At 43.8% G+C, this 72,089-nt stretch overlaps 1 non-coding gene across 1 annotated transcript; it reads left to right on the top strand.

Annotated features, from left to right (window-relative positions):
• The first annotated feature begins 30,515 nt into the window (after positions 1-30,515).
• LOC123778793 (U6 spliceosomal RNA) lies at positions 30,516-30,625 on the top strand. Its single transcript, XR_006776012.2, has one exon. It is a non-coding gene; the product is annotated as a U6 spliceosomal RNA (small nuclear RNA).
• Positions 30,626-72,089: the final 41,464 nt, after the last annotated feature.

Genomic DNA, 72,089 nt, shown 5'->3' with positions numbered 1-72,089 from the left:
ATGATTTGGGGTAACTTCTGAAATGGACAGATATAGAAGTTCTCAGGAAGTGCATGAAGAGACATGGAAAGATAGAATCATGCTTTCAGATTTCCTTGCCCTCATCAAAACCTTGAAGGGATTGTCCTCCATGAAGTGTTTTCCTAATTCTCAAAGAGCAGTTGGGAATTGTTTTCTGTGTTACACAGGCAAGATAATGAGCCAAATGTCAGAAAGAAGGTGTCCATTCAGTTGGGAAGGGGACTGTGGGAAAAGCAGAAAAACGCTGGAAATTCTGCCAGGTCATTGGGTATGCTAACTCCGATTATGGTAAAGAAGACAAAAGATAAGACACTTAACATTGATTGAGCGCCTACTGTGTACTAGGCGCACTATGTCAACAGTCTTCCCCAAATTGTCATCTTAACCTGTATCATAAGCCTACAATGTAAGTGTTATCGACCTCATTTTAGACCCCGAGAGACAAAGTGATTACCTGAGTTACAAATCTAGAAGTGGCAGAGCTAGGAATCTTACTTTATTTTATTCTAAAGTCCATGTGCTTCTGGTATACAACATGTCTTTTTCCGGAGGCCATAAGAAAGGACACGATTTGAGAAATAAAGCTACTCATATTCTTTTTTTTTTTTTTTTAAAGATTTTATTTATTTATTTTTTTTTGACAGAGATAGAGACAGCCAGCAAGAGAGGGAACACAAGCAGGGGGAGTGGGAGAGGAAGAAGCAGGCTCATAGCAGAGGAGCCCGATGTGGGACTCGATCCCGGAACGCCGGGATCACGCCCTGAGCCGAAGGCAGACGCTTAACCGCTGTGCCACCCAGGCGCCCCTAAAGCTACTCATATTCTTAAAGGAAGGAATATGTCAAAAGCCATTCACTTCACCTCAACCTGGGTGTCCACCAGCCACAGAATCCAGGGCCTCAATATTCAGTGGAGTTATTCAGTGGGCATGTCATGTACCGAGGCATTGTGGATTTGGCAATGAAATTGAACACCCTCAAGAGCTCCTGGTATGATGGGAAGACATAGGCAGGTCTCCTTTTCCCAGAAAATACCAGTAGAATCTAATTTGCAGTAATTTAGAGCCAGATGGATTTGATTATTTTTCCCTTTTAAACTGACATATTTGATTGACGGAGTAAGAGGCACAAATGGAAAGTATAAAGACTGATGGACTTTTACATATGTTTACACCTGTGTCACCACCACTTCAACTGAGGTACAGGTCATTTCCAATTCTCCGGAAGGTTCCTTCATGCCCCTCCCAATCGTTCCCAAAAGTAACCAGCGGTCTTATTTCTGTCATCATAGATTAGTTTTCCTTATTCTTGAATCTCATATAATGGAATCACACGATAAATGTTCTTTCGAATCGGGCTTACTCAACATTATACTGGTGAGAGTTGCCTGTATTACTGCACATAGCAGCAATATGTTCTTTCTCCTTGCCATGCAGTGTGTAAATGTACCACAATTTATTTATCTATTATACTGTCGAGGGTCATTTGAGTTGTTTCTGTTTGGGGCTAGTATGAAGAAAGATGATACTTTCATACCTGTCTTTTAGTGGAATTTCTAGGCCATCGGACGGGCATATGTTTAGCTTTGCTATACCTCTAAACAGTATTCCAAGAATATTTGGACAAAGTCATTTTACCAACACGCATCTCATGAACATTTGGTGTGGCTACTCCTTTACATTTTAGCCATTCTATTGGGTAGGTAGCGGTATCTTCTTGTAGTTAAAATTTGCATTTCCCTGTGGACTAATGATATCAAGCACCTTTCCGTAAGCTTACTGGCTACTGGGATTTCCTTTTCTGTGAAGTGCCTGCAGAAGTCCTTTGGAGTAATTTTGATGCAGCTTGTGATGAGCCAGCTTTATTTCCAACTTCACATGGCACTAGATTTACTATAAGACACTTTTCTCTTTCAGTAAATTCCCTCCCCACCCGCAACGTCTCCCCCTCTCCTCAGCCCCCTCTACATAGGCATTCCTCCCCCCTCCCACCATGAAGAGCTTGTATCAGCTAGAGATGGGAAACTATATTTTAGGCTCCCCAGGAAAACCCAATTTCATTTAGCCAACCGAACTAGATTATGACACTTCAGGAGGGTTCATCTCTGCCTGCTTGTTTTTTGCTTAATGCCCATTTCACATCTCTATTACAGCTCCGTGATTTACCATCCTGGCATAAAAGAACCGAGTAGATTCTCTATCTCCCAATGCACTAGAAATATGGCATTACATATATTTAAAAAGCCTAAATCACCGTGAGCCCTGCAAAAAATATCCCAAGTATTGATTTAAGCATGTATTTTTGCAACATGCCTCCCTGCATGCTCTGGGGAACATAAAGTGACACATAAATATTCTGGAAGGGCCACTCGTTTTCTATTCTTCTGTCACCCTGAGCCACAGAGCCATCCTTCCCCGTGTGCTCCCAAGATTTCAAATCAACAGTCAGGACGGCTGAGAGAAGAAAGCTCCAGTTTAAGTAGAGAGCTGCAGGCCTCCTGTTGACCGTGCTGTCCCATCCCCTTTGGACTCGTTCTAAAAATACTAATAAGCAATGCTTTCTCTACATATCACCCTTCTCCAACAGAGTTCAAAGGGGTACCAGTATTAATTCATTAATTCCACAACAGCCTTCTGAGGGAAGGAAGGTCATCTACTCCAGTCTCCAAGAAGGACATTAGGACCTGGTGTGTATGTTCCAGGTCATGGAGAAAAGCAGACCGAGAGTGGCTTCATGAAATCCATTACATCACTGGACTACGGAGCCATTCAATTTTAGAGCCAGAAGAGTAGAAACTACTTATTTTTAGATGAAGAAGCTCATAGCCAAAGACTCTGGGGCTACCCAAGGCTGCACGGAGAAGGGGTGGAGGGTCCAAGACCATGTGGAGACTTAATGACTGAATAAGACAAGACCCAGGTTTTCTGACTCTCCACCCAATGATACAAGAGATTAAACAAAAACATCATCAAGAAAAAGGGACATGAGAAAAGAAAAAGTAAACTTTGTATCATCCTTAAGATTGCAGGGTAGTTAAATCAAAATTTGATTCAAGATTTTGGAGGAATTTTGCCTCTGGTAGGTCAAACAGGAAATAAGTAGCGGATTAGAACACAGATCTGACTGATGCCAAAACCCACACTCCAAACCACCCCCTTTCCATGGGTAAGCAAATATTTAAAGTGTTTTATGATGATCTAAGAAAGTACTTAGGAATCTTCTTTAAAACATCCTAGAAAACTAGACAAGTGGTTTTAGCATAAGGCGGGGAAGAAAGCTTTATTCTTTTCATTCCATGCCCTTTCTACTGTTTGAATATTTGTTAACCATTACGCATATATTACTTTAATTGTTAAAAAAAAAGACATGATTGACATATTATAAGGATTTTCCTAAACCATAAAATGTCGTCTAATTAAGAGAAAAAGAAGAAAACACAAATCTTCTCCTGGTTCACAATTTGTGCTCTGATCAGAGCATGACTTCATCTCTTTGTCACCTCCCCGCTGTCCCCTCACCCCATATTCTCTGACTATGTTTTTCATGTATCCTGTGGGTTTGCTACATGACAATTGCAGCTAAAAATATGCTTGCTTCTGCCCACTCCCAGTTTATTATTTCTGTAAGCTCTCACTCCATACAATAACTTTATTGTTAAGAATTTACATAGGTCTTTATAGTCCTTGTTCTCTCAAAAGACATTTATTGATCACCTACTATGACCTCATGACCCTGTCAACCTGAAAGACGGATATTCGAGCAAAGTGTTATCACACAGTCAGGAGAGCACAGAAAATGAAGTTGTCTAAGATATGCTTTGAGGACACAGAAGAAAGTGAAATGAGTCTGTGGAAGGAGTTCGAAAAGGGCTCGTGGAAAAAGTGACGTTTGACCAAGGCCCTGAAGGCTGAAATGGCGTTTTCCAGGAGCCAAAGAGGAAGCAGGTTACTCTAAACCGGCACAAAAGCATGAGGCCTGGAGAAGGAGACACAGAACTGTATTCACCAGGATTTTCAAAGGCTGCGCCTAAAAGGAAAAAAGGCAGTCTAAATGGGAAACCAGAAAACACAAGTCAGTGGCTGTGGGAGGTGGGGAGGCAGAAGGGCAGCCTAGAGTTTGCAAGCAGAAGCAGAAAGGAAGAAACCAGTATGCAGAAGAGACAGAGCAGAGAGAAGGAAGAAGAGGACCGTAGAGCATTTTACTGTCCAAATAAACACCCGAGCCACCCTCAAAGAGAGAAGTCTGCTGTAGGGTCTAGGGAGGCCCACTTCAGCAATGACTCTAGACAAGGTTACTGAAGGATGTGATTCCTGTACAAGCGAGGAGGGAGTTGTGGTTGCTCTGGGAGGACGAGGGGCCGTGGTGCGGTGGGGCAAGTGAGGGCCTCTGGGGCAGTCGGCAGGGTTCTGTTTCTTGACCGAGACAATAGTAACAAGGATGTTTGCCAGATAAATAATGCACTAAGCTGTTCATTTTGGTAATTTGTACTCTTGATGTTTATTTTACAGTGTAAAAGGCTACCAATATCTAAATTAAAGCCGTGCCCATGTTTTCAAGGTGTCTGGATGGACTGCGGGAGCATGGAGGTCGGAGGCAAGCCTCCAGGTGGTTCATCCTATCCCAGTCACGGGGGAAGGGACACAGTGTACTCAGGGCACATTGCAGAGGTCACTGTGGCAGAAAGGGCATAGAGATCCAGACCTGGGACGGAGGAGGAAGGTAGGCAAGTGGGGAAACTCAGGGGAAGGGGGGGGCCCCTCCCATACATGGTCCTCATTTCCACAGCTTCTAACCCGTGGTCAGCATCCGGGCCTCCTGAAGCTGGGGGTGGTGACAGGACCCCTTGCTCAGAGGCAAGGTAAGGAGAGCCACACCATCTGTGCAAAGGGAGAACCCCGAGCCTCCCCTTCCCCTACGTGTGGAGCAACTCAAGGGCACCTCTTCAAAGAAAGGACTGATCCTCTGGCACGAAGAAGCCGGAGAACACAGCAACCGTATCTGAGCATCAGCAGTGGCCAGGACAGGATATTCTTTCCAGTTCTCTGGCTCAGCACCCTGAAGGTGCTTGTCCCCAAGAACAAAGGACAGGTCTCTAATGGCTTGTGAAGGAAGCACACACAGTGCCCTGTGGTGAGACCAAGAACTCGTCACACAGGAAGCCTCAAGGGCAGCTGCAGGACTCAGCGCAGCCTTACGGCTCTACTGAGGTCGCCATTGCTCCTCCTCCACCTTCACCCCTGTGCTGTCAACACAGTGCTGTGGGATCAAACCGAACTGGACCAAACAAGACCAGAGCCTTGCCACATATGATCTCTGTGGCGTTGAGTACGTGCTTCAATCTCTCTGGTCCTCACTTGTAAAAGGAAGACAAGAACACCTCACTCAGAGGGTTCCTGCATGGACTATCCACGCTTAGTAAGCTCTCAGAGAATGAGGTGTTCGCTGTTAAAATTAGATAGAATTCATGAGCATTTAAAAAAAATTTTTTTAAAGATTTTATTTATTTGACAGAGAGAGAGAGAGAGCACAAAGAGATGGAGCAGCAGGCAGAGGCAGAGGGAGAAGCAGACTCCACGCTGAGCAGGGAGCCAGATGTGGGGCTCGATCCCAGGACCCAGAGATCATGACCTGAATAGAAGGCAGACGCTTAACCAACTGAGACATCCAGGTGCCCTGAACGATTTTTTTTTTTAACCCAGAATGAGATAACCTCCAGAATGACTAAATCAAAAATCAAAAAGACCAACAATACCTAACAGGGGTGAGAGTAAGGAGCCACCAGAATTCTCCTAAATCCTGGTGGAAGAAGGAATTTGTCCGACAACCAGGGAAAACTGTTCAGCAGACTCTCGTAAAGCTGAAAAATGCACCCCCTATAACTCAGTGACTGCCCTCCCAGGTAGAAAATATACCCGACAGAAGACATATTTGCATATCCTGAAATACATGAATGGTTAGAGCAGCATTGTTCATAATAACCAGGAACTGGAAATTACCCAAATATCTATCCACAGTAGAATAAATAAATTGTGGTGTACTCACACAATGGAATGTTACATGGCAATGAGAATACATAGGTCCCTCCTTGATTCAACAACATGAATGAACCACATTAACCAACTGTCAAGTGAAAGAAACCAAACACAGAGGAACATATCTAGTATGTGTCCGTGTATGTATGTTTCAAAAACAGGCAAAACTCACCCACGAAACTGGTAGTCAGGAAAGTTCGGTTACTCCTGGGGCAGAGGCAATGGGTTGGTGATTGGAAAGGGATGTGAGGAGGACTTCTGGAGTTCTGCAATGTTCCCTTTCTTGATCTGAACAGGGTGTTTCTGGATGTGCTCAATTTGTGGTAATTGAGTAAGCTATGCAGTTGTTATATGTACATTTTTCTAGGGTTGTTATACTTCATTTTTTACTAAAGATTAAAAAGAAGGGAGTGTTTAAAAAATCAAGCAATTAAATCCTGATGCACCCTGAGATATACGCTCCATCCCACATAATCAACAGTACCTCATTTCCTAAAGTCTCCAGGAAGATTCTATTCCTTCTTAATGGTAATAACTAACCTTTACTGAGCACCAATGTGTGTCAGGTATTGACTCTAAGTGAGTTACATGTATTAATTTCTTTAATCCTTTTAACTCTGTATGAGTAGAATGACCATAATTCTTCCTGTGCTGGGTGTAGTCCCAATTTACTCCTGTTATCCCAGTGAAGATTATTAATAGCTCGCCTACTCTTTACTCTCCAAAGTGTCTGGAGTGAAAAAACAAATTATATATTCACCCTGCCTATGATGTGGGTACCATTAATATCCTCTCCCCCCCCCCTTTCTTTTAATGACACACAAAGAAATTGGGTCATTTGCCCAAGGTCACAGATCTAGAAAGTAGTGAAGTCAGAATTTGAACCCAATGTCTGGCTCCTCCCCAACAGGGGTATACTGCCTTTCTTGTCCAAATTTCATTATTCTTGAAATTCAGAAAATTCTTCACATCTAACTTTTCTTCTTTTTCTGCAATTTTATCCCATTTCCCATTGTGGCACTTGTGGAGAAGTCATCTCCCACAGTAACCCCCATAACAGGGCCACCTCCCATACAATGGCCTCCCCACACATTCAGGCAGTGAACAGAATGCATCTTCTCCCTTCTCTTTTTAAAATGGCATAAATATGCTCCATTTCCCAGTGATATTTTCCTCATTCAGTATATTTTCCTACACTTCAGGAGTGCCTGTGGATCTTCTTCCCATTTTTCCATCTACTCTTTCACCAAATTATTCAGTGAAGTCAGAAATTATTCAGTGCTGGGCACTGCGGGCCTAGCTGGCAATAAAGGGTAGTTAACAAGATGAGCACAGCTCATGTCCTCAGGAGCTTATAGTCCAGTAGGAAAAATGTCCCCAAAGAAAAGATGACAGAAACAACTACTCGTTTGCATCATGGTAGGGGCTGTGAATGGTGTAACAGGGGCTTGACCTGAGGCATCAGCAGACGCTTCTCGGAAAGAACGATATCTGAGTCAAGGCTTGTAGGATGATGATGGGTGTTGGACTGGTAGAGCTGGCAGGGAAGGGTGTTCCAGGCAGAGGGAAGGGTATATGATGACACCCTTGAGGACGGAAAGAGTCTGGACAGTTGGAGGGACCAAGAAACAGTCCGTGTGGCCGAAGCCTAGTGAACAGGGGAGAGAGTGGTGCCAGGGAAAGCTGTTGAAAAAGGCAGGGACCGCTGGGTCTTACAACTCACCGTGGACCAAGTGAGGCATCCACGTGCACTAAGAAACATCTGGATTCATTTAGCAAGAGAACGGCCTGATCCTGTCTCCCTGCAATGCTTCAATTCCTGGCTTTCAAATCATTGAATACTCTAAGCTAAGTGAAGAGGGAGGCCACCTCCATTCATCCATGTATCCCAAGAGTGTAGAACATTTTTAGAATGTTTTAAGAACAGCTTTACAAATGAACAGCCTACCCCAAATGCCCTTGGTTACTAGAAACTTCTTCATCATTTTCAGTAACGCATTGCCAACTAGTCTACAGAGACTAAATTTGTCCAAAGTCCTGGACCACAGCCACCGCTGCATAATTTCACTATTCACCTTGTGGTCTATTGTGCTCAACGAGCACATTTACATAAACAGCAAGAATAGTATCCCCTGCAGCTGTGAGATGCAATGGCCCTGCGTAGGTTCAGCCCATGCCTACTAAGACAGATACTTATTCGTATTTGTGTCTTTATTTATGAATCTGTGCTCCTACCTTATTCTAAAAATGATTATAAAAGGCTTATAAGGATAGAGAAAACAGAACAAGATAACATAACAGGAAGAGAACATAAATTCGAAGAAAGCAGAAAATTAAAGGAAAAACAAGAGCAGGGCCATAGAAATGACCCAGGAACAAGTGAGGTTATTACGAGAATGCCTTCTTAGATTTTTGTACACTTGGCTCTGAGTTTTCTAGTGGTCAGTATTGTTGGGGCTTGAGGGGACTAACTAATTGCATCCTTCTTCAGAAATTTTGGAACCAATTAAGAAAGAGAGCTGGGGGAAAAAATTAAAACGCTATCTCTGTTCTGATGCTGGTAAAGCTGGACTGGGGAACTGGACTTGGGTCAAAGATCCAAAATGCTCTTCCCTATAAAGCATATTGACTTGCCCCCAGCCACAGGTAAAACAGTAGACAACTACCAACTACCCCCTTCCAAGGAGCAGAGCCTGCCTGTCAGTCCACCCGTCACCTAAAGGAGGCAAATACAGAGAATAAGAACACTCTTATCCAACCATAGGTGATCCCAAGGGGGCACTGAGAAGCTATATACAACCAGCAGTAGCCATTGTCTGATGCCACCAGTCAGTTAAATTATCCCCCACCTGGAAAGAAGGTTATAAAAGGCAGAAATAAGGGTGGAAATGAATCTACAATCATATACTTTCAATACTGACCGGGTAGTCAGTTCTTTGCAGGTCTGACCAAAGCAAGCATATATTTTCTGTTGCTTCTCAAATTTTTATGTGCACACAGACTACCCAAAGATCTTGTTGAAGAACAGATTCTGATGCATGGATCTGGGGTGGGGGTTGAGATTCTCTATTTCAACAAGCTTCCAGGTGATGCTGATTCTGCTGGCCCATATCTAGAGTATCTAGAACAGCAGTCCTCAATCTGGGACCCACACAGATTCTTGAATTTACAGGGGACCTATGAACTTGGATGATAAAAAATAAACATCTTCATTTTTGCTAATTTCCCTTTTTTTATAGGGCATGGAGGCCAATGCGGGGCTTGAACTCATGACCCTGAGATCAAGACCTGAGATGAGATCATGAGTTGGATGCTTAACCGACTAAGCCACCCAGACGCCCCCATTTTTACTAATTTCTAACTGAAATTTACCACTTCCTTCTAGTATCAGCACAGACAACAAACTATGAGAGCATGAGCAGTGCCTGTGACTTTGCCACCAATAGAAATCTTAGGCACCTTCAATATCACTTTATTGTTATTGCAAATGTCTCCAAATTTCACTTTATGATCTCTCCAAATACTACTTATGACTGTTTGGGAATTACAGTAGTTATTAGAGCTACTACCAGCTCTTGTTATTTCACATGTTAATAAAGAGGTGTGTATATTACCATCTCGCAAATTAACACATTAGGATATTTTTAATATTTCAATAGCTGTATTTCATTATAAATCATTTCCTTTGTAATCCTACACATCTTATTTTTTAATGCAGTTAAAAGTAGCACTCCGGGAAAGAGCTCATAGACATCACCAGAATGCAGGAGGTACATAAAAGTTTAAGAATCCTTGGTGAGGGGCACCTTGGTGTCTCCCTGAGTTAAGCATCTGACTCTTGACTTTGCCTCAGGTCATGATCTCAGGGTCCTGAGGTCAAGCCCCACCTCAGAGTCTGTGCTGGGCGTGGAGCCTGCTTGAGATTCTCTCTCCCTCCCTTCCTCCCTCTCTCTCTCTCTCAAAAAAAAAAAAAAAAGAATCCTTGACAAGGAAGAAAAGTTCTGCCAGAAGTGATCACTGACCCCATGGTGGTGACACGTTGTTTTGTGGCTGAATTCTGGGTCTAAACTCTCCTCCCTACGAGATGTGAGACCCTGGGTACGTGTTGACCCTCCCCATGCCTTGACAGCATGTATTTCAAAGGGGTGGTTAAAGAATTAAATGAGTTACTATTTTTAAGGTGCACAGAACAATGCCTGGCTCAGAGTGAATACCTTATAGTAAGTGTTAGCTAATAGAGAACATGAGAACTGTATTCAGAAACTCAACTGAACAAGCACGTATTCAGCACCCACCAAGGAGACAGAGATGGATACTGCAAAACCCCTGCTCTCATAGCATCCACGGGTCTAGTAGGAGAGATGGCGAGCAAACCAAGGGAAACATGGGCTCTGTTTCAAGACACAGGCAGGCGCTGTGGGGGAAGGGAACTCCTGGCTGGGTGGGAAGAAGGAAAGAAAGCTTCGTAAGATGCTCATCAAACATCTCCCCAAGCGTTCCGAGGTAGGCAGTGCATCCCATTTCCTCCTGGCTACTGCTTCTGCTGCTTTCTACCTTAAATCCCCCCACCCCGAGCTCAGAATGCGTTTCAGAGGCTCAGTAGCCAGGGTCCTTATCAGCATTTTCCTATTTTGTCAGAGTTATTCCCACCCTGACGCCACTCCCCAGATGCTGGCCTTCTCCAGTGCCATAACCACTGTGACAGTTTTGCACACAGTGCCGGCACTCTGCCAGGACAGAGAGGGTCTCTCTGCATGCCAACAGCACATACTGCCCACTCTGCCTGTGTACACGGACCCTCCAGCCTGCCAGGCACAGTGGGTAAACGATTCCTGCAGGAAAGCAGCCCTGAGCCAGACGGGAAGACCACTATTTCCTCTCGGCCACTGTGATGAGTCTCTGGGGCTTCCTGGATATTTTGGTTAAACAATTAGTACTGATAACAATGATAGCTCCCATTTGCTGGGCTCAACTGTGTGCCAGGCACCACACGCAGTGTTTCCAATCTGTATTAGTTTGCCAGGGCTGCCATAGCAAAGCCCACTGACTGAGGGGCTTAACCCACAGAAATTGATTTTCCAATGATTCTGGAAGCTAGAAGTCCAAATTAAAGATGGCGGCAAGACATCAGTCTTAGTTCTGAGACCTCTTTCCTTGACTTGGGGATGGCCACCTTCTCTCTGTGTCCTCCCATGGTCTTTCCTCTGTGCATGCATCTGTCTGTCCTATCTCCTCTTCTTATAAGGACATCAGTCATACTGGATTAGGGCCCACCCCAATGACCTCATTTTAACTTAATTACCTCTAAACATCTGATCTTCAAATACAGTTGCATTCTGAGGTACTGGGAGTTAGAACTTCAAAATATGAATTGGGGGGCTCACAGTTTAGCCCATAACACTCTCTAACAAACAGGGAGCTATGGTACATGATGACTGGTGAGTTGCCTAAGGTCACACAGCCAGGGGAGCTATACGTGGAGCCAGGGCACTTTGAGTCCACAGTCAGCCCTCTGCCCACACTACCAGCCTTCTCCTGGAATTGCCCCCGGATGTACCCTGGGGGCTTGGAGATGCCCAGACTCAGAGTCCCAGGGAAGGGATCTTGGGGTTCTGCATTTTTACAAACTCCCTGGTGCAGCACATATAAGAACCTTTTCATGACACCATGTAGACTCCCATTCATGTCCCAGTCCCAGTAACAGCCTCAGAGTGTGGGCGCTCCTGTGCAGTCTCCATTCCCAGGAGCACATGCATTCCTCTAGAGGATCTTCTCTGGAGTAGGCCAAGTTGTTGATGTTTGGTTCCCCCCACGTCCTTCCCTTGCCCACCCCTTCCTTCCTCCTGGGTGCAAGCTCCCCAGTGCCTGGCTGTGGCCTCTGAAGCCTGCTCCTCCGGGAGACCCTGATGGCTTTACCAGTGGTCTAAATGCTTAAGGAGATCCAGCAGAGATCTGGGTCAGCGAACAGCTCCTCTGGGGGAAGCAGATTTGGAGGCCGAGCTCAGCCAACCTGCTCCCCCACGACCACTGCCCTTAGCCTCCAGTCCCAGAAGCCCTGGGCTCCCCTCCAAACTCAGTTTAAAGACCAACGTTGGAAGCCCTGTGCAAGCTGGATTTATTCTGGACTAGCCTGTCTTGTTGTCTCACAGTTCACTCAAAGTATGAATGAAATACCACAGATTACGAAAAGTGGACAGTTTGCTAAGTTCTGACATATGTAGACACTTGGGGAACTATCACCACAATCAAGGGAATGAACATGTCTGTCTCATCCGAAGTTGCATCTTCTGCCCATTTGCAACCCCTCTCTTGTCCCCCTCGGCCCCTACCTGTCCTCCTACTCCTCCACTCTCCACCGGCGTGCCACCATTGTTGGCTACCTAAACTCACACGAATTACAACTAAATAAATTAAAAATCATGTCTGCAGTACCAGCAGCCACATTTCAAATGTTCAATAGCTTCATGTGGCTCCCTTACCAGGCAGTGCAGAGAGAGAAGGTTTCCATCGGTCCTGTGTTCGGTTGGACAGCGCTGCTCTAGCTATTAGATCCCTTGTCCTTTTATAGCGCTAGAAAAAAGCAGTCCAGAATTTTTCCCAGCCTCACATCTTTTAAGTTACTAGTGGTTATCGGGAGCTTTCTAGGTGCCAAACTACTAAGCATTTGGCATTGATTTCATGAAATAATCACAATGGCCCTGTGAGATAGGTATTAACGTCCTCATCTAAGAAATGAGAAATAAGAAAGCTAAGGCTTAAGGAGGCTAAGGGATGGGAGAGATGGTCTGGCTTCCATGCCTCGCCCTTAACCCTGCATTATCTCCAAGGCAGTGAGGTCCAGTGGTCAAGAGCATAGACCTGGGAGTCTGTCTACAGGGTTTCGGTCCCGGCTCCACCACCAGCTGTGTGATCCTGGGCAAGTCATCAACTAGTTATGCTTCCAGGCCCTCATCCATAAAACGAGGATAATAAGAAAATCTGCCCCATATGGTGGTTGTGAGGATTGAATGAGTTAAAATACACAAGACACTTAGGATGGTGCCTGGCACACAGTCGGGTCTGATACGTGTTTCCTATTTTATACCCTATTCCTCATTCCCATCTTAAACTCTTTTGTGCAACACACCAGTTTCACAAAAATAGAAGCATAAGTGTCCTGAATAATGAGGCATTTACTCCTTTCCTTAGTCCTTCTCTCAACATCTCCTGAGCCCCCTTAAAGCACAGAACTCTCTGTGTGCTCCGTGCTGTCACCCACAACGATGAATGAGGTCCCCGTGGTTTCAGACTTGGTATTTCTGCTCTGACTTTTCCCTAGTGATCTGTAAGTCCCTTCCTTTTCTTTTTAAAATGAAGACAAGATTATTTGAGGAAACAGAAGCCCAGAATCATTTTCCCACTCCACTGGCTTTTTGCAAGACTTAAATGGTGCTAGATTCATAATTTGTTCCTATTCTTCCCGTCCCTTTCTCCACTGTCTTTGAATGCTTCATGTCCCAGTCAGAGCAAGAAAGCAGGTGCTTTCGCAAGGAAACTCAAATAACATATTATCACTGCAAGGATCATCATGACAGATTATCATTGCAAGAATCATTAAGTCTTAGTGTTAAAATCCATTAAGGGAAACTTAGTTTGGAAAGAATAGACTTACAGAGGGATGCAGACTTTGTCAGACAGAAGACTGCCTTTCCTAATATACAAGACAGTAAGAACCCATTCTCAGGGCTTTTTTATCCCTTAGGGAACAATTTCTCTTCCTTTGAATCTCACTCTCAAACCCTTGCCCACACTCAACATTTATTTCTTTGATAAAAATGGAAGAGGAAGGTCCACATCATTCTAGTCTCTGTTGGCACCAATGTCCCCAGTGCAAGTGTCCACTAGCTATCGAACTGGACAAGGAGTCCTTCTAGGCCCCAATGAGTATTGCAACATATAAGACCATGTTCCACAGCCAGAAAAAAAACTCTAAGAACGCACACACATTATCACATACATACACATATGTACACACGTGCACACACTCATAACACACAGACAGTTCTTCAATTTAGTTTCAAATTAGCTGGTTTCCATTCCAAAGTGACAAAATTCTTATCCCACCTGAAAGCATCATGGATCCCTTCCTAATGATGTAAACCAACATTTTTTTAAATGGGTAAGGTTTAGGTTAGTGAAGCCATAGAATCTATCCCATGAGTATGAAAAAGTTTTCCTTGAGTACATATTGATCCTTAGAAACACAGTTTTATTTTCTCGGACAATTAAAGGGAGATTATGCCACTGGGCCTAAAAAGATGGTATCACTTCTTATCACCTGGCATCCAGCAGATAGCTATCTTAATTTAAAAGACCCTAAAGGTCAATGCTTATTTAGTTCTTTGCAATAATCTGTTTTGCCATAATTCTGCTTTCCTACTTAATTCCCTTATCTTGAAGCAGCATTTTCCAATTTGTGTTTTACAGAACAATAGATTCATGAGGTGTTAATAAGCATCCCTGGGGTGGTGAAAAATAAGTGGTTCTATAAGCAAATAAGTTTGGGGAATGCTGGGCTAGAGAAATTTAAACAAGTTTCTTTACTACAGGACTTCTCAGGACCTTGAATAGGCTACACTATGTGTCATAACTGAGCGGGGCAAACAGGTTTATAATGTTCATGGAATGGAAGCCAATACCCAGTAACAACCAATCAATGTTAGCTTTTATAATTATTAGCTGTCATGATTTGAGGTTTCCTCAAACTGACACGTTAAGGGTTCTCTCCTTCCATAGAAGAGCGCCCTGGATTTAATGTTCCATGGAACGCATGCCGGGAAAAGCTAACCTAGTTCACTCCCTATTAATATTTAATAAGTATTGTACTCATTTCTGTGAGCAAAGAAATAAGGTAAAATACAGTGCTGTGTAGAAGTGAACAATATAAAAAAGGATGTTACTACAGATTTTGGAAGCATTTAGTCCTAATTACTTAAAGTCTACCTAAAAATGGTTACATCCATGCATATGGATTATGTATTAAGGGAAGAACTTTTGGAACATAGAGAAAATCCACAGGTTACATTCATTATTCATTCACCCATTCATTTATTAAAATACACGCACACACATATATACTTATAATCTATAACAGGAGAGCTTATTCTGTATCAAATATCATTCTAGGCCCTAGAGCTAAACCCATGTATCAAATACACTACATCCCTGCCCTCAGGGAGTTCTACATTCTAGTGGGGAAAAGAGATAATACACAGATAAATAAGTAAATATATAGTATGTCAGTATGAGCGCTCTGGAGAAAAATAAATCAGGGTAAGAGGATTAGGGAGTGCCAGCCAGCAGTGGTGGTGGTGGTGGTGGTGGTATGTTATTTTAAATAAAGGAGTCAGGAAGGCTTCACTGGTACCATGATGTTGAAGCAGAGACCTGAAAGTAACAAAGGACAAACCATGCAGGGGGGAACACGACTGGAGCCTCTGAGTAGTTCTGGGAAGAGTTTGACTGCAGTGGAGCCAGGGGCAGGGAAGTTTGGAGAAGACGAAGCTGGAAGAGCAATGAGGCAGGCAGGGGGTGGGGGACAGATCATCTGGGGCCTTATAGGCATTTGTCAGGATTGGGGCTTTTACTCTGATGATCCGCTATAGGATCTTGAACAGAGGAATAACACCCTGATTTGTTTCAAAAGGATCACACTCTCTGCCGGACCGGGATTAAACATGGCGGCCGTGGAAGGCAAAGGTGGGAACAGGGACAGTAACCCAGGCACGAAGCACCACGGTGGCTTGGACCCAAGAGGGGTAGTGGCAGAGGAGCCTCCAGGAATGAAATTCATTACGGGAGAAGTAACACCTGCCAAGCTGCTCATCCCTCAGCATACCTGCAGAGAGGAGGGCTGACACATGAAGGAAGGCTGTCTGTCTTTCTAGGACTGAGATGTTCAGCAGCCATGGTTGATCTTTGTTCAGTGGGTAAGTCAAACTTCAGCTTATTAGCAACCTGCCATTTTCTTCCTACCCAAAGAGATCTGTGCAATCAAGATCTAAATCGAGATGCCAAGTGGATTACCATAGCTACAGGTGCCTGGCGACCGAGATTAGACTGATGGCCATTGATCTGTGGGCTCCAGATTCTCCCCAGGGATGTAATGCACTGTAAAGGGCATCCAAATTCCTGAAATAGTCTGAGGCAGGGAGGAAAACATTCAGTCATCTTGTTCTGTCTGACTGGCCTTTGCCTCCCACCGGCAAGGGGCCAACACACAAGCCCGACACCAGATTAAGGCTCTAGGGGTCACTCCTCAGACAGGGGGCTACCGGAACTAACCATTAGCAGAAAGTTCCAAAAAATAGAGACAAAGAAACTAGTTGTGAGGACAAAGGAAATGAAGGTAATCAAAAGGATATTTGACAGGTCAGTGCTGGAGTAGAAAGAAGGGAGCAAAGAGGGAACAAGAAACAGAGTGACAGGGTGTAATTCAGGGGTCAGTGGACTATGATCCATGGGCCAGATTGGTCTACTAGCCATTTTTTGTAAACAATTTTCACTGGAAAACGGCCATGTTCCATTCATTTCCATATTGTGTCCGGTTGCTTCCGTGGTATGATGCCAGAGTTGAGTAGTTCTGAGAGACCACGTAGCCTGCAAATACTTAAATACTGCAAAACCTCAGCCCCAAATGTGTTGGAGGACTTACAGTAGCTATTCTTTGCTCACCAGAGCAGTTGGCCTGGTTTACAGCATTGAACCATGGTGGGCCATGAGGAATGCTGAAGAAACAACTGACACATTTCAAGGAGACAGCCTACATCACCTTCATAGTGAGGAAAGATGAGAAGTCCTACAGCAAGGGCCTCAGCATTCTATTTTGGCTAGCAAGGTACTAGATAGCATCTACGCCTCAGGACCTCACACCACACACAAAACAAAGAAACAATGAAAAACATGCAAGAGAAAGAAGAAAGAGAAGTGGAAAATTGCATCAGGACTTCACCCCTGTTTTAATCAATGTCACTGCTGTGGACTGAATTGTGTCCAAAATTCGTATTGAGTCCATGTCGAAGCCCTAACCCCCAGTGTGATGGTATTTGGAGAAGGGCCTTTGGGGGTAATCAGGCTTAGATGAGTCATGAGGGCTGGGCCCTCATGATGGAATTCATTCTCATTCCCTTATAAGAAGAGTCACCAGAGAGCTCCGCCCGCCTCCCTCTCCCATGTGAGGACACAGTGAGAAGACAGCCATCTGCAAACCAGGACAAGGGCTCTCACCAGAATCTGACCATTCTGGCCCCTTGATCTTAGACTCCCAACGTCCAAAACAGTAAGACAATTTGTTTCTGTTGTTGAAGTTGCCCAGTCTATGATATTTGTTATGGGAGCTTGGGAAGAGACTAAGACATGCAACTGTCTGCCCCCAAAGAGTGTAACTGGGGCAGCAACTGAGCAAGCCTCACTGCCAAGAGAAGATCACAGAAATATCCTATTTCTTCCCCTGTTGTATGACTAGTACTCTTCTTTCCCGGTCCCCAGGAAAGCCAAATTTCCCTTTTTTCCCTTCCAAGCACCCAACCAGGAGATAACCAGGAAAATGGAACAGGTACAAGATGCTGGTTGCAGTTTTCCAAGAAACTCTTCCTAGTTAATTGTCCCTGGACACCATCCAATGTCCTCCAGGCTTTCCTGCAGTGCTCCCATTTGCTGCTAATTATTTTCTGGAACCAGAGCCCTTAGAAACAGGCTCCAAAGAGCCAAAAATAGCCAAGGTACAAAACTTCAAGGATTCTGGTTTCTTTCATTCTTGCAACCTTAGCTTATTAGAGAACAGTAGTGACCACCTACGTGGTTATCTCTGTTGGGTTGGGAGGGTTTCGAGAGATTTTGGACCTTCAGTAACTTAGAGAGCTGCCCAAGACTTTGGGGCCAGGGAGAAAGGTAAAATAAGAACCAGATTGTAGCCTCTCTTCCTGCCATATTACATTGACTGTACCAAGGGAAGACCGTGAGACACCTGTTATCCCCATGACCTTTCATTGGATAAGCCTCTGTAATACTCTGAAGGTTTTATATATATATATATGTATATATATATATATAGAGAGAGAGAGAGAGAGAGAGAGAGAAGGACAAACATTTTGTTCTACAAGTTTCCCCAAACACTGAGTCTCTTCTGAAAAGCTCTGTAGCCAAACAGTTTTTTTACCCTTCTTTGAGAGATGGAGTTGAGCTTAGTTTAATGGCAAAATAATTTAAGATCTTTCTTGAAAAATGTTGGGCCAGGGACTGAAAATGCTCTTGACAATGCTAGAATTGTTTCTTGATGCCTTGGGTTGATAGGAATAATTCACCCCTAAAAGGCTGGAGCAAATGTCTCTGGGGTCTACAGAATGACCATCTGTCCCCTTTCTGCTCCTGGGCCCACGATGCAATGAGATGAGCCCACGGCACCTAATCTTTCATTTTTGAAGATCTGTGGGTAGTGGTGGTATTTTTGTGTCATAGGTTTTGCTTTTGTTCTTGAGAGTTTTCTATCCTTAGATTGTTTATTTCTCACACTTACTGTTGTTTTGTTAAACCTGAAAAGGGTCTAGTGGGGAAAAAGATGTGCATAGGTTCCGATTTCCCCCTGGGGAAAGTAAATGCAGGGCTCACAAGGTTGTCCTTTCACTGAGCTGTAAATCAGTGCTGTTTGGGACTTTGCCTTTCCTTTTGAAGACTGGTCAGGTTAAAATATATATTTAAATTTAACTGAGATGAAAAAGGCTGATAGAAAAATTGGCAAACCATGAAGAGGTCAAGAGCCAAGGGAAAAATACAAATGGTCAATCAACACGCTAATAAATGCTAAATTTCATAATAATCAAAACGCAAATGCTAATTCAAATAATAAGATACCATTTTTCGGCCAACTCATTAGCAAATCCTTTTTTAAAAGACAATACCTAAGGTTCATACAAATAATATCCAGGGTCATGAAGGTATGGAGAATTGTAAAACCATGTAGTCTCATAGAGTAGAGTAAAATTGAAAATTGTTTTTTAAAAACAACTTCCTGGAAGGTAATTTGGCATTCTATTTAAAAATCTTATAATTCTACACAAACTTTTCACCTTAGAAATGTATCCTATGAGATTTCACTTTCATAAATGTAGCCCAAAGAAATAATACAGATACACAGGACTCAGAGGTATGATGGTTAATTTTGTGTCAACTTGGCTGGGCTATGGTGCCCAGATATTTGCTTAAACAACATTCTGAATGTTTCTGTGAGGGTGTTTTGGGATGCGATTAACATTCAAATCAGCGGAATTTGAGTAAAGCAGATATCCCTCCATAATGCAGGTGGGTCTCATCTAATCGGTTGAAGGGTTTGACGGAACCAGAACAGACCAACCTTTCCAGAGGAAGAGGAAGTTCTGTCAGCAGATGTCCTTTAGACTTGAACTGCAATATCAGCTCTTCCCTGGGTCTCCAGGCTGCCAGGTCACCTTGGATATTTTGGACTTGCCAGCCTCTATAATCATGAGAGCCAATTTGTTTTAAAATCTCAAATTTTATAGATTAGCTTGATAGATAACAGGTGAATAATGGATATATAGAATGGATGGATGGATAGATAGATAAATAGATAGATAGATATCCTATTGGTTCTATTTCTCTACAGAACCCTAATTCAGTGGGCAATAGGAAAATAGCTTTATTCTCTTCAACTCTGCACCTTCAAACCACTTTATGGGGTTGATTCATCCTGTCCCTTGAGGGAAGCTGGAGTGAACTCCATGATATTTGGGGTCATTTTCACGTAATAAAAAATCCTCCCATCACTCCCAGTCACAAAATAGACTAACTTCCATTTTGTGTTCACTCTGATGACTCCAAATGTCATCTAAAATTCAAATTCTTTCCTCCTCCACCCTGGCCTGCTGCAGCCTTGAAGCCTGCAGTGTGTAGAGGCTGTGGTTGGCTTCTTCTCTGTTTCCCCAGTCCTACGTTCTTGCAGCCTCCTCGCCCACTAGGCTGCCTCCTGCTCCTCCAGAGCTGGCGTGGGAGGGAGAGGAAGGAGAGGCCCGGTGAAGGAAAGAGCTCCCCTTGTAGGCACGGACACAAGGGCACATCTGTTTCCACGCTACTGAAGCTGTTGCGATTGTCTCCTCGTTGGGGCACATTCATGGGTTTTTCAGGAACGGGACCACTTCTCCTCCACCTCAGCCCATCATTGGGATCATTTACCTGGTTTTCCTTAGCAGGGACAGTGCTTCCCCACCACACTCCCGGGCAACGCCTACCACTCCCTGCCTTTCCATAGGCCACTCCTCACAGACTTCCTCTTTCCCTTCCCGCGGCCCCTCCGCACCTGGCCTTTGGCTGCTGTGCTCTCCCAGGTGGCACAAGTCATCCCAGGAGGCAGACGTCGTTCATTCCCTCAGAGCAATTAGGCAGCCTTTGCCTCTGACCTTTAGGGTTTTCCAGGTAAGGTTGTGAAGGAGACACACACATTTCTAAGCATTCTCTCTTGGGTAGGTCTGCACCTCCTGGCATGTCCCTCTTAGGTGGCCCTAGCTAGCACTCACTCTGGAATGCATCCCCCTCAGCGGAAACACAGAGACCACCACTGTACCATATTTACATACAGCCCCCAGACACAAGAAGGTAGTCTCTGTTTTATAAATGTCGAAAGTTAAGTCTCAAAGAAATGTGTTGCCTTTTCTAAGATCACACAACCAGTTTCCGGCAGAGCATGGATTCGAACCAATGACTGTCCAGCTCAAGCTCTTGGCACCATACCTCTGGTGTCTTAAAGAAAGGGCTTCCGAGGAGGGTTGGCCTTATGATGACCCCCATTCTCTCCCAAAGCATTCCCTTAGTTCACTGATTCAAAATCTGGGGTTTGGGGTAGAGTCCACCCCCACGTGAGCCCATGGGAGCCCTTGGGAGGAAGACGCTATGCTCTCCATGGGAGCCCTGGGCCCGCAGATCTCCAGTGCAGCCCAGAACCCCACGGCTTAGCAGTTCCCCATCATCTCAGAGCCAGAAATGGCAGAGTCCACACACCTCGCTCTCCTGATGGATGTGGGGAAGGCACAGTGTAAGCACGGAACATTAGTACGTGTCTATAAAAGTCATTATAAGCATCACGGGGAATGAGAGAAAAACAAAGCCTCCCTATTTACAGTGGGGGAAAGAGGAAAAAAACCCTTCCAAGCATATGCTTAATCATACTTCTGTACAGGGACGGGAAAATTACCTGTAAATCTTTCCTTCCTGTTTGATGCGAAGCTGATGGATCTTCCCTTTGGAGATGGATGCTTCGAACTCCCTAATGGATGCAGGAGAGAGCAGGCCGCATTCCTGTGCCGGCCCCGCTGGGAAGCACATCAAAGCAGCTTTGTTTTTAAGTGGGACACACCCGCCCAACTGACCCAACCCCAGGCCCTTTTGGATCCTCTTTCTCTCTTTGTGGAATCTGCAGTCAGCTCTGCCGCTGACCCCAGAGGTCACCAGGGCAAGCGCTTTCCTGTTTGGAACTTGTTCTCCTGGCTGCATTTCCACTGGCTCTGAGTCATTATCCTCCAGCCCTGACATGGACACCCCCATTAGATGAAAGAGCTCTGCTCTGCCCGCCATCCGAAACACAAAGGCCGCAGAGTTTTTGTTGTTGTTTAGATTCGCTTTCAGTTGTTAAAAATAAAAACCTATGTTGTGCTTTTTTCTTATGACAAAACCAATACGTGCTTGTCATGAACATATTCAAACAGTACGGATAAGCAGAATGAAGAAATAAAAAGCACCCATTATTGCATCAAACAAAAAATAAGCACGGTGAGTCTTGTTGGAATACATCTTCGCAGACTTTATTTCTCTGCAGAGATCTATCCATTTCGTGTTGCAAAAGGAGACCACACCGAGCACCCTGGGGATGAACTTTTTTTTTCATTTGGCGCTACGTTGAGAAAATGTTTTCACGTCATTAAGTATTCCCCACCATTTTAAAAATATTTTGCAATATGAAAAATGTTGGGTAGTTTGGGTCTCAGTATGAAAGCGGTTCACTTTTAAAATTTCCTATCCTTTGCTCTGGCCAGTGCCCTCCTGGGGGCACTGCAGAAATATTCCGGGTCAATCAGAATGATGCACCCCTGATTATTTTTCCATCGGAAAAACAGGGACATCACTAACGTTCTTTTAAACAACGCGTAGCAGTTATGACTGTTACTGCTTCGGGGAGCTTCATAGCCCTCAAGGACAAGTATGTTCCCATCTCTCTTCTGCCTTCAAGTCAAATTAGAAGAGGCCCAAGCCCTTGCCACCACCCCCTCCGCTCCCACTACCATAACGGAAATGATGTTGATTATCTCCGCCGCCCCCCCGCCCCCGACCTCAAGAACCTGCCTCCCCGTGAACTATGATACAAAAACCAGACCTTGAGGTCACAAACCTTGGAAGACAAGGGTCAGCCTGACTTCCCAACCAACTCAGAAAGCATCAGGGTGTCCCCAGCCATCTCCCACCCCTGCTGTCTTTGCTTCACACCATAACCTTTGGTGCATCCACTAGATGCTACCGGCCAATTGGTGGGATGCCAACCCCAGGCATGCGCCCGCTCCCAGCATGGCGGCCTGTGAGAGAGGAAGCCTCCATTCTCTCTCCTGCACCCCCCCAGCCCCAGACACCCCTTGCTTGGTGTCCAGGTCCTCGACCCTTTCACTCCTGCAGAAAGCCATTCTTCCCATGGCTCCAGGCAGGGGAACCAGGACAGAAATGGGTTCAGGCGCCCGCCCATGGCTTGCCAACCAGAACCATCGTTTATTCCATTTTCCTCCCCCAAGGAGCCACAGCTGCACATCTGGAATCCATCATCTTCCTTCTCAACACTAGCAGCACAGAAGATTTACTCCACTCCCCTTCTGTTCAGTAGGACATCAGGATAGTGATTGAGGGATTCGGGCCCTCAGAACAAAGAGCCCCACAGGCAGCTTCGCCTCTGACCCTGGAATAGCAACGTTGCTGCCTCTCTGCTTTCAAAACAATAGGGAATGCTGACATGGAAGGAGAGGCCAGACCTCCTTCAAGCATCCAGGGAGGAGGAAAAGGCTGTTTATTCATGATGGGGAAAGAAATAATCATCCTACCTCACTTTTCATTCTCCAGCCCAAACACAAGCAAGGAAACTAACTGTCTAGCGCTCCTTGCTAAAGCAGTGAAAAACAAAACCCGAGCTACTTTTAAGTGGGTCACCGTGCTGCAGAGCAAAATTAATCTTCAATGGATCACTCCCTTTTGCTTTAAATGAACAATTACTGATTGTCTTTAGGAAAAACACCTGGTGCCATGAAAAATTCCCCCGGGGCTGGAATCAGAAAACCCAAGCTGTTCTTTCCCTGTCACTAATTCCCGGGAGGACTTTGAACCAAGTATTAAACCCTCTGAAACCCTATTTCTCTCTCTGCCTGAGACTGGACTTGATGGTGAACCTTATGTCCAAAGTCCGTTAGCCAAGAGTCACTGCTTCCCTGGACGGTGCTTAACAGTTTTACCACCAACATTGGCCAGAGCAATTTATGCTTCTGTGCATTTTTATTTTACCATCTCCAGGAAAACCTGAAAATCCAAATACTTGCTCAATAATGTGGGACTCATTAGAGTCCCCTAGTTAGGTGACACAGTGGATTGACTGTAATTTACTAACTATATAACTCTGAGCAAGCTGTTATCCTCTTGGAAATTCAGCTTCCTCAACTGTAAGAATAGCTAGCACAAATTCCATAGGTCAGGCCCTCGCCAAGGTGTTTAAGAATGGGAACTCATTCAAACTTCACAATTGCAGCTGTAGAAGGTAGGTACCGTTATTAGCCTCCTTACGAGCCTCCTGTCAGCCTTATGAGTGAGGAAACAGGCGTGAAAAAGTAAGTGACTCTCCCAAGGTCACACAGCTAAGAAGTGGCAGAGCCAGGATTCAGCCCAGGCCTCTGGTCCCATAGTTCACCTGCCTAAATGTTTGTCACACCACCTGTGGCTTTGAGACAAGGGGTGGTAAGCAAGGCTGACCTCCCAGGATTGTTGAAAGGGTTAACCGTACGTAAGACAGTGTACCGGGCACACACGAAGCCCTCAATTTATGAGTCAATATTACTATGTTATTATTTTCTAGATGAATCTGATAAAGTAGTTTGCTGCCAGTTGAAAATTATAAAAACTCTGTGGTGACATAAAGAAACCCAACAATGACACAATGTATAGTGAAGCAAAGGTGAATATAAAAGGGTATTATGGGGCGCCTGGGTGCCTCAGTCCGTTAAGCATCTGCCTTCCGCTCAGGTCATGATCCTGGGGTCCTGAGGTCCTGGGATCCAGTCCCCTGTCGGGCTCCCTGCTCAGCGGGCAGTCTGCTTCTCCCTCTCTGACTCCCCCTGCTTGAGCTCTCTCTCTCTCTCTCTGTCAAATAAATAAAATCTTTAAAAAATAAAGTGGTATTACGTGTGTACGGTGCTCATGTATAAATTACGTCCACATTTCTTCAGTCAGTTATTGCTGTACAACAAACAAGAAGCACATACTTCCCCTATGCTCGCTCTGTAGCTATGGATCCCCAAGCTGAAACAGGGCTGACCTGGGCAGTTTGGCGTCCTCCTGCAATACTCTGCGCAGACTGGACTCAGGTCCGCTCCGCGCATGCCCACTCGCCCCCCCCCCCCCGGCTGAAAGGGCAGCAGTCAGCGGGCAGACTGGACTCAGGTCCGCTCCGCGCATGCCCACTCGGGGACCCCGGCTGGAAGGGCCGCAGTCAGCTGATGGGCTGGACTCAGGTCCACTCCGCGCATGCCCACTGAGGGGGGGGCGTGCCCAGCTGGAAGGGTCTCAGTCAGCGGGCAGACTGGACTCAGGTCTGCTCCGCGCATGCCCACTCGGGGGCCCCGGCCAGAAGGGTCTCAGTCAGCGGGCGGACTGGACTCAGGTGCGCTCCGCGCATGCCCACTCGGGGGCCCCAGCTGGAAGGGTAGGCGGCTGCTGGCGGAGTTCTTCTCTGGGTCACGACAGGGGTACAGGAGGGCAGGACCAGCTGCACAAGGGCTCTGACGGCCTCATGACATCCCAGTAGTCAAAGTCATCACATGGCAGAGCCCAAAGTTAAAGGAATGAGAAGGAAGGTTCCACACCCTATGAGGCCAAAGCAAGGCCCGGGGCCTCGCCCAGTATCCACCGAACAGGAAACGTTGCTTTTCCCATGGAGGTGGAGGTGAGGAAGTAAATATTTTAAACAACAATTTGCTACAAAAAGGACCAGATGGAAATAGAAGACTCGGAGAAGGATGATGAGTTTGGTGAGATCGTGGGTAGATACTTTATCTTCTCTTTCCAAAAATCACATTTACTCTTTTGTTTTCTTTAAGACCAAAGGAGGAAAACAAAAGGAACCCTCAAGAATCTGTTCTAAAAGAAGAGGCTAAAAGGAAAGTGCACTAAATAACATTTCTTCACTCATTTAGCAAACATTTGGGCCCCTGCTGTGCTCTGGGGAAATCATGGCCCCTGTCCTCCAACGGCTCACAGTCCAGTCAATGAGCGATAGTGGTCATGATGATGGTAATTATAATAATAGCATTTATTAAGTGTGCCCTATCCCAGGTGCTGTGCTAAGTCATTTATATAGTGTAACCTCTTAAAATCCTAGTGCAAGAAGTCTGTAAAAGAGATCATTATAATCCCTTTTTATAGAAGAGAAATTGAGGCACAGAGAGGTCAATAATTTATGCCAGGTCACCCAGCTAGCAAGTGGCAGAGCTGGAACTCCAAAGGGCAGTCCAGCTGTGGACCCTGCACCTAAGCGCTTCGTTCCTTGTTCCCACACGGTGCCCTCACCCGCCCCGACAAGCTCTCTCCCTGTCCCTGAATTAAAGGATCACCAGCACAAAGTTAGCTGGGAAACCCAAAGCCTCTCCTTTCAAATGTGGACTTAACACCTTAGATCTCTCAGGCAGAGGTGGGCTTCAGTAAAGAAAACTTCGGTGAGCTTGGAGAAGACAACGATGTTCATTTTCTAAATGAAGGGTGGCTGAGTAAAGCCACTAGGAGGGCGGGAATTAGCTTTTCTCCGCCTCCAATGGGAACAGTACAAATAAGGGCCTGCCCCACACCATCGGGGAACTGAGACAAAAGTACACAGTTCCAGGTAACAGGGACTTTTTGCATGGAAAGAGCCTACCAAAGGGGGGGCCAAAGGATCCCCTTCACAGAGGCAGTGTGGTGAAGCAGGTCAAGCAGTGGGGTCAAGGTACGGATGGATGAGATATCCTTTCAAGATAACACAGAATTCCGTAACTATTTTACTCGGGTTCTTTTTTCCACCTCTATTTATGCCAAACAGCAGAAGTTTGAGTAAACCACCAAGCCCGTTCAGACCACCAAATTATACCTTCCTTCTTGACTTCCTAAGCCTGCCCAGACCACCCTGGAGCCCGCTCTTGCACAGCCCTGATCTGTGATGGCAGTTAAGAGAAAATTCACCTCCCACCCCCGCCGCCCCCCAAGAACCAAAACCAAACCCTGGAACACGGGAGCCACCTGAACATTGCCATCGAACTCAGCTATTTCAAATACAATGACAATATTTCATGCCTCCGTAGCTCAGCCTGGGAATGCAAATAAAAACCAACAGCCAACGAGGAGAGCGTTTGATGAATCAAATAGGAAGGAGCTTATTTGTTTGTAAGTGTCCAACTCAACCCATCATAAATGACCTGACAAGTGCCTGATGAAAGAAATGGCCCAGCGTAAGCTGCAGACATCCCTTGCAGAGATATCTGCAACTAGGCCGCCAGCAGTTCCCTTTCCTTAGAAATAATGGTCAATCATACTAAGTACAATAACGGAAAAATCAGAGTCCAACTCCCCCATTAAAACTGGGTCACTCTTCACCTGAGCGGGCCCTCCGAAGCCGCTAACTCCCAGCCAGCACACCTGATTAACAAGCTGGAGGGACTGGCAAAAATCCCATTAGCCTGGACCAATGGGTTTCCGGCTGCATCAGCTCTCGCATTACTGACAGGAAGAAAATGAAGACATTAAAGAAGTAATATTTCTGAGAGAGTTTTGTAATGCTCCGCCCCCCGCACACTGGCTCAGCACCGGGAAAGGCACTGATATTTGTGGAGCCCCGTCCCCCCACTGCCGCACCCCCCCCCCATTCTGGTTCTGTTGTTCTCTAATGTGGGAAGCCCTGGACAATTCCACAAAGATGGGAACGGAAGGCATATGGGAGAATGAGGAGCACTTCCCTGGAAAAGGCTGTGGAGAAGGCATCAGAGGGTAGCCCTACGAATACCTCCCTCTTGTTTCCTGGTCCCTGTTTTACTGCTTCCTCTCTTCTCTTTTGATAATCTTATCATAACTCCTGTCAGGATGTGACCTTACAATCAATTCCTGCAAAGGTACCACTTTTAAAGAATGTGGTCTGGGGGCCCCTGCCCTAGGCTAAGTGTCTGGTGAAAGATGGAGGCCGCATTGCGCAAGGAGTGTAAGGATTTGGATTACTTCAGAGTGAGGGTCGCCGGGAGTACATGGAATAAGCAGTAGGGGGTGGGGGGAGTGGAAAGAGCACAGAGCCTGTGAGGAAGGAACAAAAACCAAAGATGGGGCAGGAGGAGGGGCATACTGTATGGCGCCTGTGACCCTTGAAGACACCATGCTAAGTGAGGGGACCCAGTTACAAAAGGACAAACACTGCATGATTGCCCTCATCCAAGGAACCTACAGTCTAATCCATAGAAGGAGAAAGTAGAATGGTGGTTGCCAGGGGCTGGGGCTGGGGCAATGGAGAGTTAGTGTTTAGTGGGTATGGAGTTTCATTTTGGAAAGATGAGAAAGTTCTGGAGACGGATGGTGGCGATGGTTGTACAACAATGTGAGTGCACTTAAAGCCACTGGACTATACCCCTAAAAATGGTTAAAATGATCAATTTCATGTTATATATATTTTATCATATACACAATTTTTTTTTGAAGGTATGCTGTGGGGGCAGGGAGCAGTTTGCTTATCGGGAAGACCTAGTCTGACAGGAAGCCAATTCAGTGTCGCTCTGAAATTCAGGGTTCAGGGGACAGGAGGCAGGGAGGGGTGGGGTGGCCTGGACCACCGGGACTCGCCAGGAAATGCCCTTCTCAATGGTATCTGAACTTGGGAAACTGGAATCTCCCCAACTGGCTGAAGGAGGATGAGTCCTCTATTCTAAACCATCCTGAGTGTAGAGATGACATCCTCCATTCCTACTCACCCAAGAGTGGAAGTTAGTAACAAATGGGAATCCCCTTCCCTAGAGGAACCACCTCAAGGCCATTCTAGCAATGCTGGGAATAAACACAGAACATGTTAAGGTTGAACTGCGGTTATGCTCCATCTTTCTGATCAGGAGCGAAACAGCCAGCAAATCTGACCATGGAGGTCACTCAAACTCTTTGCAAGAAAGCAGAACAGATTGTGGGACCCAGCACCAGCTGCAGATGAACCCCGATGGATTAGGCTAAGCAGGGTGCACTTGGCGGGTCCGCGGCCACTGCCCCAAGTTGGGCACGGTTCCGGACGGGAACCTTCCCAGACTTAGCCTGGGAACCGCTGTCCAGGGAGGCCCGGCCTCAAAAAGGAGTGTGGGCTGGCGGCTCCCCGTGGCATCCTGTTTGCTACAGGCAAGCATCTTTTCTGGGGGTTATTTTTGTCACTGGCCTTGGTTTGTTTTTCTCAGGGCTGCTTCTTGGCTCGTACGTAGCATTTCTTCCCTGGTTTATTAAAAACCGAGATAAATCACCTAATAAATCTTTGTTCAGTGTTTCCCTTCAACCCTCTTCAACAATTGCCAAAGTCACAAAGTTGCATCTTTCCCACAGCAGGAGGCTAACAAAATAGCTGGTGTGTTCATAGAAACATATAGATCAAGAAAACAAAGAGAAAAGTCTTTAATTATTCAAAAGCCTCCTAAATTTACTTGCCTCGGTTTGACTTAAAGAGACACCGCAACACCTGGGCGAGGAGCAAGCTGCAGCCACAGCCATCAACGCCTGGAGGCAGGTGGCCTCACTGCGTGATGGACGGGAGCACAAATCAACGGAATTTCCTTATTGGTTGAACGGTTATTGGGAGCACTCCTCGCATTTCAGTTTTAAAGCTGCCCTTCCTCCACACATACACACAGATCTCTGCTCCCAAATATCCTTCAGTTTCTTAAAATCATTGAGTCTCAGAATTCTGGCATTTGAAAGGAACTCAGCATCCTCAAAGATAAGCCCTTTTTTCTTCATCACACAGGATTCTGAGGATACTAAAGGACATCTAGTCTGACACCGACTCTCCCCATCAGAGGTCTTAGAATTCACACTTAAATCGTTTTAGCACCCCACTCGTATTATATCCGTACTTGCATGAGGACTTTGTTCATCTAATTATATCTTTTTAAAATTTTAAACTTTTATTCATTTTTTGAAAAGGCAATATGTTCAACTGATTGGTAATTTGAAAGATAAAAAGAATAGATAATCCTATCTAATAGACAGGAGTGCCCCTCCCCAGAGGCAACAATTAATTCCTCAAGTATCCTTCCTGAGATAGAATATTTATGTGTGTGTGTCTAGATATATATACTTAAGTATAGGAAGTATATATATTATATATATACCTAAGTATAGTGAGTCTATATAGTATATAATTATACTTATATACTTATATATTATATAAATATACTTAAGTATATCTATATAATATATACTATATACACTATATATAATATATACTATATATGCTATATATAATATATACTATATATGCTATATATGATATATACTATATATGCTATATATAATATATATACTATATATAGTACTTCAGCATATTAAGTATATCTATATATAACATATAATAGATATATAGATAGAGATATAATAGATAATATATATAATAGATACACTTAAGTATGTTCTTTTCTTCCCCTTTTGTACACAAATGTTTTTATGCACATCTACACCTTCGTATATTTTGCAGATCCTCCTGTACTAAGCTTCATTCTTTTAGACGGTATTCCATTATATGGATGTACTATTTGGGGGAAATTCTGGTTGCTTCCAATCTTTTTTATTACCAATAATACTGCAGTGAATAATCTTGTGCTCATGATACTTTGCACAATTATTACCTTAGGACGGACTCCCTGAAGTGGCATTGCTGGACCCATGGGTATGTGCATTTGCCATTTTGATTGCTATTGCCAAGTGTCCTCCACTAACTTCTTTTGTTACCAAGACTGTATAAGACTGCCTGTTTCTCTTCAGCCTCACCAATGTGTTATCAAACTTTTTGACTTTTGCTATATTTATTTATTTACTGGTTTCTCTCTCGGTTTCATCCCCCACTAGGATGAGAGCCCATTAGAGTTCCTCAGAACCTAACGTGATATCTGGCCCATAATAGATTCTCAATAGATATTTGATCGTGCTTATTTAGCAGCATTTACTATACACTAAATCAGAATGACACAGAGAAGATTGGCGTGGGCCTTGTGCAAGGATGACACCCAAATTTGTGAGTCATTCCATGCTTTTAGAGAATATATCTTTTTTTTTAAGATTTATTTATTTATTTTAGAGAGAGAGAGCACGAGCGGGAGGGGCAGAAGGAGAGGGAGAGAGAGAATCTCAAGCAGACTCCGCACTGAACAGGGAGCCCAACACGGGGTTTGATCTCACAACCCTGAGATCATGACCTGAGCTGAAACCAAGAGTCAGATGCTTAACCGACTGAGCCACCCAGGCATCCCGAGAATATATCTTAAATGTTCTCACCACCCCCCCCCACACACAAAGGTAATTACATCAGGTGATGGAGGTGTTAACTAATCTTATCAGGGTAATCATTTCCCAATATATACGTGTATCAAATCATCCCGTTGTACACCTTAAGCTTACACAGTGTTGTAGATCAAGAATATCTTAGTAAGCTGGAAAAGAGGGAATCCCTCCAATAAATAAGTAAATAAGCCCACAAAATATTTGAGAAATACATGAATGAGTGAGCGAATTATAGTTCTAGGTATATGGATTATAATTATAAAATTATAATCTTTAAATCAGAATTAGAAACCATGACCCTCAATTCCTCCATCCTGTGAGTTTGGGGTATGCTGCATTTCCTTCTATTTAAAAATGGTCCACTTGTACACATGCTCTGAAAGCTTTACAAATTCTTAGAGACAGAAGATTCATTTCATTCCTCCTCCTCCACTGCCCATGTTATCAGAAGGTCAGAACACTGAAATGTTCTCTTTCAGGAGTATTTTGTTTCAAACACCTGGTGATGACTGCCTTGTTAGAACAGAAAATAAAATCAAATGTGAAAAGCCTCATCCACCTCCAAGGAGAGTTCTAGAGTGGGGATGGCCAAGTAGAGATGAAGGGGCCAAGGTTGTAGTCCCCCACATGACCAGTCGCTATATGTGCCCTACCCCTAGCAGAAGGGATTGTCACAGGATAAGGCGGCCCTCTTCGGTAGAAGTCATTCCAGCTGGAGACCATCTGCTGGCAGCATTCCCAAAAGCTGGAGGAATAGTCCTTCATTCCTGAAGGGGGATCCTGGGCATTCCAAGGGGTTTTGTCTGAAATGATGTGTAGGTTTTCTCCCCAGCTTGGCCAGATGCTAACCTGAATCTTTCCTACTTTCCATTCGTGACAGACCGCGGCTGTACTTTAAGATATTAACTCTCAAATGGCAATGGCTGCACACCTTCCTCTCACACATCCTCCAGGTGGATCATTCTCCCTCCTTCCACTGCTCAAATGGCCATCAAAGAGATTCGTCATCCAAAGAAGTGGCTAAGCTGTAGGAAATCAAGTCTGGAGATCAAGCTTGAATCTGTAGCTGCAGCTTTTGGGTGGTACCATGTCAACAGCCAAAAACACTATGGCCATGTGAGGAAATGGCCCGCACAGACATTCTCTCTCCCCGTCACAGGGCTTGGAGAATGGCAGAAGGCGTCCCAGTGTCCTCTGAGAGCTCGCTGTTCTCAAAACAAACACTCTCCTAAAATCAGGACACCTAGCTTTGATTCTGGGCCAGACATGGTGCCCAAGCATGGAAGGACTCTACACTAGGAGAAGTATGGGGAAAAAATGTCTGGGAGAGTGCAGCCCCTATCAACTTGGACTTGAAAGAAATATGCCTTTCCACGAGATGGCTTTCAAAATCATTTTTGTTTATTTTATTTGGGGTTTGTTACTGTTACTGTTGTTCTATCCATGTTATGATCTGGAACTTTAAGATCATAGAAGTTGTGCTTAAATGCACAGTGGGAAGAAACCAGAGCCCTGCTTTGGGCTTCTGCGAAGAGGGTTTTTAGTAAGTGCTCAAAGTCACTTCTATCTTCTTGTGTTCATGGTTTATCTCACATTTCTTGATCCTCTTGACCCACACATGAAACATGGCCTCCCCCTTGATGTCCATAAATTAAAACTCTCAAATAGGCCTTGCGGCTTCTTATAGACAAGACTGAAGCTCTGGGAGGAAGATGAGGGAAGAGGTGATATTTCTGGAGCTCAAACAATTTGATTGAACCCTTGTTAGTGCGCTAGAGCTGTCATAACAGAACACCATAGACTGGGTGGTTCCAACAAGAGAAATTTCTTTCCTCCTAATTCCTGAGGCCAGAAGTCCAAGACCAAGGTGTCAGCAGGGTTCGCTTCTCCTGAAGCCTCTCTTCTTGACTGGCAGATGACTGACTTTTTTTTGTGTCCTCACATGGTCTTCCTCCATCCGTATGTGTGTTCTTGTCCCCTCTTCTTGTAGGACATCAGTCATATGGGATTAGAGCCCACCATAATGACCACATTTTCACTTAATTACCTCTTGAAAGGACCTATCTCCAGATACAGTCACATTCTGACATACCAGGGGTCTGGGCTTCAACATATGAATTTCAGGGGACACAATTCAGCCCCTAACAAAGCCTGCCTGAGCTTGTCCATTCTTAAATGGTCCTCCAGCCACTACACCACCATGGGATGGCTGCCTCTCCCACACTCTTCTCCAGCCTGACCACATCTCACTTTTTTCCAGAGTCACAGACTTTGCCTGTAAAGGGCCAGACAGTAAATATTGCAAGTTTGCAGGCCATCTGGTTTCTGTCCAACTACTCAGCTCTGCCATTGCAGCATAAAAGAAGCCATAGATAATATGAATAGATGGATGTGGCTATGTTCCAATAAAACTTTATTTATGGACACTGGAATTTGAATTTCATATAATTTTCACATGTCATGAAATATTATTTTGATTTTTTTTCAACATTCAGAAATTTTAAAACCATTCTTGGCTCATGGGCCCTAGCAAAATAGACAAGGGGCCATATATTTTTGGCCAGCAGGCTGAGGTTAGACAGCCCCACCCTATGCTCTTTGCTCTCATGTCAGTCTTCTTCAGCGTCTCCTGCAGTGCCTAACTCTCTAGACACACACACCTCAGTCCCCACCAGGTTCAGCAAAGGTCATTTCCAGCACAGAGACTGTTTCCTTCTTCTAGGAATTCTGGTGCCAGCTGCTAGCAATAAATTATTTAGATCTGATACCCCCTCTTGATTAAACACACATCTTTTTCTCACCATTGTAGAACCAACAAGACCATGACTTACATTTCACCACTAAGTAACTCACTTCATGCACTTCTATGGAGAACTTTCTCCAGTGTTTTCTGGGTGCCATGCACTGTGCTAAGGGGTCTGCAGAACAATTAAATTTGCACAGAAACCTCATGATGTAAAATATTATTATCTACATTTTGCAGATAAGTAAACTTGGGCTCAGTGAAGTTGAATAAATATTCACAGCTAGTAAGTGATGGAGGCAAATTTGAAACCAGGACTTTCTGTCTCCAAATCCAGACTCTTAGCCAATGATGCTACACTGTTTCCAAATGTTTCCTTTCTCCTTTGAGGACTATCCATGGTGATATTGGGGTGTCAGAGCATAAGAATCCTATGGCAGAGATAGCAAATTGCCCACAGAGTATCCAGCCCTTTTTTTCATTACTAATAGAACCCTAATTCTCTTCAGGATAATAATATGCCCAGCAAAAAGGCACATTTACCAGCCCCTCTTGCCCAGGGAGATGTAAACAGAAGTCATTAGATGGTGTTTTCTGAGATATTCTTTAAAGGGTAATACCTGGTACGCACAATCTCCTATTCTTCCTGCTTAAGATACAAACATGATGGCAGGTGCCTTGGCAACTCTCTTGAGCTCCTATGGGGAGAGAAAGGATTGCACCATAAGAATAAGTGTAGTGGATTTCTAGGAGCCTGAGTCTCTGTTCATAAAGTTACCACTTCTGCTCTCAATTGCCTACCTTGGAACTTCTCCTTAGGTGAGAAAAATTAAACCTTTAATAATTATTTATGTCATTTTGTTTCAGTTCTCTATTATTCATGGCCCAAGGCAGTTCCTATCTGATATAAGCCCTCTCTAAATTTCACTTCCATAGCTACACTTACAGGACTCACTCTTTAGTATCACTCTCTCTACTGGGCTTCTTGCTTTAGAAGATTCAGGGAGACATGCTGGCTGGCATTATCCCGCTCCATGCCCTAATAATGCTGCTACATGGACTGCTCATCCCTGTCTGCCAGCCTGCTGTGGTCAGGCCAGTAGCTACTGCTTCCTGACCAGGCCTGAGAATTTATTACAGAATAACTACCTGAACTCTGGCTTGCACTGACTTCATATCTTCCCCTGGTCTTCCCTAAAAGAAAGTTCAATATCTCAGAATCTGTCCTTACTCCTTCGTCCTTGTATAGTTCTTTACAGTTCACAAAGCATGCTTATGAGCAATATTTCTTTTGATTGTCACAGCAACTTTGACCAATGAACAGGGACTGTATTTCTTGTGTCCCCATTTAAGAGCTCAGAAGACTTGAAGTTGGAGAGTCTGAGGAATTCGCTTAATGCACAGAGCCAGGATGCAGACTCAGCCCTGGGACTCCAAGGTTCCCATTTTCTCCATTATGCCAATTGCTCCCAATAGACATCTTAGATTCTAATGAGAGAAGCTAGAGACACAGCTCAGTTCAGACAACCCCCTTGAAAGCAAATGCATCTGGGCACCAATTGCTGTCTCTACCCAATATCTGACTTACCATCATCAAAAGGCTGATGTCCTGGGGCACCTGGATGGCTCAGTCGTTAAGCGTCTGCCTTCAGCTCAGGGCGTGATCCTGGCGTTCTGGGATCGAGCCCCACATCAGGCTCCTCCACTGGGAGCCTGCTTCTTCTTCTCCCGCTCCCCCTGCTTGTTTTCCCTCTCTCGCTGGCTGTCTCTCTCTGTCAAATAGATAAATAAAATCTTAAAAAAAAAAAAAAAGGCTGATGTCCTCACCTGAATCAAGTGAATGACTGCATGGTGTTCCAAAAATCAATTAACACAACACCATCTGTGTCCACTGCACACTTAAACTCTAAAGGGGTGATGTCGACATGAACAAACACTGATAATTCTGTAAAGATCCAACAGAGGAATCACGTATGTGCGAACGATGGCAGTGGTTTTGCTGTTGCTCTGAGTCTGGCGGAAGGCAGTGACAAGTAAGGTTGGGAAGATGCTGGCACACAAAGAAGGGAATATGAGAAGAAATTGGTGCTTCCCAATTAGTCAGGAGAAGCTTCTGGGGGAAGACAGAGCGTCAGACGCTATTTAATTTGCGAATGAAGCAAATTTAGGAAGATAAGTGCCAGTTCAAACAGACACAGAGATGGGAGAATAATAATAAGAGCTAGCACTACACTTGCATGGTACTAGACAGGGTTCTGAAGTGTGTGAAACAGAAATTGACTCTGGCTGATGCAAGCACAAAGGGAATTTGCTGAAAAGATACTGGGTAACTTGCATAATTGCCAAGAACTCTGGAGGACCAGGCTCTGAAAATAGACAGGAACAAAGATGGTAGACAGACAGAACCACTCCAAGTCCTAGCACACAACTGGTCTAGCACTGGACAGTGCATCAGTCAGCTGTGTCTACGGTGATGCTAACACACAGCCACAAACACTCAGGGACCTACGATAATATATGTTTGCTGCCCGTGTACTTGGGGTCACTTAGAGGCTGGCAGGCAGAGTTGTAATCTTGACAGGGCCATGCAGGAAGCTCCACGTTGGCCATCTATTGGCTTTTCTAGGTTAGCCTCACTGGGGGTGACTGGCGTGACTCTGCTCTGCTCCACGTGTCTCTCATCCTCCACCATGTCTAGACCAGGCATGATCTCATGGAGATGGCAGGAGAGCAAAGGAATTGCAAAGGCGTGTAATGCCTCTTGAGGCCTAGGCTCAGAACTGGCAGCACCATCGTCTACTTTATCAGCCAAAGCAAATCACAAGACCAGTCTTGGTTTAAGGAGTAGGGAAACAGATTCTGCCTTTTTAGTGAGGGAACTGCAAAACCACACAATAAAGGCCCTGATACGGGGGTGACAAATCGGGACCATTGATGCAATCATTCTGTCACTCATGAGAAACCACCACTGGCACATCTGTCATCTTGCCCTGAAACTATACATGGCCTCCACCACCACCTGTGTGGATTCCCCATACTTCTTTGCTTCCCAGCTCCAGATTCAGGGTTCCAGACAAAGATACTGGGGTAACTGGGACTAGATCATGGAGTTGTATACTAAAGGCCAGAAACACTGGGAAACTAAGTATCTCCAGTTTTTTCACTTCGTTTGGAGGAGATGGGTTCTGCTTCTCACCAAGACCTATGAGGTGGGGAGTATCCCACATGTAGGATAGAAGTTCAGATGCCAGATAGTCAAAAATCTGACAGCTGTTCTTTAGAACCAACCAATGTGTGTTGGGGTATATTACAAACTGTCCCCAACTTTTCATCCCTCCTTTTATCCATGCCCTTTGCTATATAACTTCCTAGAAAGCCATGGGCAAGGTGACCCATCTCACTCTTGGATGCTAGAATCAATCAAAATAATTCACGTGCTCACATTGTCTTGTGGCTTATGTGATGTTAGTGGATGTCCCATAAGCAGACACTCACAATGGGCTTGCACAGTAAAGCCTGTCCTCTTGCTCCTCGGCCACCTCCATGGGAATGTGCCCAGGTTGGCCAGAGAATGAGAGACATATGAGCCTGAGCAGAAGTTATCTAAGCCTAGATCAGCCAGCTGACAGCTAGGCAAGCCACAGACATGTGCACAAGCCCAGCCTAGATCAGCAAAACCACCTTGCCAACCCCCCGCGGACCCAAATGCATGAACTATAAACACTGTCACATGCCCCTGAGATTTTGTGGTCATATGTTACCAGGCAGTGTTTTGACAATGGACAGCTGATACCATCTGCCAACACTGTGCAGATAAATAAGCTCATTTTATTCTCAGCGGACAAATTAGATATTAGAATTTCATTTGCGTGGCGAGATTAGGTAAACGGTGTAAAGTTCCTAGGATGAATGTGATAGTGGTTTTCCTACAAAGGAAGCCACTCTCTGGATAACTTTATCCTGGAACATAGTTAGAAAGAAGTGAGTTCATGACCCTGTGCTGAACTTCTGGGACGGAGCTTGTCCTCACCTTGCGTGGGCCAAATGTGACTCTAAAATGAGCCAGGAAGACTTGGATAATAACCAAGAAACTATTCCAAGGCTAATACCACAGAGTGGACCCTGGAAACAATGCAAGGTCATTCCCTGTCCTGGAAAGTTCCTGAAATAAAGGAACCACCACCAAGCACCTAGAAATACTTCAATTATCTATGGCTTCTCCTTATTACTGGCTTAGCTATAATAGGATTTGGTCTGTTCCCCATTCTTTAAAGATTCATTCATTCACTTATTCATTCATTCATTCATTTGAAAAAGAGAGAGCATGAGCAGTGGAAGGGGCAGAGAGAGGGAGAAGCAGACTCCTTGCTGAACAGGGAGCCCACCATGGGGCTTGATCCCAGGACCCTGAGTTCATGACACTTAACCAACTGAGCCACCCAGGTGCCCCAGTCTGTTCCCCATTCTTAAAGGGCTAAGAGTATTCAATGAAAACAGATAGCTCACAGAACCTAAGCTAGCACCATAGACATAGTATATTGTGACGACAAGGATCAGAGTGCTCAGCACACAGTAGGTGATCACTAGACAGCCCCTCCCTTGCCGTCTCATACATCATGTTCAAGGAATCGTATCACTAAGCTTTTTCATGTCTGCAAGTCACAATTCTTGGGAGCTGACCGACCAAAATTACCTGTTTGTTCAACATCTATACTATAGGCCTACTATGTACTAGATGCCAAGGATACAGAGGCCTGGAGCTGACCTTGAAAAACTTCGAATCTAGTGGGAAACAAAATTTCTCAGCCCTGATTTAATTACTGACCGAAGGTAATATCACCGTTGTGCCAAGTGAGCTATCACAAGCACCACATTTAGAGAAAAATAATGAAAGTGTCAAATTTATGTTATGTTAGAAGTTTATTTTACTTATTTAATCTCTATTACAAGACATAATGACTGGTTTTCAATTTTTATAAAGATAAAGATACCATTTTAATTTCCTGCATTGATGAATATATTATAAATTTTCAGTTTTTAATACATACACGCCGAAATCTATATTAGCTTGGATGCACATCTACTTTTGCCTAAGTCCACAAAACTATAAAAGTCCCACTTTACAGCTGAAATTATAAACTTCAAATAACATAAAAGCTGAATTTATTCATTCATTTAAACTCTATTAAAGATATCACAAATTATTATTTTAGTGCCTTAGAAGATAAATAGCCCTAAAAGGTAAAGGATCTTTTTCCAGGCAACTCCTGCCTGTGATGCCACGTTCTGGGGAAAAATTGGCAGAAAGTTCAAGGAAAACATGAGAAGGCCAAATCTAGAGAAAGAGTTGTTATAATCACAAAGTTGAATTGCCAAGAAGACCTTAACGTTATTGCTTACAAGCACCAACCAGCATTTAACAGTGAGACCCAGTTGTAAGATCCCTATCATCTCATTCCAGGGGTAATTTTGAAACCATCTGAAGCGCTGCCCAACTTCATTCTTGCTTTCAAAGTCTTTTCTTTGAAGATGGAGTTGTGTTTGTCCAGGCATGTGCTCCCAACACAAACCCTACCTTAGAGATCCATGGATTAGCATCCAAAGGACCAATTCTTCATCAAAATGGCCAGCTGTTCTGCAACAGAAAGGAAGCGGGGTTCTGAGGCAATGAAACAGGAGAAGCTAATTTTGAATTAAGGCAAAGCTCTGAGGAAGAAGGACAGTGAGCACAGGAAAATGCAGCGGGTAAGGAGGCATGAGTATGATTCCATCCATCAGCTGGGGACACTCCCTCAGGTAGCACTCATAGGTCCTGAGTGTCTATAAAGTGGGAGCTGGGATAAGAAGGAGACATGTCTGGCACATCACGAGGATGAACAAATGGCCATGCAATGAAGGGCTCATTTTACTGCGTTGGACTAAGATTTGCCTGTGACTCTTCCTCCCATAAAGTGAAACTCACAAAGGCAAAATTACCCTTGAAGATCCATCGAATGGTCCATAAAGTAGTGGAATTTTTCGCTCTTGCATACTAATGGCTAGATTTGTTGCGGCCATGTTTTTTTGCTCCATACTGGAAACCAGCATACTGGTACCTCTCACTGAGCCTGTCACAGGCAGATTTTCTTCCAGTGATGGAACTCATGACGATTTCTTCAAATGAATGTCATGTGAAGCAGCTGGCTTGTGTTAGAGATCATGTTGTAAGAAATAATAAAAATCTTTAAACACGAGGAATACACTAAATAAAGCAAGACGTGCATATCATAAGAGGCACGTGGGGGCTCAGGGCAGGTAGGACAGAGCTGGTTTGCTTCTGTGAAAGTATACCCAGTCCCGGAAAGAACCTCACAGAGCAGAATGTAAACTGAGCAGTCCACACTACTTAAATGACTTTTTCTTTTTTCTAGGGGAATGGGGAGGTGACGTTCATACATTTGAATTCACATAAGTTAAATTAGCATATGATGCATGGGCTATGCTTTTCCATTTACCCGGACTTGTGTTGTCCAATACTGCAAATATGTTGTAAGTCTAAAATACACACTGGATTCAAAGACTTCATACACAAAAATGTAAAATACCTCATTAACAACTTTTCTTATTGATGACATTTTGAAATTGTAATATTTTAGGTATACTGGATTAAATCTCGCTAAAATTAATTTCACCTGTTTCTTCTTACTTTGCTTAAACATGGCTACTAGAAAGTTTAAAATGACATATGGTCCCTATCATATGCCCATTGGATACCACTGGCCTTGACAAAGGGCCAAGATTTAGTTTGGAATTATACTAGATGGAAACTTTGAATTGCTAACACATGTTAAACTTGATAAAATTATTTGAAAACCACCCCTTTCTTTAACAATCCTATAAGATTTAAGGAAGTCCGGGCTTAAACTATTGTCTACAGTTAAGTTGATATAATCCAGGACTCCCCAATCAATTTTGTCTTAGCAGCATTGGGTCAAGTCCCAGGAGCTCTCTGTAAACCTATAGCACTTATGTATTACATAATCTTCTATTGAACTTCAAGTGTGAACCCTTTGAATTTAATAAAACTGCATTAATTTTTCAAGTTTTAATTCCTTCTCTTTTTTGCTAGATGCTACATATTTTATTTATATATGTAGAAATTGCTTTTGTTCCAACATTTTATTATAAAAAATCAGAAACATACAATTAACATGCACACAATAAGGGGAGGAAAGACGTAGACATTGGGCTCCAACAGATTGATTGTGCCATTTAAGTAAAGGGACTGGGATCTGAACCATAGACTGGCCCCTCATTTCATTGTCCTATTGTTTAAATACAAGGTATGCAGTGTATTATATGCAGCTAGGAGAAGAAGCTAGAAGAGAGATGGGGGCGGTAGCCAAATGCTAATTCCTCCAATCGAAACAAAGCGCCTTCCATCTTCATTGTTCTTCTCAACAAGCAAAGGAAGGGCTCTTGGGTGATATGTGAACCATATCTCCTGGAAAAAATAAGTTGAGAAATATTAAATAGATGAAACAAGCAATTCACAAGATAACCAATGTGTTGCTGAATCACCTCGATAATCATTCTGTTCTTCACATTTTTCATTAAGGTTTTCATAAGTGACACAATAGCAGATTTTTTGTCTGACAACTCTGTTGTAGGAGTTAAGATAAATTCATAAAAAGTTTTCAATTCTTAAATACAAAGTAGAGAATATTATTTTGAGAGGAAGGACACAACTGAAGGCTGCTGGTAGGAAAAATGTAGGTTCTACCAAAAAAAATTTACAGGAGGCCGTTGGGTCAGCTATACCAGCTGGATAACGTTATGTCACTTCCCTTGTCCTCAACATGGCCTTTCCAGAAAGATGTCTTTTGATTCCAAACTTCATTATAGCAGATAACATCAGTGCCCCTGACAACCAGGTCCTTTCATATCGGATCCACTTTTACCATTTTATAATACTGCCTTCAGCAAGTTTTGTTTTGTTGTTTGTTCGTTTTCATATGTTTCCCCCAACCAGGAGCACCTGGAGATTGTTTTTGGAAGACTGCTCTTAGACTACTGGCGCCTACCTTGCCCACATGCACAGAACGTTGGAAGTGCCTGGGAATTTATGCGCCCCCATCTTTGGCCCCTAACCAATGACTCTTAGGTGTGGGAGCCTTGGCTAAGGACAACCCAACTTCTGCCCCAGAGCTTCCTGCAGGACTAGCCTGAACTCGGCTCCGTAGGCCTCTGTCTGATTCTTCCCTGTCGTTCATCCTCACCCCCTTGCTGGTTTCTCCATGGAGCATTTCCTTAATTTATCACTCAGCACCCAGATCCACAGCTCAGGATCTGCTTCTGGAAAACCTAAGCTAAGCCAATTATCAACCTGGCTCCTCTCACCACAGCAGGTCTTAAAATTGCAAACTTACTTTCCACTAATCCTAGTATTCATCCTAAACTCCAACTACACCCTGAATGACTTATACCATTCCCCGGACTCAATCTGCCTTATCCCATCTTCTTGCTGTTGCATCTATTGTCCTTGCTATGTAGAATTCTCAGAGCCTGAGCTCTCCCGTTCTGAGCAGACCTTCCTTGGCTCTCCCAGTTTGTCTTTTGGTCAGCTGTTCTCTACTGGGCCTGTGTACGCTTCGCTATTAGGATGTGGCTCCGAAGCTACACTGTCTAGGTTCTAATCCTGGCTCCACTACGGCCAACTGAGTGACTTAATCTCCCTTTCGCTCAGCTTCCACATCTGTAAAGTGGATATAAAAGCCAAATCTACTTTCAGTCATTCCAAAAATGAATGAGATCATTGGCATGCAAAACACCTACAGATGACTAGTTTATAGTAAATGTTAGCTGTTGTTTTTGTACTGTGATTATTTGTTTATGAATCTGTTTTTGCTGTTAGTTCCTCAAGGGCAAAAGTCATATCATATTCATCTTGATAAATGTGTGTTAAATAAATAAATATGTTCCATCAAAGAGCAGTTCTCTTGAGAAGGGTAACATTTTAAATCGTTAGTGTGGAATCCCTTAGGACTCCAGAATTTGCATACCACCTTTGTGATTTTTCCCTCACAGCCTGTACTACTATTTACTCATCATGTGTCTTTAAGTTGACTTTACATCAATCATTTTTTTACCCTGGCTGGCCTTACCCTAAAAAAGAGAACCTATGAAATCACAGGTTTAATATGTTCATTGTGGTTTTCTCAAATATTCATTAAAATAAATATGTAACCCTTAAAATAAAAGCTGTGCATTTGTACGTGTTCCCAAGTGATCTCATCCACCCCTACTGGGATCCCCATCGCAGTGGGGAAAACTGCCTCCAGAAATTGGCAACCAGTCAACAGACGCCCAAGAATGTACATGGAGTTTGGATAAATATCAGAACAGCAATAAATCACTGAACAAGACCTTGGACCAGATAGCTCACTGTTCTGAGCCTCTATTAACTCCCTCTGTGATCTCTGACACTCAGCTACTTTTAGCCGTTCTCAGGCACAGGAGGCATGTTATACATTCTGCCTCACACAGCAAAGGAGGGCCTTTGTACCCCCAAACCCAGGCCCCCAAACACTTAAAAGCAAGTCAAAGCACAAGTAGATGGGCCTCCAGATAAGCACATTAGAACACGAGTCCACACCTGGCCCTGCCTTGCCTGAACATGTTTCCTATAGAAGGTGAGCTTGAAACTGAAGCAAGAAAGAATTTAACAGGTAGAGAAAGGAAAACCAGCTGTTTCAGTAGCAAAGGGGTAAAGTCTGGTAAAGGCTAAATGTAGAAGGACATGGATCTCACTCCTCCTTTCAATGTAGGAATCGTGTTGGTCATGAGCAAACTCTGAACTTGTCTTTCCATTGCTCTAAGGTGACTGTGCACCCCAGGATTCGCATGGGGTAGTTGTCCCTGGAAAAATTCCAGAAAGCTTTCCCTGGGTCTCCCTAACACCACCACTCCCCTAACAAAGCCCCACTATCTAAGCTATGTGGAGTTTAATTGCCACACTTGAAATTAGTTAAACTTTTACAAAAAGAAATTTTAGAACTTTGGGCACCAACTATGCTTAGAGCCAGAGATGAGTAAAACAAAGATGAACAAGAGAATATTTGAGCATAAGAAAGTGCAATTACCCTTCAGAAGGGAAGGATACCTGAGTTATTTATGTTCCAGACAACCTGGAATAGGGACGAGGTGATCAGGAGTTGAGACAGAAGGGAGAATTGACAGAGTTGGCCTGAGGAAAGTAGTTTATACCTTTAATTCTCATGTGATAGCCTTGGAACCCATATCACCCAGGAGTTGAGTAGAATTTTAGGTCCCACCCAGACCTACTGATTCAGAATCTCATTTGCATTCACAGTAAAATGTGATGTGGTCCCATCAGCCTATCACTTTGTGCAATTGCAAACACACGATCAGTGGGTTCCTGGCTTCCCACCTTTCAGACAAGCCCCCTGAGCACCCATCAATTATCATTTGCAAAAGGCTGGTCTTACCCCACACCCTCCTCCACTCACATGGGCCTTTCCTTGTTGCCTCCATATTCATTGTTGACACCATTCTCACTTCGTGGCCTTTGCATGTACTGCATTTTCTGTCTAGAACACTGTTCAGTTGGCTAACATACCCCTTCCATCAAGTCTCAGCTGAAACATCCCTTCCTCAGAGACGATTTTTCTGTCCCTCAGTCTAATGCAGATCCCCTACCATTCTCTCGGTGGCACATGGTTCTTTTCCTACATAGTAGTCATTACAATTTGTGATTACAAATTTGCTGTCTTCCCCACCAGACTGTTCAGGGAAGACCATGTATGTTTGTTCACTGCTGCACACCCAGCACCTGCACAAAGACTGAATCTGGAATAGAGGCTCAATAAATGCTATTGGAATAAATAAATAATTGAAATCAGTTTCTTTACTGCAAGACTCTTGGATGCTAAGGAGCATCATAAATCTCTAAGTGAATGTTAAAATCTGCAGTGTTTCCCAAACTAATTTGCCTCTCTGTGGAAAACCTATTAATGTCCTAGAGAAGAGGGTTCTATAGAACCTGGTTTGGAAAATTCTGGAATAAAGAAAAGTGGGAGAAGAGAGTGTTTCTCAAAGTCAGAGCTTCACATAAATCTAAGTAAGATAAAAAGTAGGAATACTCACTTCTAGAGGTTTAGGAGACGAACACCCTGCCAGATCATGCTGGTTCTCATCTTAATTGTGCAAATCTCCCAAACCTTGTGAAGATTCATGCATCCGTGAAAACGGCCAGAGGGGCATTACAGACTCAAGAACCATCGATGGAAGAATAAAAAAGGCCATGAATCCTCAGCCACCACACTATGAAAAAGAAGCATTTTTGGAGAGTATATCACAATCATCTAGAAATTAACTTCCTGAGTCATCTTTTCCTGAGATCACTGCACAGTACGATATAATGGATTGATCCATCATAGCAGTCGCTAAAAGGGCAAAAATAAAGTATCTTTGAGGAGGCCACAAAGTGTAAGTGTTTTAGTTGCTATTGCTGAGTAACAAACAATCCCAAAATATGGTGGCTTAAAATAGCAATAGTTATTTATTTTGCCCATATGTCTACAATTTATAGAGGACTCAGTGAGGAAGGCTCATTTCTGTTTCATGTGGCTTCAGTCTAAGCAGTCAGACTATGGCCTGAAGGAATCCTCTCAAGATAGCCCACTTCTCTGATTGGCAAGTTGGAGCTAGGTTGGAGCTCTCCTGGGGGTGTGGGCCCAGGACCTCAGCCCCTCTCCATGTGAGCCTCTCCATGGGATGCTTAGGCTTCCTCACAGCATGGTGGCTAGGTTCCAACTGTGACTGTCCCAAAAGACCCAAGAAACTGTACGGTCTTATGTAATCTAACCTCAAAATTCACACACAATCACTTTTGCTACCTTCTATTGATGGAAGCAATTACAAGCCCACCAAGATTCAAAGGAAAGTGAATTAGACTTCATTTTCAATGGGGGAATGGCAAGATTCTTGAAGAGCATAAGGAATGGGAGAGATTGGGGCACCTGTGTGACTCAGTCAGTTAAGCATCTGCCTTCTGCTCAGGTCATGATCTCAGGGTCCTGAGATGGATTCCCACATTGGGTTCCCTGCTCAGTGGGGAGCCTATTTCTCCCTCTCCATCTGCTTGCTACTCTCCCTGCTTGTTCTCTCTCCCTCTCTCTCCCCTTCTGTCAAATAAATAAATAAAATCTTAAAAAAGAAAAAAAAAAAGAATGGGAGACATTATTGTAGCCATCTTTGGGGAAAATGCCACAGAAGGTAAGATACAGAGAAGAATAATTATTTCTTTTAAAAAAAGACAAAACATGTTACTTAAAACTCCTCTCTCAATCTATCTTTATTATGGAGGGAGGAAAGATAGATGTCAATATGTGTCTAGATAGAGCAGGGAATTTGTTTCTAAAAATGTGGAGACTTGACCCAGGACAAGCCACGGGTATCTAATGGGAGAATTGAGACCCACATCTTGCCCCAGGGAGCTATGAACTTGATGAAGGTGAAAAACAGTCATTGTGTTAGGAAACATAAAATAGGTTAGGGTACTGGTAAGGCCAAAAGAAAACAAAAAATCTGGGGCATCTGTGTGGCTCAGTCTGTTAAGCCTCTGACTCTTGATTTTGACTCGGGTCATAATCTTGGGATGGTGGGATCAAGCTCTGTGTTGGGCTCCACACTCAACAGGGAGTCTCCTTGAGATTTTCTCTCTCCCTCTCCCTCCCCCCCTCCCCACCTTGTCCTCTCTCTCTTTCTCTCAAATAAATAAATTTTAAAAAAATTTCTTCTATCTATAGAAAAGCCACAAGGCCAACCAGGACTGGTGATTTGAAGGCACAGACTTTCAAATAAGTCCCTGATTTTCTGGGAGAGTCGCAATTTCAAATATTTTGTCACCATGACGATCCTGATCTGAGCCTTGAAAGATAAGTAGGATTTAAATATTCTGCCAAGCAAGACAGCCAAACAATAGACAACAAGGAGTGGGGAAGGGAGCAACAAATAAAAGCCATCTCTTCTCTCTTTTTTCTTCTTTTGCTCAAAGTGTCAGAAGACACATGCTTTGTGAAAGCAGTCAGCACAAAGTAGGCCCTGAATAAATAATTTATAAACACTAAAGATTTTTCTCTCCTCAGCCTACCTTAAACGCCTTAAAATGTCCACATTATACAATCTTTCCTTTGGTTAAGTCAACGGAGGCAGACACAGAGATGCACCACTCTGATCTATCTCTGAGAAAGAACTCACTGGCCAGCTTCAAGGAGCATGGGCCACTGACAGGCTTCAGCTGATAATGTCTTTAGGGTCTGCCTACCCTTTAGAGCAAAGGTCATGCTCTTCTCAAGGTGACCCCCAGGCATTGACTGAGCAAATCGGTGATACAGGATCTAGCCACTTCCACCCAACACAGTGCTCCTATAATGAGCAGTCTTTGCACTGGGTTTCTCCATTGGGCTGGCAGAAGCTTTATCCCATCTGTATCAGGGTCTGATAGTTCCCTCTGTGCAATCCTGCTTCATATTGTTTTGTTTTCACAGATATCACTCCCCTATAAACTCATTGCCCTCCTAATTTTATCTCAGCATCTGCTTCCCTGAGAACCCAACCTGGGACAGGCAGCATCCTCAAGGGCTCTCCATGAAAAGGGCAAAAGCCCAGTTTAGGAAAGTTCAGAAGCCACTCCCAGCCTGACCACCTTAGATAAAAACCATGGTAATGGGACACTGCACAGATACATTTTGACGCAGGGAAGAAAATTGATAAGAGAAGTTTGGAATATTTTCTTGGTGTAATGTTCCATCAGTGGCCGAGAAAGGAAGGGATAGTAGATAAAGCTGAGAAGATATTATCATTGTATTAATCTTGAGGACAATCTCTTTGGAGGGGTCCTGAACAACTCTTACCCCTGCCAAACATGTACCACTGTAGAGCAAGACTTTCTTTGGTCCCCAAACTCTCCCCTAAAGTAGTTGAAATTTATAGGCCTTAAATAGAAAGCTGAATAATGCATCTTGACAATAATATGACTATTTCCTTTTAGGAATGAATTTTACTTTTAAAATGTAAGAATATGACTGATTTTAGCTAAGTATTTTAAAAGGACCAATGGCTTACTTGGGCCACCTGGGATATGTGGGTTCTGAATGCTCAGCCACACATGGTAAGAATGAGACCTACACCCACTTGGCCCTAAAGAGAGCAAGGACCTCATAGCAGTCTCACTGGGCAGCCTAAGCAATAGGACACACACCAGGCTGTGGTTTTGTTGCTGCACCTGTTGATCTCCACTGGGAAAAGGTTCTTTCTCCCTCATTAGCAAAGGCAGGACCCTAAACTTTGAAACAACTGCACTGAGTGTCAATGAGCCTCACCCCACAGCACCAAAACAGGAATGAGGAGAAACCATAACACTTTGCACTCCATTTCTGGGCAAGTGTTCTTCCCCGTTGGGTCTCAGAAACTCAGAAGGTAGTGCTAATGCTTGCTCACGTTTTACTCATACCCCAAGAATCTGCATGAAAACAAATTCATTTAGGGGGGAACTTCTAGTTTCTATCCTCTCCTTGGAACTAGGGATTTAATCTCTAATCGGTAATAAAAAGGTCACAAAGAAATTTTGTCTACTAAAAAGCACTGATGTTGCCTTCCAAGGTAGAGGATGGAGAAGAACCGAAGGGTCAATGCCCCTCGGCAGAAATAGCTCCTCCCCATCTCTGGGTAAACAGCCCAATGAGTAATCAACCAATGGACTAACCAGCTCCTCAATATATATGTTTTCCCTGTTTCGTGTCTACTTCTACCTCCCAGCTTCTTGCTCATGGTGTCAGTTTCTTGATATTTTTTTGCTCACCTTTGGGGCTTTCTGCTTTGTGCTCCTCCGTGTCTTTTCTATTCCTTTTCCTATTTTTCTCCTTAAAAGTCTTCGCAGATGCTGTCAACTTACCTCTAAGTTCACCACAGCTGTGGTAGACAGTTTTCTGCAGGCTGAGCTTCCCAGTTCAAACAACTTTCACTTCTCCATCTGAGATCCACGGAAGCCGGCTCCATGGTGGCAGATGCAACCCAGAAGAATGAAGGAGTTAATGCTTTTGAAGCAATAACTGATCGGGGACAGCACTCAGTAAGTAAATTGTCCATCTTCCATGTCTTCTAGCAGGACAATTTCTACATGACTCTTAAATGGTTTCTCAAATGATTCTCAATAGAACTGAGCTTCAGGTGCCCCACAGTGGTAACCACTCATTAACTCTTTTCTTTTCTTTTTTTTTTTTTAAGGTTTATATGAGAAAGAGAGTGCAGGTAAGTGGGGGAGGGGCAGAAGGAGAGAGTGCATCTCAAGCAGATTCCACGCTGAGCATGAAGCTGGACGCAGCACTCTGTCTCAGGACCCCTGAGATAACGACCTGAGCCAAAACCAAGAGTCGGCTGCTTAATCAACCGAACCCAGGCACCCCACCACTCATTAACTCTTGATTAATTTTTCTCTTCTACATGTCCCACTTTCTCTAGTCTTTATTTGTGATTCCTGGGATCACCTCCTGTGTTATTCAGGTTCTCCAGAGAAAGAGAACCAATGTGATAGATAGATGATAGATAGATAGATAGATAGATAGATAGATAGATAGATAGATAGATTAGATAGATAGATAGATAGATAATAGATAGATGATAGATAGATAGATAGATAGATAGATAGATAGATAGATAGAGATAGATAGATAGATAGATAGATATAGATAGATAGATAGATAGATAGATAGATAGATAGATAGATAATAGATAGGAAAGAAAAGAAGGGAAGGAAGGAAGGAAGGAAGGAAGGAAGGAAGGAAGGAAGGAAGGAAGGAAGGAAGGAAGATAGAAAAAGGAAGAATGAATGAAATTATAAGAATTGGCTCATGCCGTTATGCAGGCCAAGAAGTCCCTCAGTCTGCTATTTGTAAGCTGGAGAATGAAGAAAGCCAGTGATATAATTCAGTCAGATTCCAAAGGCCTGAGAACCAGGAGCTCCTGTGTCTAAGGGCAGGAGAAGATGGATATCCCAGCTCAAGAAGAGAGAATTTGACCTTCTTTTGCCTTTTTGTTCTATTTGGGCCCCCCAAGTAACCAGATGATGCCCACCCACATTGCTGAGGGTGGATCTCTTCATTCAATCTACTGAATCAAATGCTAAACTCATCCAGAAACCCCCTCACAGACACATCCAGAAATAATGTTTTATCAGCTATCCAGGCATCCCTTAGGCCAGTCAAAATCAGTCATCACACCTCCTGAATAAACTTTCTTTCTTCTTTTTTTTTTTAAAGATTTTTTATTTATTTATTTGACAGAGACAGCCAGCGAGAGAGGGAACACAAGCAGTGGGAGTAGGAGAGGAAGAAGCAGGCTCCTAGTGGAGGAGCCTGATGTGGGGCTCGATCCCAGAACGCTGGGATCACGCCCTGAGCTGAAGGCAGACGCTTAACGACTGTGCCACCCAGGCGCCCCTGAATAAACTTTCTACACCTAAGTTACTGTCTCAGCATCTGCTCCCGGGAGAACCTAAACTAAAGCAAGTTCTAGTTTAAATCCCAAGAGAACTGATTGATTTCCCCCCCCCCCCAATCACTATTGTATGTATTTAGACAGAGTTTTTCACACAACATCACTGTATAGGCTATTCAAATCTATTATTGGCTGCTCCTTGATCTAGACCGATGATCTAAATACCTCAGGCAGAGGTGGAATTACATGCTGTGATACATGGCTGCTAAGAGCTTCTTCCTTAGCAGGAGGCCATGAGTGGGCCCATCACCCTTCGAAGAGCTATAAACACAGACACTCTGAACAACTGATTCAATACAGAATTTAAATATCTGTGTCTATATCCAGACATGGGAAGTATAGCCTTGGCACAAACATAGGTCAAAGCACATCAGCTGGAGCCTCCATCAATTACACGTCCTATTCTACAAGTTCTAGGAGGCTGTTCTTAGGATTGCTCATGGACTATTTAATGGTCATTCTGGGGACCTTGCCAGCTGAAGGGCCATACATCCTATTATCTCTGGCATGGCCAAATGATTTGCTTTGGCCAGTGAAACATGTGCGGAAGAGAAAGTTGTCACTTCCAGATAGAAGCTTTAAGAGCCAACGTGGAGTTCACCATCTTCTCTTTTTCCTCTTCTTCAACAACCGGCAATGCTCTGCGCAGAAGCTGTTTGTTCACCCTGAATCCTGAGACAAGGATAACATGGCACAAAGCTACAGCCAAGGTCATCCAGGACAAACAAAAAGAAATCTTGGCTGTTATAAGACATTGAGATATTGAGTCCTTTGTTACTGCAGCATAACCTAGCCTACACTGACAATACACAAGTTCTGCCCCTCTCTGCGTCCTTTCCTCCACCCACACAAAAAACAAAACAAAACAAAAAGAACAACTAGATTATCCTGACACAGTCTCTAGGAGAATAATTTTCTCCACCTGCCTTTCTCTCTACCCCCACTGCCAAAGGCAATAAGTTGGGCTTTTTTTTTTTAATTATTATTATTGTTTGTTAGTTTTCTCATCAGCTAGCACTATTAAGAAAAATGCTTGTGGTTTTATGTCCTGAATAGAATATTTTTTGAAGGAGAAATAATAGGCATCTTGATTTCACAGTCTAGAACTTCTGTGGTAGAGTATACACTTTATAGCTCTGCCATGATGGATTCCTCTTGGGAAACCTTTTCTTAAAATATATATCCTGCATGGCTCTATGTTTTCATCCATCATTTTCTGTTATGTACCATAATTCTTTTTTTTTTTCTCTTTCACAATTCCTTTACAGTAGATTCAAGGGAATAAAACTACATTTAAGAACTTAATGTTCTAGATGAATTTATACAACTTTGGATGAACAGGAAAATAATCCTGACAAGTGACAAAAGATTCATAAATACAAATCCATTTTGGCATCTGTTTTCTCTATTATAAAATAAGAAGGAAAAAAAGGAAGCATCCAGCAGATGCTGGTTTAGAGCAGCTCAGTTGGTCACCCACTTTCCCGTTGAATGGTGCCAGCAGCCTGGTGCTAAGGCACTGTCTGGATTTGATGTATGACCTTCTCCGCTTGCCAGAGATACAAGGGGCTTGGGAACAGTGTGGGAGATTCCTTTTGACTTCATCACGGATTAAAATGGACTCTGCAAGAAAGAGAACACAGAAATTTGTGGAAAAGAGGTTTGTGAGGATGCTGGTCTTGGGATAAAAATAGAAACAAGGCAGAATGCTGACTAACTAACGTACCTAATTATAGGGATTTCTTAACAGACAAGTGCTCATGTCAGCTTTTCTCTTGTCATAATGGTCATTGCTGGTTTCCAGTCAGAAGACAGAAGAAAATTATGCATGGGAAGCCTGTGAAATACTGTCAAAAGGGAGAAGCTGTAAATGCACCTCGAGGGTTCTTGTACCTGGGTAAGACGCCATACAGTTGAGCTTGACGCCCACCCCCACAGCCCCCTGTCCCCTGACTCTCCCCCAATCTGCAGACCAATTCCTTGGTCATTCTGGATACCAAACGCCTTTGGTTTCTAATAGAAGCAGTGCAGTGAGTTCCATTTCAGGCTTCCAGCTATAGTAAGATATTCCAACTGGTGGAAATCAATCCAATTGAAGTACCCTTGAGCACAAATCAAATGAGACTAGACTGCAATTGAGGAAAATTATAGTCATAACTTTGCTTTAGAAGCTAAGTCGGCTTTCTCTCAGCATGATCTCTGAAAATGGTATGGATGATCTCAGCTATCAGCAACGATGCAGGTGCCAGAACACATTTTTGCTAAAGAGAGTTATTAAAATGTCTTTATCTATCTGTGGTGTGTCATCATTATTAAAAACAAAAACAGAGAGGAAAATAATAAAGTCGGATCGTATTCAAGGGGTTCCCGTCCTGACATGTGCTAGCGATACTGTTAATGCCAGCATTTAGCAGGTTCCTGAAACATTCTGTCAATCAATACAAACATGCCACGATGCAGGATAGCTAAAAAGGTTACTTTTCCTAAGCGAGCTCTCCTACCGTGTTTCCACAGTTCATTTCGTACTTTACTGTCTTGTAATTGTGCATATCAAACAAGGTTTTTGACACCTCCATACTCATAGCATCATAGAATGTGGTGCGGAAGGGAACCCTAGGCACCACCTCCCCCTCCAACATACTCAGCCCTCCATTCCACAGAGGAGGAAAACTGAGGCCCAGGAAGGTCAAGTGAGTTGCCCAAGGTCACCCAGTGAGTTAGAGATAACCAGAATTAAAATCCTGGGCCAGAACTCTAGAACACTGTCGCATTGTTCCTCAGCAGCTTCAAGGTTTTGTTGTGTTTTTGTTGTTTTGCTTTTTTTTTTTTTTTTTGGCAGAAGTGAGTAGGCTATGAATTATAAATAAATCAATAGTACTCCATACCAAATTCCCCAAAGGTAACTCCATACAGGACGCCTCCGCTTTTAAGATGCAATTAAAATGCAGTACATTCCAGGAAACAGATGTTATAGAGCTGATCATCCTTAGGCGTACCAGGCAAGGCTCCACAAATGTGGGTAGCACGGGCAGAAACTGTCACGCAAACCAGAGACGGTAGAATGGGGGGACAAAGAAGGCGAGAAGCAAAGCCTAGGGGTCCATTAGGAAATATCAAATAAAGAAGAAAAATGTGGCAGGTTGAAGAGTAGATGTTACCTCTGCATGCAAATGAAGCCCATTAATCTTTGAGATAGGCAGATCAGAAATCCTTAGTGGTCCCGAGACCTGTTTCCTTTTATTTGAATTCAGCTTAGCAAACATTTATTGCAATGTCGGAGATTTGCCAAGCATGAAGCTAGGCATGGGAACATTTAGAGTGGTGGACCAAACGGTCATAGCCCCTGCCTTCAAGGAACTTCTAGTCACACAGGAAAGGCAGACCAGAAAGAAGGTAATTCGGTCAACGTCTTAAGTGCTGCGCTCTGGTCATTCTGGAAGCGCCAGGAAGGCGTATCTGCAAATACCTCTTCCACAGGATCACGCTGCCTTGTTGAATAGCCCAGCAGGGGGATGGGAATGACCCCACCCCAGCTTCAGGGCAAGCCCCGTGGGCCTAAGCCAATCCATGTGGGACATTTCCGCAGCCCCAATGTCTGCAGGTGGGCACGTGACCTAAATGTGTCCAAGTAGAGAGAAGCCCACCTTCCTTCAGTGGCTGGGGGAAGACAGGCTCCGTATTCTATGCAACGTGGAGGCCACCACAGCCACTTTATGACGATAAGTGGGTGCCGAGTGGGTCCTACTCCCCCGGAGTGGAGGACCAGAATCAAAGCTGCAGAGAGGGAGAATAAGAATTCCATCCCCTGACAAAACTCCAAAGAGGGCAAAAAACGCCTCAAGTTTCAAGTGGCAGTAAAAAGCCACGGAACCGGTTCTCCTTCACCCAAGTCAAGTGAGGAGGACTCCTGGGGACCCCTCACAGAGATGGGGAGGGAGTGCCCTCACGTGGGGCAGTGGGCCCAGACTCACTCCGTGGCCAGATGCCCACTGTAGTACAGAAACCATACACGCAGCCCAGCCTTCCTGCCGGCCAGGGTGCGGGGAGGGAGGGAATCCCTGGGTGATGCTGGCAATCTCCCCCAGGAAAGAAACATAGAAACCAGCGCCTTCTTGTCTGGAGGGCTTTCGGGTCGGGAGGCTGCAGAAGTTTCTGTGACTCCACATGAATGTCGGGGGGGTTAGAAGAGTAGGCAGAAGCCATGAGGCCGCCAGCCAAGGGCACACCCATCTGGCGGGGATTGGAGCGCAGACTAGAGAAGGCAATGGAAGAAAGACACAGCTGCCCTGACGGTTCTTCATCAGGGCAGGCGTGGCATAAAGGCGGATAGCATCCCAGGAAAACCTGCTCGCCATCAGCATAGATCACCAGGAACCAGGAGCAACTCCCACCAACGGCAGCCGGCCAATAGAGAACACTCTGCCACCTTCCCCAGCCCCTCCTCCCATCGGGAAATACAGAACATTCTAGAACCTGAAGGCGGGGGGGGGGGGGGAAGGAGAGGCAAAGGAGTGCCCCTTATCCTCTCTCTGCTGCATGTACCTCACCCCAGTTTCAGCTGAGCTGGGGGTACAGGGAGACAGGAGGAGATCTTAACCGTGGATATGAGAGTGGAGTATTAAACACAAATACGATCGGGTTGTCAGTGCTGAAATAAACTGTTTTACTAACCAATGTTGGCTGTAAAGTGATGGGATCTGCTCAGGATATTGGTTGGAGAGAAGGAAAATGGGATTTGAACGAACACATTGAGGGCAGTGATTGGAGAAAAGTAAAACTTTGGCAAATCCCTATTCTACCACTAGCTAGCTGTAATGGGGATAATTATACCTTATCTGCAGGGTTGTTAGAAGGACAATGCATGTCATCTTAGTCTGTTTCGGCTGCTATAACAAAAATACCACAGAGTGGGTAGCTTATAAACAACAGAAATGTGCTTCTCATGGCTCCAGAGGCATAGCCCTCGTGACCTCATTACCGCCCAAAAGCCCCACATCCTAATACCATCGGGCATTAGGATTTCAACATATGAATTTGGTGGGACACAAACATTTGAACCATAGCATATGCTCTCCAAAACCATTTAACTTAGTTCAACGAACACGGGTACAGACTTTAGTGAGCTGGGTAGGAAATTGTTGAAAATGAAGACGGCAGTTTCTATTTTTCAAAAATGACCACAGTAAAATTTTCAGGCCCAGCTGTTTTTCTAGAACCTTGCCACATTCCCTCGAGAGGTGGAGTCTATCCTCCACCGCGTGCATGCTCACACACACACACACACACACACATCCCTTGAAACTGGACAAAACTTTATGACTGCCCAATAGAATACAGTGGGAGAGATCATGTCTTATATCCAAAGCTGAGTTAGAAGAGACAGTATGCCTTCTGCCTGGCCTTCTCTCTCTCTCTCTCTCTCTCTCTCTCTCTCTCTCTCGGGGCACTTGCCCTTGGATCCCAGCCATCATGCTGTAAGAAAGACCGAACCACACGCAGAGCCCGCGTCTAGGTGCTCCAGGCAACGGCACTAGCTAGTTCTGTGAGTCATCATCAACCAGCAGGCCTGAGATGGGCTGACACATTAGGTGATTTCGGCCCCTGTCCCTCAAGCTGCCCCGGCTCCTGCCAAGAGGAGCAGAAAGGAGCTGTGTCCACCAAGCCCCGTTCAAATTGCGTGTTTGGGAGGAAAAAAATTACTGTCGATGTTGTTAAGCCACTACATACTGGGGAGACGTGTGATGCAGCCTGAAATAGTGGCTGAAATAGTGAGGTTGGTACGTGGGCAGGAGCTAGCTGCTATCCAGCTTTGTATGCCACTGGAAATGTGTGGATTCAATCCTAAGGATATGAACAAGCCTTTGATGGAAGATAACCCGGTCAGTCTTCCGAAGATGATTCTTTCCACCGTGGGGAGAGTATAGGGAGGGGGACTGGCTGGAAAGCTATTCTAGCAGTTCGAGCAAGATAGGATGGTGGCTTGGGTTGGGTGGTGGCAGCGGAAACAGCAAGACGTAGACCGATTTGCGAGATTCTCCATGTAGCCGCCAGAGTTCCCGTTCCAAAACTCACGTGTGACATCATCCTTGTTAAACAGGCTCTCTGTAGAGGATGGATGGTGGCTGCATGGTGCTCGGCACACACTCGACTGACAAATGCAGGTTCTGGAAAGGAGGGGCGGGGGAGTGTTCTAGGTAGAGGATGCAACATGAGCAAAAGTACAGCAGCCAAGGTCAGGGCAAGCAGCTCTCCCTGCCGTCTGCACCTGTCCCTGTGGCTGTCACAAAATGCCAGTGACTGATCAGCTCCTCCCATGGGCCTCACTCCCAAAAGCCCCTGTGATGGAGCTGTCGGTGCCTGAGGGATCCTGGCAGGAAGGCGCTGTCTGAGCCTTCACTTTTATAGGATGCGTATTTAACATCATTGCTCTAGTAGACGGGAACAGTGTTTTCCTTTCCATGGCTGGGAACTGCCACCCGATTTTATCTTTGCCTTGTGTTCCTAAAAAAGAGGCAGGGAGAATCTGCAGGAGAGACAGGAATGTGGTGGTGGGGGGGGGGGGGGGGGCAGGAAAAGAAATCAGCATTCAGTGAAAGAGGAGAAAATCAGGGGAAAGCCAAGGAAAGAAGAGCTGGGGGCCTTTGTAAGGTTTTGGATTTGGTAAAAACACAAACAAGGCTGGGAATCTGGGACCATGTCATGATATCGAATTAAATCCTATGAAGAGATGTGAGGGGTCAAGGCAGGGTTCAGATGGAGATTTAGCCCCTAAATTAGTTCTCTGTCCCATTTTCTGACCTCACCCATCTCTGGTCTGAATCTTGTTGGGACTGTGTTTCAGGGAAAACCAAACTATCCAAAAATTTTTCTCAAATTCCGAAGAGAGTAATACAAGTTAATGTCCACGGGATAGGACAGAGCATACTGCCAAAGAGCACGGCACAAAACTAAGCTTTCTTTGTTCAAATCCCAGATCTGCCACTTACTAACAATACATCCATGGATAGATACCTTGGCCCTCGTTTCCTCATTAGTAAAAATAAAGATAAAGCAATTCTATGTTCCCAGGAGTGTTATGAGTATTAAACGAGATGATAGTTTAGCCCTTGATATAGTAACTGACACATAGTAAACGCTCCATAAATATGAGTTTGCCTCACTTCTGTGTGTCTCCTGCTAAATGAATATAGTGTTGTTAGTTTACATTAAATAAATATAATTAATAGAATGCGTGTGTACCTGTGGAGAGAGGAGAGAGTCAGCCCCGGAAGGCAAAGTTATTTGAGCAACTAGCTAAAGTGGCAGACAAGTAATTCGGGAGTGACGTGCCACATCCCAAAGGAGGGGGCCACTCAGGGGGCTGCAGGGCACAGGGAGGTGGCATCCAGGCAGACTGAGAGCACCAGGAATATCTCCTTGACAAGAAGGTCTTGAAATGAATTTAAAGGGCAAGGAGTGTGGTTGCCAGCCTCCAAGATGGCCCCGCTTCCTCATACTTACATCCTTATGTGGTTGCCTCCTATGTTCTACCTGTGCGACAAGTCGCATACAGCTTCCATCTTGGACAAGCCACTCTCTCTCATTCTCTCGGATCACTTGCTCTAAGGAAGCCAAATGCCATGGTATCAAGATATTCGAGCAGCCCTGAGGAGAGGCCCATGTGGTAAAACAAACAAACAAACCAACTCATACGTCGGGTCAACAGCCAGCAAGGAAGTGACCCTTGCAGCAACCACGTGAGTGAGCTTGGAAGAAATTCTCCATTTCCTGTGGGGCCTTGAAATGACTGCAGTCCCCGCCGACAACCAGACCGTAGCTTCAGAGAGACCCTGGCAGGTCTTCCCAGCTAGGCTGCTTCCTCAGAAACTCAGATAATAAATGTTTATTATTTTAAGCCACTGAATTGTGGGATAATTTATTACACAGAAATAGATTACTGATACACATAGGAACACATGGGATCGGGGCCCCTGGCTGAGTCAGTTGGTAGAGCATGCGATTCTTCATCGGAGGCTTGGGAGTTCTAGCCCCACATTAGATGTGGAGCCTACTTCAAAAAAAGAAAGGGAAAAAAAAAAAGAGAGAATATGCTGGATGAAGAAATGGGGAAGCTATTCCAAGCGGAAGGAATAGCATGTGCAAAGGTAGCAAGCTGGGAAATAATCTGGGTCCTACTTCAAGCATCCGGTGAGAAAGAGCAGGCATCCCAAAGACCTGGGTGGATTTCCACCTATTCTTTGCCCCCCAACCACTTTCGGTCCCCACTTAATTGACATTCTCCGAGTGCCCTTTCTGTCCATTCTATTGTTCTTGTTATCTATTGCTGTATAACAAACTACCCCAAAACTTAGTGGCTTAAAACAACAATCATTTATGGTACCATGAAATTTTGTGGGTCAGGAGTCAGGCAGGACTCATCTGGTGATTCTATGGCTCCTTGTAGCATCACCTAAGGTCACTCAGTGGTACTCAACTGGTGGACGGGCTGGTCTAAAAGGCTAGAGACAGCTTCACTCACGTTTGGTGCCTTGGTGGGAAGGACCAGAAGTCTGGGCTTAATGGGACCAAAGTGGTTATACGTGATGAGGACGGAGTGGTCATTCTCCTTATGTGATAGCTGAGTTCCCAGGGAGATTCTTCCAAGAGGCCTGGGTGAAAGCTATAATGCCTTTTATGAATTGACCTCGTAGGTCCCAGATTATCACTTCCACTCATACTACTGGTCAAGGAAGTAACTAGGGCCATCTAGTTTTAGGGGAAGGGGATTCTATTCTACCTCTCCAAGGGAAGAGTAGCACAGAATTTTAAATCATCTCAATGTGCCTGACTATCTAGAGTAGATCTCCTTTCATAAGTTATTACAGTACCATGTATTTTTAAAATCATAATTTGCAATTATACATTCATTTGCATACTTATTTATTCAATGTATTTCTTTCCCACTGGATCTAAGCTCCATGAAGTCAGGGCATCTCTGTTTGTTCACTACCATGTGTACAGCTCCTAACCCAGAGCCTTGTCCATAGAAAGTTCCCAATAAGTACTGGTTCAATATATGAGTGAATGTCTTCCATTCTTGAAAGTAAATTCCATTCCAGGAATAAGTCCGTTTTGCTTACTACTATACTGTAGGCCCTAACACATGAACAGGTGCTCAGTAAATTATTCTTCATTAAATTGAAAAAGGCCAAATTGAATGCAGAAAGGACAATTTAGGAGGCTTCTGAAGTCATCCAGGATCTGATCAAAGTTCATGAGAGTGGAGCTACAGAAACAAGGATGGGCTAGAGAGACATTGGACAGTATTATCAGTTCAAGTGTGTTGGGCACAGGGGTGAAAAAGCAGGGGAATCTAGGATGGATGTGGCTGCCCCTCACTGAGGACAAGGATTCAGGAGAAGAGGAGGTTTGGGGAAGGAATGAAGAAGTCAATCTGATGTGCTCATGGGACAATCAAACAACAATGGAGAGAAACCATGTCTCTTCACCCAGACTTGGGTTAAGTGTAAAGGGTACATCGTTGCCCTAGTTTGAAGTACAACATTGTCACAATGCACAGTTGGCAGCTCCAACCAGGTGAGGGTTAAGATGGGACTTTCTGCAGAAAGGCAAAGCCAGAAGTAGAGCATGGGATCCCAAGAAGTGTCAGCCATGTTGTACTGCCCTGCACAGGTGAGGACGTGAACCTCCCTCAGCACGCTGTTAGTGGGATCAAAAGCTTGCCATTTGTCAAGAGAAACAAAAGATAAAATGAATTTATGGGACTTCATCAAGATTAAAAGTTTCTGCACATCCAAGGAAACAGTCAGAAAAACTAAGAGGCAGCCCACGGAATGGGAGAATATATTTGCAAATGACACTACAGATAAAGGACTGGTATCCAAGATCTACAAAGAACTTCTCAAACTCAATACACGAGAAACAAATAAACAAATCAAAAAATGGGCAGAAGATATGAACAGACACTTTTCCAATGAAGACATACAAATGGCTAACAGACACATGAAAAAATGTTCAAAATCATTAGCCATCAAGGAAATTCAAATCAAAACCACACTGAGATACCACCTTACGCCAGTTAGAATGGCAAAAATAGACAAGGCAAGAAACAACAATTGTTGGAGAGGATGTGGAGAAAGGGGATCCCTCCTACATTGTTGGTGGGAATGCAAGTTGGTACAGCCACTCTGGAAGACCGTGTGGAGGTCCCTTAAAAAGTTAAAAATTGAGCTACCCTATGATCCAGCCATTGCACTACTGGGTATTTACCCCAAAGATACAGACGTAGTGAAGAGAAGGGCCATATGCACCCCAATGTTCATAGCAGCAATGTCCACAATAGCTAAATCGTGGAAGGAGCCGAGATGCCCTGCAACAGATGACTGGATTAAGAAGTTGTGGTCCATATATACAATGGAATATTACTCAGCAATCAGAAAGAATGAGTTCTCAACATTTGCTACAACATGGACAGCACTGGAGGAGATAATGCTAAGTGAAATAAGTCAAGCAGAGAAAGACAACTATCATATGATTTCTCTCATCTATGGAACATAAGAACTAGAATGATCAGTAGGGGAAGAAAGGGATAAAGAAAGGGGGGGTAATCAGAAGGGGGAATGAAACATGAGAGACTATGGACTATGAGAAACAAACTGAGGGCTACAGAGGGGAGGGGGGTGGGGGAATGGGATAGACCGGTGATGGGTAGTAAGGAGGGCACATATTGCATGGTGCACTGGGTGTTATACACAACTAATGAATCATCGAGCCTTACATCGAAAACCGGGGATGTACTGTATGGTGACTAACATAATATAATAAAAAATCGTTATTAATAAAAAAAAAAAAAAAAAAAAAAAAAGCTTGCCATTTGTGTGCTGGGAGTTATTTAATATTCTATATAATGCTAAGTATTTTTTTCCTTACCTAAATTATTTGGTGAAAATTGTTTCAAAGTTGGAGTCAACTCTAGGAAAATCTAGAGAACAGGTTTGCTGTGTGCTTGGTTCAGAGTTGAAAGAGCAAACACTTCACTCTCAAAATCATGATGGATTTGTGATTGGTACAAGGCAGAAGAAATCCTCAAAGATAAGTCAGAATTCAGGGACACTAATCCAACCCCCATTCTCTCCACAAATCTCTTCTTTCCTGTGTTAAACCTTGTTGATTATGAATTTACGTTTGTTAAGGAAAGCTGCTTTATTCCCTAACATGACACATTCTGTGAGGATACAAGGAAACCTTTGTAAGTTGACTCAATATAATGTGTATAATGTGGTTTCTAAGAAAAACATAGGACCAAACACCTGCTCAAGGAAAAACTGGACACTCTTAAAAGAAAACATGTAGAGGAGTGCCTGGGTGTTTCAGTCTGTTAAGCATCTGCCTTCAGCTCAGGTCATGATCCCAGGGTCCTGGGGATCAAGTCCCGCATCGAGCTCCTTGCTCAGAGGGGAGCCTGCTTCTCCCTCTCCCTCTGCTCCCCAGCCCCCCCACTCATGCTTTCTCTGTCTCTCTCTCTCAAATAAATAAATAAAATCTTTTAAAGAAAGAAAGAAAGAAAGAAAGAAAGAAAGAAAGAAGAAAGAAGAAAGAAAGAGAAAGAAGAAAGAAAGAAAGAGAGAGAAAGAAGAAAGAAAAAGAAAGGAAGAAAACCTGTAGAAACATTAAGCAATGTCACACTGACTTTGAAATACCATGTTGGATATTTTTAGCTGAAGCTGTCCCTAATTTGGGGTAACAAGTCAAGGAAAGGACTTGTAAACCTATTATAAAAACAATTATAACTTTCTAAGCATGGAATCAAAAACAAAAACAATTTTTTAAAAAACACAAAGGAAAAGACTAATTGCTTAATTTGGTTCCATAAACATTTAAATCTTCTATACCTCAAAAATTAATTTGAAAGGCAAAGTGAGAAAAAAAAATTCTGCCACTAATTTAAGGCATAATATATAAAGGCAGCTTAACACCATGATTAGGGTTCTGGTTTTGGCATCACCCAGTCTTGTGTTCAAATCCTGGCTGACTCTGTAGATGTATGAACTTAAAAAGTCAATGTAAATAGTGCCTAAGCCTCAATTTCTTCATCTGCAAAATAGAAAAAATAATTCACACAAGTTATTGTGAGAATCAAGGACATCATGTACAGTTGTATAGATTGTTCACTGCATAAGGAAGCATAGCTGAGGGAGCAAGTAGGAGCTGAAATCCAGCTCACTTACCATTCACGAAGTCATGGATCCTGGAGCATGACTGTAGTTTCCTATGTGAGGTCACAGACACATGTTCTCATTTGTATTAAAGAGCTGTATGAACTAGTATGACCAGATCATAACTGCATAAAATACATGAAAGTTACATAAAATCATTATTACATTAAAGTTGTATAAAATAATACATGGAAAGCTCTTAGCTCCATGCTCCATATATTACAAAAGTTTATTAAATAGAACTATTACCATTAGGGACAAATAGAAGAAAAATGGACCTTCAGAATAATGAGTAATGACATGTACAGACAGTTGACAAGAAAAGTAATTAAAATATCTAACAACTAGGGGGAAAATATCCAACCTAAAAGTAATCAAAGAAAATTAAATTAAAACTAGAAACCATCTTGCTCTAAAAAGGGCAAACTCTTTTAAAAACCAATACTCAATGATAGCAGAGTTGTGAGATGGACAGACCAGGTTGTTATTCCCTTTCTGGAGAAATTTGACAAAATGTATCAGCAGTTTGATTTTTAAAAGACTGAGATCTTGCTGTTTGCAACAACCTGGATGAGACTTAGATGGTAAAGCTCAGTGAAATACATCAGTCAGAGAAAGACAAATACGATATGATTTCATTCATATGTGGAATTGAAGAAACAAATGAACAAAGAAAAAAGAGACAAATAAAAATTAAATGCTTAAATACAGAGAACAAATGGGCGGTTACCAGAGGGGAGGTGGCGGGGGGGGTTGGGGGAAACAGGTGAAGGGGATGAAGAGCATATTAGTGATACACAGAATTGTTGAATCATTATATTGTATACCTGAAACTAATATGACACTATGTTAATTATACTTCAATAATTTAAAAAAAAATAGCAAGTTGGAGGACCTGGGTGACTCAGTGGGTTAGGTGTCCAACTCTTGGTTTCAGCTCAGGTCATGATCTCAGGGTATGAGATAGATGGAGTCCCCGTCAGGCTCTGTAATCAGCAGGGGGTCTGCTTGGGATTCTCTCTGTCTCCCTCTGCCCCTCCTCCCTCTCTAAACAAACAAACAAACAAAACCAACAACAAGCACAGAAAAAACAGTTTGAAAGGTACCCATACTCTTGATGCTTTACCAATTTCCCCTGTTCAAATGTAGGCAAAAAATTTTAAAAATTTAAGAGAATCAGAGTTGAGATGCAAATGAATATTTATAATTCAGAGTATTCACTGCAGCATTATTTGTCATGGGCAAAGATGAAAATATCCAACAGTGAGGGATTGGTTGCTCAAAAATGGCTGATAAGTTGAACAGAAGTAAGAGGGGGGAAATTAGGAAGCATTGCTCCGATCCCTCATCATCCCTGTTGTCCCCTTTTGATTAGTTTGCCTCACGACTTCAGCTGCTGGGTTACCATCTTCCTTCTTCTTGTGGAGGGTACATGGGTGGTGTCTTGGGTCAGATTCTCGAAAGACAGAGCCTGAGCCAGAGACTTGCGTTCACGTGGTTGAAGGAGAGGATGCTCCCAGGAGAAAAGGGGTGAAGGAAGCAGGATGGGGCAGGGGAGAAGCCGAGCGAGGACATGGTCTCCACTTCAGCCTGCTTTGGGGTCTGATCCCATGGGTTGTTCTGGAGCAGGAGATATACACAGAGCTGGTCCCTGTCTGAAGCAAGGGGGCCGCTCTTCTGTACTTCCTTGTCAGTCAATCATGGGGTGGAGTATGGGTGGGTGGAGGCCAGTGGGAGTCACTCCTGTGCCACCAGGAGTAATTCTCTGGAGCAGGGACAACTGTTAGCCATCAGTGGCCAACCCTGACAACGAGCCTGGTAAAGAAAATCCGGGCAGTGTCCACCACACGCAGGGACAGGTTAGATGTCCTGCTTCAGATCTCTCTGCCTGTGACAGAGGGTGAGAACTTGCATGGCACGGTGATTACCAGATTACCTCAGTTACCTGTGGAACTCTGCCGGCCACATCCCTATGTTGCCACTGAGTCACTAGGTATCTTGTTCATTAAACTCTATCTCAGGGGGAAAGAGTTCTAGCAGTTTGCTTCAGTGTAGTGCAAGTATGTTATCCACAGCCTGAAACCTGGTATTTTAAAAATACTTTCCATATATTTTGCAAACTTTCTACATAGTAAATAAAATGCAGATTGTCAGAGTGACTGGGTGGCTCAGTCAGTTATTTGTCTACTTTCGGCTCATCATGATCCCAGGGTCCTGGGATCCAGGCCCGCATCAGGCTCCCTGCTCAGCAGGGAGACTGCTTCTCCCTCTCCTTCTGCCTGCTGCTCCCCCTGCTTGTGCTCTCTCTCTGTCGAATAAATAAAATCTTAAAAAAAATAAAATGCAGATTGAAAAGCAAGTAATGTGAAATGCAAGTGATGCCGCTTGAAGGTTTGGGAAGGTGACAACATTTAAACAAATTGGTCAGCTTATAGACACCAAAAAAATAGGATATGGGGCAAGACTGAGCTTGCAGCATTAGTTCCTGGATTATGAACAAACACTTCTGTCTCCCTCGGAAGTCTAGAAGCCACTCAGGAAGGTTCTCTGAGAAGGAAACACAAGTCATACCAGCCTTCCGGCCACTCTCTAGAAGGAACACAGTGTGTGAGGTCCTGAGGAAAAGTGAGGCTCCCCAGGCTGTCCTTGGCTTGGCTAGACAGAAAGAAGCTGCCAGAAGCCAAGGGGCAGCTTGTTGGCAGCTGACAAGGCCACCTCAGGCTGGTCCAGTCCATCATATTAGTTTTAGCCAAGACTGCATGCTCCAGTTCACGGTTATGTGCACGGCCAAGGATCATTTCCTTCCTTACACAATGGGAAGGAATAAACAATTTGAGTGAATCCTGCTCAGCTTTATCCAGATTCTTCTTTGCCAGCCCCAGAGTCGATCCGCTGAAAAGTATCTGGTTTGCACTCCTGTCTCAGGTGCTTGAATAACAATCCACAATTCTTACAGTCAGAGTGGTCCAGCTTGGGCGCTCTTTCTTTCTCTGCCCACCCCCTCCTTCCCTCCCCCTCCTCCAGCTCCTTTCCCTAGCTCCCTATCTCAGCATTAACACAACCTTCTCTAAAAAGGGAAGAACATGTTTTTTTAAGGATCCTCTCCCTGACCCAGGTCAGGAGCCCTTGAGCAGTGAGGTATGAAATGTCCATCAAAATTCTGTGTTTATTGACCACCTACTATGTTGCAGGCTCTGAGTTGGACCCAAGGGGCACGTAGATGAGCTAGACCTAGATCCTCAGGGCCTTCCCTTCTAGTAGAGACAAAGATACAGAACCAGCCAGTGCAGTGTCTGATCAGGTATGTTAGCATTCTACATTTTTCTTCTGTAATGCAAGGTTATTCTGTTGCTAGCCCTCAACAGAAACATGATTAACCTGGGGTTTGTTCCCCACTTTTTCCCGAGGGTGTGTCTCATTTTCAGGAGGTTAGCATATAGTCAAGGAAGGGAAACAGAGGGCCTTTGATCACCAGCTAATCATAGCGGCTGGCACAGCATCCCTCTGCCTGTCTGGTGCTTGGTGTTTGGTCACTGGGGCAAGGGGAGAGTGTGCGGGAGGAACAAGGGCCCATTTTCAAAAGATAACTATGACAGAGGATGGATGATGGAGCTGGGGGCACACAAAGACTGTAGGCAGGAAGATGAATGTGGTCCAGATTGGGTAATGATGGTGGAAGTTGGGGGGGAAGGAAGAGAATGGAGAGGGCTTTGTGAGGCAGAGTTTGTGGGGTGTGTGACTATTTAAGGTAAAGGACAGGGTGACAATGAGGATGACCCCAGGCTTTGGCTTTGGGTGACTATGTGGCTGGTGGTGCTGCTCTCAGCAGCAGGCCACACGTGGAGCAGGGACTGGCCCAGTGAGCTCAGGGGCCCTGGCACATCCCACTCAGGCACATTGACTGTGATACGCTGGGAGGCAACTTGGTGCAGATGCCCCAAGGAGCTCTGAGCAGGAGGTCACAGCCATGGGTGTGCCTGAACCCTGGTGACATGACAGGGCCACCCCAGCAGAATTCAGAGCCCACACAGAAAAGAGGCAGAAGACAGAGGCCCACAGAGTGACGGCATGCAAGGGGTGGACAGAGGAAGTGAACACGAAGAGGAGCTAGGGATGGGGTGAGGGGTGGCTGTCAGATGCATTCACGTTTCCAGAAGGGCCGATTGCTGTGGTGGGATCTTGTGCAGGGATAACAGAAGAGAAGACTTTGGCTTAGGCACTGCCCCCTGCTGTGATAGTCTGCCACCATCACCCATCCACTAAGGAGCCAAGAAGAGAGGTAAGGAACGGAATGGAAAGCAACTCGTTTCATAGAACCAACCGAGAGAGTTGAATCCGATTTGTCTGAGTGGAGAGTGAACACACATTGAAAGAGACCATCTGACCAGGTTTGGCAGAAACCCCAGAATATGGTTTGATGGGGTGCCTGAAGGCATGAGTGTGAAACAGATGACTTTTCAAAATCCTCTGCAGAACAATCTAGAATTACAACATGCCCAAGACTGCTAGTTATAAGATGGCAGAGCACAAAAGTTTCTGACCCCCTTTTCTCTTGGGAATTACCCAATACAATAAGGAGAATGAGAGACCGAACAGGAAGTCCATTTCTGGCTGAAGTGGGGAGCATCTGTAAAGCTGAACCACAGTAAATGAGGAAGTGTGGCCAAATGCAGAGAAAATTAAACAGAGTTCTGGAAGATGCTGAAAATACAAAGTGCGTGGTGAACCCTGAGGCACGAAATTAACATTCTTTCCTTTGGATCAGGAATGGCGTGTAGGAGCTGGCTGGAGAACTTCCCTGTGTTTTGCAGAATTTCAAAGGTAACAGGGCCAATATCCTGAAGTGGAAATTCTATGGGTAACATTCTCTGATTACAATGCAGTTAAACTAGAAATGAATGACAAAGGTTTTGAAAACACTACATCTCAGAATCTATGGGCTACAGCGAAAGAGTTCTCAGAAAATTCATAATCTAAAGCACTTACATCATAAATACGAAAGGAGGAAGAGAAATGAATCACACACACACTCTCAAGGGGTTAAAAAATAAGCCTAAGTAAAGCAGAAGGAAACAACTATTGAATAAAAACAGAAATCAATTATGTAATACGAAATAGGAAAAACTACATAAAGAGATATATAAATAAGAGAAAGAGACAGGGTTGCCTGGGTGGCTCAGTTGGTTGAACATCTGACTGTTGGTTTCAGCTCAGGTCATGATCTCAGGGTCATGGGATCGAGCCTCACCACGGCTCCACGCTCAAGTCGGCTTGGATTCTTGCTCTCCCTGTGCCCCTTCCCCTACTCACTCTCTTAATTAATTGATTAATTTTTAAAATCTTTTTTAAATTTTTTTAAAGATTTTATTCATTTATTTATTTACTTATTTATTTATTTGAGAGACAGAGAGTGAGAGCACGAGCGGAGGAGAGAGGAAGGGGGAGAAGTAGAAGGAGAGGGAGGGAGAAGCAGGCTCCTTGATGAGCAGAGAGCCCAACATAGGGCTTGACCCCAGGACCCCGGGATCATGACTAGAGCCGAAGGCAGATGCTTAACCATCTAAGCCACCCTGGCACCCCTAAAAAATCTTTTAAAAAAAGAGAAAGAGACAGACAGACATTTGTTTTAGGGGAAGAAAAACACTTCCAATACAACAGAAAATAACATGTTAAGTTAAGGGATAAAGCACAAAGCATAAAAAATGAAAAAATATCCAGGTACATAGAGTATATTAAAAGAATCATAGGAAACTACTTTGATCAATTTTATTCAAATATTTTAAAAACCTGAACATGAAATAATTTGAAAATCTGAATGGAGGATTGTCCAATGAGACATAAATTACTAAAACTGAACCCTAAAGAGACAGACAATTTAAACAGAGCAATTACTCATGGGGGGAGGGAAAAAAAACTAGAAAAAAACTTGTCAAATAGCTACCCATCACAAAAACACCAACTCCAGATGGTTTTACAGGGAAAACCTATCAAAACTTTAAGGAATAGCGAAACCAGTGTTATTTAAATTGTTGCAGAATATAGAAAAAGAAATAAAGATTCCAAATTCTTTTTATGAAATCACAACACTAGTACCAAAACCCAACTATGATAACACAAAAAAGAAAACCACAGACTGATCTCACAACTATTGACATAAATACCTAACATAAAATATTAGCAAGTGGAATCCAGAAATCAGTTAGGGAACTTATGTAACACGATGAATTGGAGTTTGCACCAAGGGGAAAAGACAGCTCTATATTATAAAACATATAAATACAATTAATCATATCAATCGGCCAAATCGAAAAATCATAAGGAATCCATCCACATAAAGGCTGAAAAATGATCATGTAAAATTCACATCCATTCATGTAGGTGAAGGGGATTAAGAGGTACAAACTTCCCATTATAAAATAAATAAGTCACAGAGATGAAAAGTACAGCATAGGGAATAGAGTCAATAATGTAATGATATTGCATGTTGACTATACTTATTATGGTGAGTGTCAAGTAACATATGGAATTGTCAAATCACTATATTGTACACCTGAAACTAACATAGCATTGGATATCAACTGTACGTCAACAATAATAAAATAAATAAAAACAAATAAATAAATATCTATGCCTTGCACATATGGGGCAATTAAAAACCAAATGAAATGAAACAAAAAATTCACATCCATTCTTGATTTTAGTTCAAGTGACAATCGTCCTGATTTGTCCAGGAATGAGGAGTTCCCAGGATCCTGGACCTTCAGTGCTAAAATTGGGAAGTCCCAGGCAAATGGGACAAGTTGGATATGCTGATTTCCATAGAAATGGATGAATACTTCCTTAACAATAGAGATAGGGACAAACATGGCTACTGATCGACGTTCATCTCAATCCAAAAGGCGGCATCAGTGAAACATTGCAAATACTATCAATAAAGTGGGGAGCGGGTCAATGCCATTCCCTGACACCACACTACTTAAGGTTGTGTTATGGAGGTACTAGCCAAACAATTACTTAAGAGAGGTATAAATAAATGCAATCAAAGGTATAAACAATTAGAAAGGAGGGGGGGAATTACCATTATCTGTAGATAATACGATTGTACACCCGCAGAGCCTAAGAGAATCAGCTAAATAATGATTTCAATGACAACCAGGAAAGGTGGTTGCATATATAATAATGATACAAAAAATAGTATTCTTGTAGAAAAACAGAAAGCTTTAGCAAATACCAAGAGAAGTCACCCTTTACAAGAGCAATGAAAATACAAAATATCGAGAAATAAATTGGGACAGAATTGATTCAAATTAACAAGAACTATGCAAGCTGTATGAAGGGAATTTAAACTGAGGTAAGTATGGAAAAGTTGAAGAAATGAATATGCATACCCCGTCCTGGTATGGGAAGACTGTCAATTCTTCCCAAAGTAATCTATATCTGTAATGTAATGTGATAAGAATAAAAATGCCGACAGGATATTTTTTAGAATGAGACAAACTGAATTTTGAAATGTCTCTTGAGAAGCTGGAGACTAGGGCTTTGCACAGCACAACACAGCAGAACTTTCAAAAATTAATTGTTATTCATCTCTCCCCAAAGCTACCCAAGCCAGCACCTGTTTCCCTTCCCTTTCCTCTTTCTCTCTCTCTCTCTCTCTCTGCCTTGACCCACTCCCCCACCTCCCAGCTCCTGCTAGTTTCCTCATCTTCTCAGATTATCCCTCCCAGTCTCATCTTTTTCTACTTAAAGGAAGTTGACCTGCTTAAAATTCCATTCCTGTCTTATTCAGCACCCTCCCCGTCACAACGGAAGGCGCAGAAGACACATAACCATCTCAGCTTCAAAGCCTCCTTAGTAAGGAGCAGGGAGGAAACTAAGGAGCAGGGGATCAGGGACAAGGAAGAGAGGAAAGCAGGGAAGAATTGCAAATAATCCCCACCCCACCCATGACTACAGCAAAACACATTTTGCTATGACAGTTTAATAAGTAACGTGTACTAATTAGCTTCACAAATAGCAGAGTTATACAGATGGTAATCGAGGCCATTATTTACTAGATAGTCAATAGAAACAAACAATCATGTGTATAGAAGGTACCATTTATAAAGCAGTACAAGAGAACTATAATGTGGTGGGACAGGTAATATTATTCCCATTTTGCAGACAAGGAACTGAAGCCTTAAAAGATAAATGACTTACTAGTAGACATATTGCAGAGTCTGTACAAGTCTATAGACTACAGGAGGTATTCTGAAAACGAGGCTCAGATTTTTTTTTCATTTATTTCTTTTAGGGAGAGACAGAGAGCAAATAGGAGGAGGGGCAAGGGAAAGGGAGAGAGAGAGAATCCCAAGCAGACTGTGCTGAGCATGGAGCCCAATGCCAGGCTCGATCCCACGACCCACGAGATCATGATCTGAGCCGAAATGGGGCGCTTAACCAACTGAGCCACCAAGGTGCCCCTCTCAGATTTTTTTAATCATCAGTCCAAACTATTTAAGATGGAATCACTCCTTTTGTATAATAATCAGCATTGGAAAAGATGAATCTAATATTTATGTATGTGTGCACGTATGTTACATTAAAGTTCCCCAGTGGAGAAGAAAGGGCTAGAAATAGAATAGGAATCTTCTAAGAGAAATTAATGAAAATAGATACAGATCTTTTCTCTCCATGTTGGTCTGCTGTGGCCACAGAGAGCTCAGAGCATCTGCCTGAATCTAATTAGAAACTTTTAACCTGGAGAGCCTGGGGGTGCAAATTTCAAAACCTGTGGACCGAGAGGTACAGAAACTTAATTTTTTCTATGACTAAACCATGTTGCCACTCTCTATCAGTCCTTCAGTTTGTCGTCAGGACTAACATTTTTTCACATCTTTTCTTTCACCTTTCCTTTGAAAATTGCAAGCATGTCTAAAAAGTTGGCCAACTTTAAGGTACATGCCATCTCTAAGTTAGTTAGTTCCAGTGAGTGATACCAGCCATATTCCATAACTCCACACTTCCGCCAATATATTGGTCAGGATTTGCTAGGTCATGCTGTGGCAACAGATAAGTTCAAAATCTCTATGGCTTAAAACAACAAAGTATCTTTCTCACACCTACCAGACCTTACCTGTGGGCTGACCATAGTTTTGCTCACTCCAATCACTCAGGAACCCAGGCTGATGGAGGCCCCATCTCAGTTGCCATATTCCATGATTTTAGGGACAAGGGAAGATAAACATGCAACTCACACACCGGCTCTTGAAGCTTCTGCCCCGAAGTGACGCACATCACTTCTGCCAAAGTCAATCACATGGGCATGCCCGAGTACAACAGACGGGGATTACATGCTCCTTCCCAAGGGACAGGCACTGGATGTTTCTGAATTTGAAGACAGTCTACCACGATCCCATTTGTCCTTGAGGCCATGGCCATGGTCATGTGGAAAGCCAGGCTGGGCTAGCACATTGCTAAGTAGCCCACCAAAGAGCAAACCCAGTGCCCTGACCTCGTTGGCTCTTGGATTTCTAATCAGGTGGAAGTGAGTAGGCATACTTGTTCTAATTAAGAACTTCTGACCTCTCACAAAGGAGGTGAGAGGGAGGCAAATCTGTGAGAAGAGTTCAAAACTGCAGGCAGAACTCAAACAAAGAGCTTATTTTGGTATGAAAGACCGTGTTTTGTGAGGAAGAAAGAAGCAAATGAATATATTGTGTCA

This window comes from Ursus americanus, chromosome 20, assembly GCF_024610735.1.
Source record: "Ursus americanus isolate L20-20 chromosome 20, mUrsAme1.1.p, whole genome shotgun sequence".
Classification (NCBI taxonomy): Eukaryota; Metazoa; Chordata; class Mammalia; order Carnivora; family Ursidae; genus Ursus; species Ursus americanus.
This window is presented reverse-complemented; position numbering and strand designations above follow the sequence as displayed.